Raw genomic sequence first — 72089 nt, forward strand, 5'->3', positions numbered from 1 at the left:
GTGAATTCAGTTAGTTCCTAGTAGCAGGCCCTTGTAATATGAGTACTTTTCAAGATTTATCAAAATTTGGTGAGCAGAATCTCAGTAACATGGTGAATTCGGTTAGTTCCAAAGAGGCGGCAGTAGTAATAATTGGACTGTTCGGGGTATAGAAAAATTTTTACGAGTGGAATCAAAATTTCTTGGCGAATTCAGTCAGTTCCCAATGGGACATGCTAGTATGAGTGTACTTTTCAATATATAGCAACATTTTAAGGAACGGAATCTAAGTATCATGGTGAATTCACTAGGTTCCCAATAGGATTCGCATGTAGTAAGCTTGTTTTTCAAGATAGAGCATCGTTTTAACGAACTGAAACACTGTTTCTTGTTGAATTCAGTTAGTTCCCAGTAGCAGGCTCTTGTAATATGTGTACTTTAAAGATTTATCAAAATTTGGTGTGCCGAATCTCAGTAAGTTTTTGAATTCCGTTAGTTCCCAATAGGCAACAGAAGTAATAAGTGGACTGTTCCGGATGTAGAAAAATTTTCACGAATGGAGTCAAAATTTCAAGACGGTTTCAGAGAGTTCCCAATGGGACATGCTTATATGAGTGTGCATTTAAATATATAGCAACATTTTAAAGAACGGAATCTAAGTATTGCGGTGAATTCAGTTGGTCCCCAATAGGACTCGCATGTAATAAACTTGTTAGTCAAGATAGAGCATCGTTTTAAAGAACTGAAACACTGTTTCTTTGTGAATTCAGTTAGTTCCCAGTAACAGGCTCTTGTAATATGTGTACTTTTAAAGATTTATCAAAATTTGGTGAGCCGAATCTCAGTAACTTGGTGAATTCGATTAGTTCCCAATAGGGCGTAGTAGTAATAAGTGGACTGTTCGGGATATAGAAAAATTTTCACGAATGGAATCAAAATTTCTAGGCGAATTCAGTGAGTTCCCAATACGATGTGCTTGTATGAGTGTGCATTTCAATATATAGCAATATTTTCAGGAACGGAATCTAAGTATCATGGTGAATTCAGTAGTTTCCCAATAGGATTCGCATGTAATAAGCATGTTGTTCAGGATAGAGCAACGTTTTAGCGAACTGAAACACTGTTTCTTTGTGAATTCAGTGAGTTCCCAGTAGCAGGCTCTTGTAATATGTGTACTTTTAAAGATTTATCAAAATTTGGTGAGCCGAATCTCAGTAACTTGGTGAATTCGGTTAGTTCCCAATAGGCCGCAGTAGTAATAAGTGGACTGTTCAGGATATAGAAAAATTTTCACGAATGGAATCAAAATTTCTAGGCGAATTCAGTGTGTTCCCAATGGGACATGCTTATATGAGTGTGCTATTCCATATATAGCAACATTTGAAGGAACGGAATCTAAGTATCATGGTGAATTCAGTAGGTACCCAATAGGATTCGCATGTAATAAGCATGTTGTTCAAGATAGAGCAACGTTTTAACGAACTGAAACACTGTTTCTTTGTGAATTCAGTGAGTTCCCAGTAGCAGGCTCTTGTAATATGTGTACTTTTAAAGATTTATCAAAATTTGGTGAGCCGAATCTCAGTAACTTGGTGAATTCGGTTAGTTCCCAATAGGTTGCAGGGGTAATAAGTGGACTGTTCGGGATATAGAAAAATTTTCCCGAATGGAATCAAAATTTCTAAGCGAATTCAATGAGTTCCCAATATGATGTGCTTGTATGAGTGTGCATTTCAATATATAGCAATATTTTAAGGAACGGAATCTAAGTATCATGGTGAATTCAGTAGGTTCCCAATAGGATTCGCATGTAATAAGCATGTTGTTCAAGATAGAGCAACGTTTTAAAGACTGAATCACTGTTTCTTTGTGAACTCAGTTAGTTCCTCTTAGCAGGCCCTTGTAATATGAGTACTTATAAGATTTATCAAAATTGGTGTGCAGAATCTCTAACATGGTGATTTCGGTTAGTTCCAAATAGGCCGCAGTAGTAATAATTGGACTCTTCGGGGTATAGAAAAATGTTTACGAATGGAATCAAAATTTCTTGGCGAATTCAGTCAGTTCGCAATGGGACATGCTTGTATGAGTGTGCTTTTCAATATGTAGAAACATTTTAAAGAAAGGAATCTAAGTATCATGGTGAATTCACTAGGTTCCCAATAGGATACGCATGTAATAAGTTGTTATTCAAGATATAGCAACGTTTTAACGAACTGAAACCCTGTTTCTTTGTGAATTCAGGTAGTTCCCAGTAGCAGGCTCTTGTAATATGTGTACTTTTAAAGATTTAACAAAATTTGGTGTTCCGAATCTCAGTAACTTTTTGAATTCGGTTAGTTCCCAATAGGCCACAGAATTAATAAGTGGTCTGTTCTGGATATAGAAAAATTTTCACGAATGGAATCAAAATTTCTAGGCGAATTCAGTGTGTTCCCAATGGGACATGCTTATATGAGTGTGCTATTCCATATATAGCAACATTTGAAGGAACGGAATCTAAGTATCATGTTGAATTCAGTAGGTACCCAATAGGATTCGCATGTAATAAGCATGTTGTTCAAGATAGAGCAACGTTTTAACGAACTGAAACACTGTTTCTTTTTGAATTCAGTGAGTTCCCAATAGCAGGCTCTTGTAATATGTGTACTTTTAAAGATTTATCAAAATTTGGTGAGCCGAATCTCAGTAACTTGGTGAATTCGGTTAGTTCCCAATAGGCCGCAGTAGTAATAAGTGGACTGTTCGGGATATAGAAAAATTTTCCCGAATGGAATCAAAATTTCTAAGCGAATTCAATGAGTTCCCAATATGATGTGCTTGTATGAGTGTGCATTTCAATATATAGCAATATTTTAAGGAACGGAATCTAAGTATCATGGTGAATTCAGTAGGTTCCCAATAGGATTCGCATGTAATAAGCATGTTGTTCAAGATAGAGCAACGTTTTAAAGACTGAATCACTGTTTCTTTGTGAATTCAGTTAGTTCCTCTTAGCAGGCCCTTGTAATATGAGTACTTATAAGATTTATCAAAATTGGTGTGCAGAATCTCAAACATGGTGATTTCGGTTAGTTCCAAATAGGCCGCAGTAGTAATAATTGGACTCTTCGGGGTATAGAAAAATGTTTACGAATGGAATCAAAATTTCTTGGCGAATTCAGTCAGTTCGCAATGGGACATGCTTGTATGAGTGTGCTTTTCAATATGTAGAAACATTTTAAAGAACGGAATCTAAGTATCATGGTGAATTCACTAGGTTCCCAATAGGATACGCATGTAATAAGTTGTTATTCAAGATACAGCAACGTTTTAACGAACTGAAACCCTGTTTCTTTGTGAATTCAGGTAGTTCCCAGTAGCAGGCTCTTGTAATATGTGTACTTTTAAAGATTTAACAAAATTTGGTGTTCCGAATCTCAGTAACTTTTTGAATTCGGTTAGTTCCCAATAGGCCACAGAATTAATAAGTGGTCTGTTCTGGATATAGAAAAATTTTCACGAATGGAGTCAAATTTTCTAGACGATTTCAGAGAGTTCCCAATGGGACATGCTTCTATGAATATGCATTTCACTATATAGCAACATTTTAAAGAACGGAATCTAAGTATCATGGTGAATTCAGTAGGAACGAATAGGATTCGCATGTAATAAGCTTGTTATTCAAGATAGAGCATCGTTTTAACGAACTGAAACACTGTTTCTTTGTGAATTCAGTTAGTTCCCAGTAGCAGGCTCTTGTAATATATGTACTTTTAAATATTTGTCAAAATTTGGTGAGCCGAATCTCAGTAACTTGGTGAATTCGATTAGTTCCCAATAGGCCGCAGTAGTAATAAGTGGACGGTTCGGGATATAGAAAAATTTTCATGAATGGAATCAAAATTTCTAGGCGAATTCAGTGAGTTCCCAATGGGACATGCTTGTATGAGTGTGCTTTTCCGAATATAGCAACATTTGAAGGAACGGAATCTAAGTATCATAGTGAATACAGTAGGTTCCCAATAGAATTCGCATGTAATAAGTGTGTTATTCAAGATAGAGCAACGTTTCAACGAACGGAAACACTGTTTCTTTGTCAATTCAGTTAGTTCCTTGTAGCAGGCCCTTGTAATATGAGTACTTTTAAAGATTTATCAAAATTTGGTGAGCAGAATCTCAGTAACATGGTGAATTCTGTTAATTCCAAATAGGCCGCAGTAGTAATAAATGGACTGTTCGGCGTACAGAAAAATGTTTACGAATGGAATCAAAATTTCTTGACGAATTCAGTCAGTTCCCAATGGGACATGCTTGTATGAGTGTGCTTTTCAATATATAGCAACATTTTAAGGAACGGATTCTAAGTATCCCGGTGAATTCAGTAGGTTCCCAATAGGATTCGCATGTAATAAGCTTGTTATTCAAGATAGAGCAACGTTTTAACGAACTGAAACAGGGTTTCTTTGTGAATTCAGTTAGTTCCTAGTAGCAGGCCCTTGTAATATGAGTACTTTTAAAGATTTATCAATATTTGGTGAGCAGAATCTCAGTAACATGGTGAATTCTGTTAGTTCCAAATAGGCCGCAGTAGTAATAAATGGACTGTTCGGGGTATAGAAAAATTATAACGAATGGAATCAAAATATCTAGGAGAATTCAGTGAGTTCCCAATGGGAAACGCTTGTATGAGTTTGCTTTTCAATATAGAGCAACATTTTAAAGAACGAAATCTAAGTATCACGGTCAATTCAGCAGGTCCCCAAAAGGATTCACATGTAATAAGCTTGTTATTCAAGATAGAGCATCGTTTTAACGAACTGAAACACTGTTTCTTTGTGAATTCAGTTAGTTCCCAGTTACAGGCTCTTGTAATATGTGTAATTTTAAAGATTTATCAAAATTTGGTGAGCTGAATCTCAGTAACTTGGTTAATTCGATTAGATCTCAATAGGCCGCAGTAGTAATAAGTGGACTGTTCAGGATAAAAAAATTTTCACGAATGTAATCAAAATTTCTAGGCGAATTCTTTGAGTTCCCAATGGGACATGCTTGTATGAGTGTGCTTTTCAATATTTAGCAAAATTTTAAGGAACGGTATCTAAGTATCATGGTGAATTCAATAGGTACCCAATAGGATTCGCATGTAATAAGCTTGTTATTCAAGATAGAGCAACGTTTTAACGAACTGAAACCCTGTTTCTTGTTGAATTCTGTTAGTTCCCAGTAGCAGGCTCTTGTAATATGTGTACTTTAAAGATTTATCAAAATTTGGTATGCCGAATCTCAGTAACTTTTTGAATTCGGTTAGTTCCCAATAGGCCACACGAGTAATAAGTGGACTGTTCCGGATATAGAAAAATTTTCACGAATGGAGTCAAAATTTCTAGACGATTTCAGAGAGTTCCCAATGGGACATGCTTATATGAGTGTGCATTTAAATATATAGCAATATTTTAAAGAACGGAATCTAAGTATTACGGTGAATTTAGTTGGTCCCAAATAGGATTCGCATGTAATAAGCTTGTTATTCAAGATAGAGCATCGTTTTAACGAACTGAAACACTGTTTCTTTGTGAATTCAGTGAATTCCCAGTAACAGGCTCTTGTAATATGTGTACTTTTAAAGATTCATCAAAATTTGGTGAGCCGAATCTCAGTAACTTGGTGAATTCGGTTATTTCCCAATAGGCCGCAGTAATAATAAGTGGACAGTTCGGGGTATATAAAATTTTTACGAATGGAATCAAAATGTCTTGGCGAATTCAGTCAGTTCCCAATGGGACATGCTTGGATGAGTGTGCTTTTCAATATATAGAAACGTTTTAAGGAACGGAATCTAAGTATCATGGTGAATTCACTAGGTTCCCAATAGGATTCGCATGTAATAAGCTTGTTATTCAAGATGGAGCAACGTTTTAACGAACTGAAACCCTGATTCTTTGTGAATTCAGTTAGTTCCCAGTAGCAGGCTCTTGTAATATGTGTACTTTTAAAGATTTATCAACATTTGGTGTGCCGAATCTCAGTAACTTCTTGAATTCGGGGAGTTCCCAATAGGCCACAGAAGTAATAAGTGGTCTGTTCAAGATATAGAAAAATTTTCACGAATGGAGTCAAAATTTCTAGACGATTTCAGAGAGTTCCAATGGGACATGCTTATATGAGTGTGCATTTAAATATATAGCAACAATTTAAAGAACGGAATCTAAGTATTACCGTGAATTCAGTTGGTCCCCAATAGGATTCGCATGTAATAAGCTTGTTATTCAAGATAGAGCATCGTTTTAATGAACTGAAACACTGTTTCTTTGTGAATTCAGTGAGTTCCCAGTAACAGGCTCTTGTAGTATTTGTACTTTTAAAGATTTATCAAAATGTGGTGAGCCAAATCTCAGTAACTTGGTGTATTCGATTAGTTCTCAATAGACCGTAGTAGTAATGAGTGGACTGTTCGGGATATAGAAAAATTATCACGAGTGGAATCAAAATTTCTAGGAGAATTCAGTGAGTTACCAATGGGACATGCTTGTATGAGTGTGCTTTTCAATATATAGCATCATTTGAAGGAACGGAATCTAAGTATCATGGTGAATTCACTAGCTTCCCAAAAGGATTCGCATGTAATAAGCTTGTTGTTCAAGATAGAGCAACGTTTTAACGAACTGAAACCCTGTTTCTATGTGAATTCAGTTAGTTCCCAGTAGCAGGCTGTTGTAATATGTGTACTTTTAAAGATTTATCAAAATTTGGTGAGCCGAATCTCTGGAACTTGGTGAATTCGGTTAGTTCCCAATAGGCCGCAGTAGTAATAAGTTGACTGTTCGGGATATAGAAAAATTTTCACGAATGGAATCAAAATTTCTAGGCGACTCACTGAGTCCCATGGCACATGATTGTATGAGTGTGCTTTTCAATAAATAGCAACATTTTAAGGAACGGAATCTTAGTATCATGGTGAATTCAGTAAGTCCACAATAAGATTCAAATGTAATAATCTTGTTATTCAAGATAGAGCAACGTTTTAACGAACTGAAACATGGTTTCTTTGAGAATTCATTTAGTTCCCAGTAGCAGGCTCATGTAATATGTGTACTTTTAAAAATTTATCAAAATTTGGTGAGCCGAATCTGAATAACATGGTGAATTCGGTTAGTTCCTAATAGACCGCAGTAGTAATAAGTGGACTGTTCGGTTCGAAAAATATTCAAGAATGGAATCAAAATTTCTAGGCGAAATCAGTGAGTTCCCAATAGGACATGTTTGTATGAGTGTGCTTTTCAATATATAGCAACATTTTAAGGAACGGTATCTAAGTATCATGGTGAATTCAGTAGGTCCCCAATAGTATTCGCATGTAATAAGCTTGTTATTCAAGATAGAGCAACGTTATAACGAATTGAAACACTGCTTCTTTGTGAATTCAGTTAGTTCCCAGTAGCAGGCTCTTGTAGTATGTGTATTTTTAAAGATTTATCAAAATTTGGTGAGCCGAATCTCTGGAACTTGGTGAATTCGGTTACTTCCCAATAGGCCGCAGTAGTAATAATTGGACTCTTCGGGATATAGAAAAATTTTCACGAATTGAATCTAAATTTCTAGGCGAATTCAGTGAGTTCCCAATGGGACATGCTTGTCTGAGTGTGCTTTTCAATATATAGCAACATTTTAAGGAACAGAATCTAAGTATCATGGTGAATTCAGTAGGTTCCCAATAGGATTCGCATGTAATAAGCTTGTTATTCAAGATAGAGCAACGTTTTAACAAAGTGTAACACTGTTTCTTTGTGAATTCAGTTAGTTCCCAGTAGCAGGCTCTTGTAATATGCGTACTTTTAAAGATTTATCAAAATTTGGTGAGCCGAATCTCAGGATATTGGTGAATATGGTTAGTTGCCAATAGGCCGCAGTAGTAATAAGTGGACTGTTCGGGATATAGAAAAATTTTCACGAATGGAATCAAAATTTCTAGGGGAATTCAGTGAGTTCCCATGGGACATGCTTTTATGAGTGTGTTTTTCAATATATAGCAACATTTAAGGAATGGAACCTAAGTATCATGGTGACTTTAATAGGTCCCCAATAGGATTCGCATGTAATAAGATTGTTATTCAAGATAGAGCATCGTTTTAACGAACTGAAACACTGTTTCTATGTGAATTCAGTTAGTTCCCAGTAGCAGGCTGTTGTAATATGTGTACTTTTAAAGATTTATCAAAATTTGGTGAGCCGAATCTCTGGAACTTGGTGAATTCGGTTAGTTCCCAATAGGCCGCAGTAGTAATAAGTTGACTGTTCGGGATATAGAAAAATTTTCACGAATGGAATCAAAATTTCTAGGCGACTCACTGAGTCCCATGGCACATGATTGTATGAGTGTGCTTTTCAATAAATAGCAACATTTTAAGGAACGGAATCTTAGTATCATGGTGAATTCAGTAAGTCCACAATAAGATTCAAATGTAATAATCTTGTTATTCAAGATAGAGCAACGTTTTAACGAACTGAAACATGGTTTCTTTGAGAATTCATTTAGTTCCCAGTAGCAAGCTCATGTAATATGTGTACTTTTAAAAATTTATCAAAATTTGGTGAGCCGAATCTGAATAACATGGTGAATTCGGTTAGTTCCTAATAGACCGCAGTAGTAATAAGTGGACTGTTCGGTTCGAAAAATATTCAAGAATGGAATCAAAATTTCTAGGCGAAATCAGTGAGTTCCCAATAGGACATGTTTGTATGAGTGTGCTTTTCAATATATAGCAACATTTTAAGGAACGGTATCTAAGTATCATGGTGAATTCAGTAGGTCCCCAATAGGATTCGCATGTAATAAGCTTGTTATTCAAGATAGAGCAACGTTATAACGAATTGAAACACTGTTTCTTTGTGAATTCAGTTAGTTCCTAGTAGCAGGCTCTTGTAGTATGTGTACTTTTAAAGATTTATCAAAATTTGGTGAGCCGAATCTCTGGAAATTGGTGAATTCGGTTACTTCCCAATAGGCCGCAGTAGTAATAAGTGGACTCTTCGGGATATAGAAAAATTTTCACGAATGGAATCAAAATTTCTAGGCGAATTCAGTGATTCCCAATGGGACATGCTTGTATGAGTGTGCTTTTAAATATATAGCAACATTTTAAGGAACGGAATCTAAGTATCATGGTGAACTCAGTAGGTTCCCAGTATTATTCGCATGTTATAAGATTGTTATTCAAGATAGAGCAACGTTTTAACGAACTGAAACACTGTTTCTTTGTGAATTCAGTTAGTACCCAGTACCAGTCTCATTTAATATGTGTACTTTTAAAGATTTATCAAAATTTGTTGAGATGAATCACAGTAGCTTGGTGAATTCGATTAGTTCCAATAGGGGGCAGTAGTAATAAGTGGACTGTTCGGGATATAGAAAAATTTTCACGAATGTAATCAAAATTTTTAGGCGAATTCAGTGAGTTCCAAATGGGACATGCTTGTCTGAGTGTGCTTTTCAATATATAGCAACATTTTAAGGAACAGAATCTAAGTATCATGGTGAATCCAGTAGGTTCCCAATAGGATTCACATGTAATAAGCTTGTTATTCAAGATAGAGCAACGTTTTAACAAACTGAAACACTGTTTCTTTGTGAATTCAGTTAGTTCCCAGTACCAGGCTCTTGTAATATGTGTACTTTTATAGATTTATCAAAATTTGTTCAGCCGAATCTCAGGAACTTGGTGAATATGGTTAGTTCCCAATAGGTCGCAGTAGTAATAAGTGGACTGTTCGTGATATAGAAAAATTTTCACGAATGGAATCAAAATTTCTAGGGGAATTCAGTGAGTTCCCATGGGACATGCTTTTATGAGTGTGTTTTTAAATATATAGCAACATTTAAGGAATGGAACCTAAGTATCATGTTGAATTTAATAGGTCCCCAATAGGATTCGCATGTAATAAGCTTGTTATTCCAGATAGAGCATCGTTTTAACGAACTGAAACACTGATTCTATGTGAATTCAGTTAGTTCCCAGTGCAGGCTGTTGTAATATGTGTACTTTTAAAGATTCATCAAAATTTGGTGAGCTGAATCTCTGGAACTTGGTGAATTCGGTTAGTTCCCAATAGGCCGCAGTAGTAATAAGTTGACTGTTCGGGATATAGAAAAATTTTCACGAATGGAATCAAAATTTCTTGGCGAATTCCGTCAGTTCGCAGTGGGACATGCTTGTATGAGTGTGCTTTTCAATATATAGAAACATTTTAAGGAATGGAATCTAAGTATAATGGTGAATTCAGTAGGTTCCCAGTAGGATTCGCATGTAATAAGTTGTTATTCAAGATATAGCAACGTTTTAACGAACTGAAACCCTGTTTCTTTGTGAATTCAGGTAGTTCCCAGTAGCAGGCTCTTGTAATATGTGTACTTTTAAAGATTTAACAAAATTTGGTGTTCCGAATCTCAGTAACTTTTTGAATTCGGTTAGTTCCCAATAGGCCACAGAATTAATAAGTGGTCTGTTCTGGATATAGAAAAATTTTCACGAATGGAGTAAAATTTTCTAGACGATTTCAGAGAGTTCCAAATGGGACATGCTTCTATGAATATGCATCTCAATATATAGCAACATTTTAAAGAACGGAATCTAAGTATCATGGTGAACTCAGTAGGTCCCCAATAGGATTCGCATGTAATAAGCTTGTTATTCAAGATAGAGCATCATTTTAACGAACTGAAACACTGTTTCTTTGTGAATTCAGTTAGTTCCCAGTAGCAGACTCTTGTAATATGTGCACTTTTAAATATTTATCAAAATTTGGTGAGCCGAATCTCAGTAACTTGGTGAATTGATTAGTTCCCAATAGGCCGCAGTAGGAATAAGTGGTCTGTTCGGGATATAGAAAAATTTGCACGTTGGAATCAAAATTTCTAGGCGAATTCACTGAGTTCCCAATGGAACATGCTTGTATGAGTGTGCTTTTCCTTATATAGCAACATTTGAAGGAACGGAATCTAAGTACCATGGTGAATTCAGTAGTTTCCAAATAGGATTCGCATGTAATAAGTTTGTTATTCAAGATAGAGCAACGTTTTAACGAACTGAAACACTGTTTCATTGTGATTTCAGTTAGTTCCTAGTAGCAGGCCCTTGTAATATGAGTACTTTTAAAGATTTATCAAAATTTGGTGAGCAGAATGTCAGTAACATGGTGAATTCTCTTAGTTCCAAATAGGCCGCAGTAGTAATAAATGGACTGTTCTTCATATAAAAAAATTTTCACGAATGGAATCAAAATTTCTTGTCGAATTCAGTCAGTTCCCAATGGGACATGCTTGTATGAGTGTGCTTTTCAATATATAGCAACATTTTAAGGAACGGAATCTAAGTATCATGGTGAATTCAGTAGGTTCCCAATTGGATTCGCATGTAATAAGCTTGTTATTCAAGATAGAGCAAAGTTTTAATGAACTGAAACACTGTTTCTTTGTGAATTCAGTGAGTTCCCAGTAGCAGGCTCTTGTGATATGTGTACTTTTAAAGATTTATCAAAATGTGGTGAGCCGAATCTCAGTAATCTGGTGAATTTGGTTAGTTCCCAAAAGGCCGCAGTAGTAATAAGTGGACTGTTCGGGATATAGAAAAATTTTCACGAATGGAATCAAAATTTCTAGGCGAATTCAGTGAGTTCCCAATGGGACATGATTGTATGAGTGAGCTTTTCAATATATAGCAACATTTAGGAACAGAATCTATGTATCATGGTGAATTCAGTAGGTTCCCAATAGGATTCGCATGTAATAAGCATGTTGTTCAAGATAGAGCAACGTTTTAACGACTGAATCACTGTTTCTTTGTGAATTCAGTTAGTTCCTCTTAGCAGGACCTTGTAATATGAGTACCTGTAAAGATTTATCAAAATTTGGTGTGCAGAATCTCAGTAACATTGTGAATTCGGTTAGTTCCAAATAGGCCGCAGTAGTAATAATTGGACTGTTCGGGGTATAGAAAAATTTTTACGAGTGGAATCAAAATTTCTTGGCGAATTCAGTCAGTTCCCAATGGGACATGCCAGTATGAGTGTACTTTTCAATATGTAGCAACATTTTAAGGAACGGAATCTCAGTATCATGGTGAATTCACTACGTTCCCAATAGGATTCGCATGTAATAAGCTTGTTATTCAAGGTAGAGCAAAGTTTTAACGAACTGAAACCCTGTTCCTTGTTGAATTCTGTTAGTTCCCAGTAGCAGGCTCTTGTAATATGTGTACTTTAAAGATTTATCAAAATTTGGTGTGCCGAATCTCAGTAACTTTTTGAATTCGGTTAGTTCCCAATAGGCCACAGAAGTAATAAGTGGACTGTTCCGGATGTAGAAAATTTTTCACGAATGGAGTCAAAATTTCTAGACGATTTCAGAGAGTTCCCAATGGGACATTCTTATATGAGTGTGCATTTAAATATATAGCAACATTTTAAAGAACGGAATCTAAGTATTGCGGTGAATTCAGTTTGTCCCCAATAGGATTCGCATGTAATAAGCTTCTTATTCAAGATAGAGCATCGTTTTAACGAACTGAAACACTGTTTCTTTGTGAATTCAGTGAGTTCCCAGTAACAGGCTCTTGTAATATGTGTACTTTTAAAGATTTATCAAAATTTGGTGAGCCGAATCTCTGGAACTTGGTGAATTCGGTTAGTTCCCAATAGGCCGCAGTAGTAATAAGTTGACTGTTCGGGATATAGAAAAATTTTCACGAATGGAATCAAAATTTCTAGGCGACTCACTGAGTCCCATGGCACATGATTGTATGAGTGTGCTTTTCAATAAATAGCAACATTTTAAGGAACGGAATCTTAGTATCATGGTGAATTCAGTAAGTCCACAATAAGATTCAAATGTAATAATCTTGTTATTCAAGATAGAGCAACGTTTTAACGAACTGAAACATGGTTTCTTTGAGAATTCATTTAGTTCCCAGTAGCAGGCTCATGTAATATACGTACTTTTAAAAATTTATCAAAATTTGGTGAGCCGAATCTGAATAACATGGTGAATTCGGTTAGTTCCTAATAGACTGCAGTAGTAATAAGTGGACTGTTCGGTTCGAAAATATTCAAGAATGGAATCAAAATTTCTAGGCGAAATCAGTGAGTTCCCAATAGGACATGTTTGTATGAGTGTGCTTTTCAATATATAGCAACATTTTAAGGAACGGTATCTAAGTATCATGGTGAATTCAGTAGGTCCCCAATAGGATTCGCATGTAATAAGCTTGTTATTCAAGATAGAGCAACGTTATAACGAATTGAAACACTGTTTCTTTGTGAATTCAGTTAGTTCCCAGTAGCAGGCTCTTGTAGTATGTGTATTTTTAAAGATTTATCAAAATTTGGTGAGCCGAATCTCTGGAACTTGGTGAATTCGGTTACTTCCCAATAGGCCGCAGTAGTAATAATTGGACTCTTCGGGATATAGAAAAATTTTCACGAATTGAATCTAAATTTCTAGGCGAATTCAGTGAGTTCCCAATGGGACATGCTTGTCTGAGTGTGCTTTTCAATATATAGCAACATTTTAAGGAACAGAATCTAAGTATCATGGTGAATTCAGTAGGTTCCCAATAGGATTCGCATGTAATAAGCTTGTTATTCAAGATAGAGCAACGTTTTAACAAAGTGTAACACTGTTTCTTTGTGAATTCAGTTAGTTCCCAGTAGCAGGCTCTTGTAATATGTGTACTTTTAAAGATTTATCAAAATTTGGTGAGCCGAATCTCAGGATATTGGTGAATATGTTTAGTTGCCAATAGGCCGCAGTAGTAATAAGTGGACTGTTCGGGATATAGAAAAATTTTCACGAATGGAATCAAAATTTCTAGGGGAATTCAGTGAGTTCCCATGGGACATGCTTTTATGAGTGTGTTTTTCAATATATAGCAACATTTAAGGAATGGAACCTAAGTATCTTGGTGACTTTAATAGGTCCCCAATAGGATTCGCATGTAATAAGATTGTTATTCAAGATAGAGCATCGTTTTAACGAACTGAAACACTGTTTCTATGTGAATTCAGTTAGTTCCCAGTAGCAGGCTGTTGTAATATGTGTACTTTTAAAGATTTATCAAAATTTGGTGAGCCGAATCTCTGGAACTTGGTGAATTCGGTTAGTTCCCAATAGGCCGCAGTAGTAATAAGTTGACTGTTCGGGATATAGAAAAATTTTCACGAATGGAATCAAAATTTCTAGGCGACTCACTGAGTCCCATGGCACATGATTGTATGAGTGTGCTTTTCAATAAATAGCAACATTTTAAGGAACGGAATCTTAGTGTCATGGTGAATTCAGTAAGTCCACAATAAGATTCAAATGTAATAATCTTGTTATTCAAGATAGAGCAACGTTTTAACGAACTGAAACATGGTTTCTTTGAGAATTCATTTAGTTCCCAGTAGCAAGCTCATGTAATATGTGTACTTTTAAAAATTTATCAAAATTTGGTGAGCCGAATCTGAATAACATGGTGAATTCGGTTAGTTCCTAATAGACCGCAGTAGTAATAAGTGGACTGTTCGGTTCGAAAAATATTCAAGAATGGAATCAAAATTTCTAGGCGAAATCAGTGAGTTCCCAATAGGACATGTTTGTATGAGTGTGCTTTTCAATATATAGCAACATTTTAAGGAACGGTATCTAAGTATCATGGTGAATTCAGTAGGTCCCCAATAGGATTCGCATGTAATAAGCTTGTTATTCAAGATAGAGCAACGTTATAACGAATTGAAACACTGTTTCTTTGTGAATTCAGTTAGTTCCTAGTAGCAGGCTCTTGTAGTATGTGTACTTTTAAAGATTTATCAAAATTTGGTGAGCCGAATCTCTGGAAATTGGTGAATTCGGTTACTTCCCAATAGGCCGCAGTAGTAATAAGTGGACTCTTCGGGATATAGAAAAATTTTCACGAATGGAATCAAAATTTCTAGGCGAATTCAGTGATTCCCAATGGGACATGCTTGTATGAGTGTGCTTTTAAATATATAGCATCATTTTAAGGAACGGAATCTAAGTATCATGGTGAACTCAGTAGGTTCCCAGTATTATTCGCATGTTATAAGATTGTTATTCAAGATAGAGCAACGTTTTAACGAACTGAAACACTGTTTCTTTGTGAATTCAGTTAGTACCCAGTACCAGTCTCATTTAATATGTGTACTTTTAAAGATTTATCAAAATTTGTTGAGATGAATCACAGTAGCTTAGTGAATTCGATTAGTTCCAATATGGGGGAGTAGTAATAAGTGGACTGTTCGGGATATAGAAAAATTTTCACGAATGTAATCAAAATTTTTAGGCGAATTCAGTGAGTTCCAAATGGGACATGCTTGTCTGAGTGTGCTTTTCAATATATAGCAACATTTTAAGGAACAGAATCTAAGTATCATGGTGAATCCAGTAGGTTCCCAATAGGATTCACATGTAATAAGCTTGTTATTCAAGATAGAGCAACGTTTTAACAAACTGAAACACTGTTTCTTTGTGAATTCAGTTAGTTCCCAGTACCAGGCTCTTGTAATATGTGTACTTTTATAGATTTATCAAAATTTGTTCAGCCGAATCTCAGGAACTTGGTGAATATGGTTAGTTCCCAATAGGTCGCAGTAGTAATAAGTGGACTGTTCGTGATATAGAAAAATTTTCACGAATGGAATCAAAATTTCTAGGGGAATTCAGTGAGTTCCCATGGGACATGCTTTTATGAGTGTGTTTTTAAATATATAGCAACATTTAAGGAATGGAACCTAAGTATCATGTTGAATTTAATAGGTCCCCAATAGGATTCGCATGTAATAAGCTTGTTATTCCAGATAGAGCATCGTTTTAACGAACTGAAACACTGATTCTATGTGAATTCAGTTAGTTCCCAGTGCAGGCTGTTGTAATATGTGTACTTTTAAAGACTTATCAAAATTTGGTGAGCTGAATCTCTGGAACTTGGTGAATTCGGTTAGTTCCCAATAGGCCGCAGTAGTAATAAGTTGACTGTTCGGGATATAGAAAAATTTTCACGAATGGAATCAAAATTTCTTGGCGAATTCCATCAGTTCGCAGTGGGACATGCTTGTATGAGTGTGCTTTTCAATATATAGAAACATTTTAAGGAACGGAATCTAAGTATAATGGTGAATTCAGTAGGTTCCCAGTAGGATTCGCATGTAATAAGTTGTTATTCAAGATATAGCAACGTTTTAACGAACTGAAACCCTGTTTCTTTGTGAATTCAGGTAGTTCCCGGTAGCAGGCTCTTGTAATATGTGTACTTTTAAAGATTTAACAAAATTTGGTGTTCCGAATCTCAGTAACTTTTTGAATTCGGTTAGTTCCCAATAGGCCACAGAATTAATAAGTGGTCTGTTCTGGATTTAGAAAAATTTTCACGAATGGAGTTAAATTTTCTAGACGATTTCAGAGAGTTCCAAATGGGACATGCTTCTATGAATATGCATCTCAATATATAGCAACATTTTAAAGAACGGAATCTAAGTATCATGGTGAACTCAGTAGGTCCCCAATAGGATTCGCATGTAATAAGCTTGTTATTCAAGATAGAGCATCATTTTAACGAACTGAAACACTGTTTCTTTGTGAATTCAGTTAGTTCCCAGTAGCAGACTCTTGTAATATGTGCACTTTTAAATATTTATCAAAATTTGGTGAGCCGAATCTCAGTAACTTGGTGAATTGATTAGTTCCCAATAGGCCGCAGTAGGAATAAGTGGTCTGTTCGGGATATAGAAAAATTTGCACGTTGGAATCAAAATTTCTAGGCGAATTCACTGAGTTCCCAATGGAACATGCTTGTATGAGTGTGCTTTTCCTTATATAGCAACATTTGAAGGAACGGAATCTAAGTACCATGGTGAATTCAGTAGTTTCCAAATAGGATTCGCATGTAATAAGTTTGTTATTCAAGATAGAGCAACGTTTTAACGAACTGAAACACTGTTTCATTGTGATTTCAGTTAGTTCCTAGTAGCAGGCCCTTGTAATATGAGTACTTTTAAAGATTTATCAAAATTTGGTGAGCAGAATGTCAGTAACATGGTGAATTCTCTTAGTTCCAAATAGGCCGCAGTAGTAATAAATGGACTGTTCTTCATATAAAAAAATTTTCACGAATGGAATCAAAATTTCTTGTCGAATTCAGTCAGTTCCCAATGGGACATGCTTGTATGAGTGTGCTTTTCAATATATAGCAACATTTTAAGGAACGGAATCTAAGTATCATGGTGAATTCAGTAGGTTCCCAATTGGATTCGCATGTAATAAGCTTGTTATTCAAGATAGAGCAAAGTTTTAATGAACTGAAACACTGTTTCTTTGTGAATTCAGTGAGTTCCCAGTAGCAGGCTCTTGTGATATGTGTACTTTTAAAGATTTATCAAAATGTGGTGAGCCGAATCTCAGTAATCTGGGAATTTGGTTAGTTCCCAAAAGGCCGCAGTAGTAATAAGTGGACTGTTCGGGATATAGAAAAATTTTCACGAATGGAATCAAAATTTCTAGGCGAATTCAGTGAGTTCCCAATGGGACATGATTGTATGAGTGAGCTTTTCAATATATAGCAACATTTAGGAACAGAATCTATGTATCATGGTGAATTCAGTAGGTTCCCAATAGGATTCGCATGTAATAAGCATGTTGTTCAAGATAGAGCAACGTTTTAACGACTGAATCACTGTTTCTTTGTGAATTCAGTTAGTTCCTCTTAGCAGGACCTTGTAATATGAGTACCTGTAAAGATTTATCAAAATTTGGTGTGCAAAATCTCAGTAACATTGTGAATTCGGTTAGTTCCAAATAGGCCGCAGTAGTAATAATTGGACTGTTCGGGGTATAGAAAAATTTTTACGAGTGGAATCAAAATTTCTTGGCGAATTCAGTCAGTTCCCAATGGGACATGCCAGTATGAGTGTACTTTTCAATATGTAGCAACATTTTAAGGAACGGAATCTCAGTATCATGGTGAATTCACTACGTTCCCAATAGGATTCGCATGTAATAAGCTTGTTATTCAAGGTAGAGCAACGTTTTAACGAACTGAAACCCTGTTTCTTGTTGAATTCTGTTAGTTCCCAGTAGCAGGCTCTTGTAATATGTGTACTTTAAAGATTTATCAAAATTTGGTGTGCCGAATCTCAGTAACTTTTTGAATTCGGTTAGTTCCCAATAGGCCACAGAAGTAATAAGTGGACTGTTCCGGATGTAGAAAATTTTTCACGAATGGAGTCAAAATTTCTAGACGATTTCAGAGAGTTCCCAATGGGACATTCTTATATGAGTGTGCATTTAAATATATAGCAACATTTTAAAGAACGGAATCTAAGTATTGCGGTGAATTCAGTTGGTCCCCAATAGGATTCGCATGTAATAACCTTCTTATTCAAGATAGAGCATCGTTTTAACGAACTGAAACACTGTTTCTTTGTGAATTCAGTGAGTTCCCAGTAACAGGCTCTTGTAATATGTGTACTTTTAAAGATTTATCAAAATTTGGTGAGCCGAATCTCAGTAACTTGGTGAATTCTATTAGTTCCCAATAGGCCGTAGTAGTAATAAGTGGACTGTTCTGGATATAAAAATTATCACGAATGGAATCAAAATTTCTAGGAGAATTCAGTGAGTTCCCAATGGGACATGCTTGTATGAGTGTGCTTTTCAATATATAGCGTCACTTGAAGGAACGGAATCTAAGTATCATGGTGAATTCACTAGGTTCCCAATAGGATTCGCATGTAATCAGCTTGTTCTTCAAGATAGAGCAACGTTTTAACGAACTGAAACACTGTTTCTTTGTGAATTCAGTGAGGTCCCAGTAGCAGGCTCTTGTGATATGAGTAGTTTTAAAGTTTTATCAAAATTTGGTGACCCGAATCTCAGTAAATTGGTGAAATCGGATAGTTCCCAATAGGCCGCAGTAGTAATAAGTGGACTCTTCGGGATATAGAAAAATTTTCACGATGGAATCAAAATTTCTAGGCGAATTCAGTGAGTTCCCAATATTATGTGCTTGTATGAGTGTGCATTTCAATATAAAGCAATATTTTAAGGAACGGAATCTAAGTATCATGGTGAATTCAGTAGGTTCCCAATAGGATTCGCATGTAATAAGCTTGTTATTCAAGATAGAGCAACGTTTTAACGAACTGAAACCCTGTTTCTTTGTGAATTCAGTTAGTTCCCAGTAGTAGGCTCTTGTAATATGTGTACTTTTAAAGATTTATCAAAATTTGGTGTGCCGAATCTCAGTAACTTGGTGAATTCTATTAGTTCCCAATAGGTCACAGAAGTAATAAGTGGTCTGTTCCGTATATAGAAAAATTTTTACGAGTGGAGTCAAAATTTCTAGCCCATTTCAGAGAGTTCCCAATGGGACATGCTTGTATGAGTGTTCATTTAAATATAAAGCAACATTTTAAAGAACGGAATCTAAGTATCACAGTGAATTTAGTTGGTCCCCAATAGGATTCGCAGGTAATAAGCTTGTTATTCAAGATAGAGCATCGTTTTAACGAACTGAAACACTGTTTCTTTGTGAATTCAGTGAATTCCCAGTAACAGGCTCTTGTAATATGTGTACTTTTAAAGATTTATCAAAATTTGGTGAGCCGAATCTCAGTAACTTGGTGAATTCGGTTATTTCCCAATAGGCCGCAGTAATAATAAGTGGACAGTTCGGGGTATAGAAAATTTTTACGAATGGAATCAAAATTTCTTGGCGAATTCAGTCAGTTCCCAATGGGACATGCTTGGATGAGTGTGCTTTTCAATATATAGAAACGTTTTAAGGAACGGAATCTAAGTATCATGGTGAATTCATTAGGTTCCCAATAGGATTCGCATGTAATAAGCTTGTTATTCAAGATGGAGCAACGTTTTAACGAACTGAAACCCTGATTCTTTGTGAATTCATTTAGTTCCCAGTAGCAGGCTCTTGTAATATGTGTACTTTTAAAGATTTATCAACATTTGGTGTGCCGAATCTCAGTAACTTCTTGAATTCGGGGAGTTCCCAATAGGCCACAGAAGTAATAAGTGGTCTGTTCAAGATATAGAAAAATTTTCACGAATGGAGTCAAAATTTCTAGACGATTTCAGAGAGTTCCAATGGGACATGCTTATATGAGTGTGCATTTAAATATATAGCAACAATTTAAAGAACGGAATCTAAGTATTACCGTGAATTCAGTTGGTCCCCAATAGGATTCGCATGTAATAAGCTTGTTATTCAAGATAGAGCATCGTTTTAACGAACTGAAACACTGTTTCTTTGTGAATTCAGTGAGTTCCCAGTAACAGGCTCTTGTAGTATTTGTACTTTTAAAGATTTATCAAAATTTGGTGAGCCGAATCTCAGTAACTTGGTGTATTCGATTAGTTCTCAATAGACCGTAGTAGTAATGAGTGGACTGATCGGGATATAGAAAAATTATCACGAATGGAATCAAAATTTCTAGGAGAATTCAGTGAGTTCCCAATGGGACATGCTTGTATGAGTGTGCTTTTCAATATATAGCATCATTTGAAGGAATGGAATCTAAGTATCATGGTGAATTCACTAGCTTCCCAAAAGGATTCGCATGTAATAAGCTTGTTGTTCAAGATAGAGCAACGTTTTAACGAACTGAAACCCTGTTTCTTTGTGAATTCAGTGAGTTCCCAGTAGCAGCCTCTTGTGATATGTGTACTTTTAAAGATTTATCAAAATTTGGTGACCCGAATCTCAGTAAATTGGTGAAATCGGTTAGTTCCAAATAGGCCGCAGAAATTATAAGTGGACTGTTCGGGGTATAGAAAAATTTTAATGAATGGAATCAAAATATCTAGGCGAATTCAGTGAGTTCCCAATGGGACATGATGTATGAGTGTGCTTTTCCGTATATACCAACATTTTAAGGAACGGAATCTTAGTATCATTGTGAATTCACTAGGTTCCCAATAGGATTCGCATGTAATAAGCATGTTGTTCAAGATAGAGCCACGTTTTAACGAACTGAAGCACTGCTTCTTTGTGAATTCAGTCAGTTGTTAGTAGCAGGCTCCTCTAATATATGTATTTTTAAAGATTTATCAAAATTTGGTGAGCCGAATCTGAGTTTCATGGTGAATTCGGTTAGTTCCAAATAGGCCGCAGTCGTAATAAGTGGACTGTTTGGGGTATAGAAAAATTTTGACGAATGAAATCAAAATTTCTAGGCGAATTAAGTGAGTTCGCAATGGGACATGCTTGTATGAGTGTGCTTTTCCGTATATAGCAACATTTTAAGAAACGGAATCTAAGTATCATGGTGAATTCAGGAGGTTCCCAATAGGATTCGCAAGTAATAAGCTTGTTAATCTAGATAGAGCAACATTTTCACGAACTGAAACCCTGTTTCTTTGTGAATTCAGTTAGTTCCCATTAACAGGCCCTTGTAATATGTGTACTTTTAAAGACTTATCAAAATTTGGTGAGCCGAATCTCTGTTACTTGGTGAATTCGATTAGTTCCCAATAGGCCGCAGTAGTAATAAGTGGACTGTTCGGGATATAGAAAAATTATCACGAATGTAATCAAAATTACTAGGAGAATTCAGTGAGTTCTCAATGGGACATGCTTGTAAGAGTTTGTTTTTCAATATAGAGCAACATTTTAAAGAACGGAATCTAAGTATCACGGTCAATTCAGTAGGTCCCCAAAAGGATTCGCATGTAATAAGCTTGTTATTCAAGATAGAGCATCGTTTTAACGAACTGAAACACTGTTTCTTTGTGAATTCAGTTCGTTCCCAGTAACAGGCTCTTGTAATATGTGTACTTTTAAAGATTTATCTAAATTTGGTCAGCCGAATCTCTGTAACTTGGTGAATTCTCTTAGTTCCAAATAGGCCGCAGTAGTAATAAATGGACTGTTCGGCGTACAGAAAAATTTTTACGAATGGAATCAAAATTTCTTGGCGAATTCAGTCAGTTCCCAATGGGACATGCTTGTATGAGTGTGCTTTTAAATATATAGCAATATTTTAAGGAACGGATTCTAAGTATCATGGTGTATTCAGTAGGTTCCCAATAGGATTCGCATGTAATAAGCTTGTTATTCAAGATAGAGCAACGTTTTAACGAACTGAAACTCTGTTTCTTTGTGAATTCAGTTAGTTCCGAGTAGCAGGCCCTTGTAATATGAGTACTTTTCAAGATTTATCAAAATTTGGTGAGCAGAGTATCAGTAACATGGTGAATTCGGTTAGTTCCAAAGAGGCGGCAGTAGTAAAAATTGGACTGTTCGGGGTATAGAAAAATTTTTACGAGTGGAATCAAAATTTCTTGGCGAATTCAGTCAGTTCCCAATGGGACATGCTAGTATGAGTGTACTTTTCAATATGTAGCAACATTTTAAGGAACGGAATCTCAGTATCATGGTGAATTCACTACGTTCCCAGTAGGATTCGCATGTAATAAGCTTGTTATTCAAGGTAGAACAACGTTTTAACGAACTGAAACCCTGTTTCTTGTTGAATTCTGTTAGTTACCAGTAGCAGGCTCTTGTAATATGTGTACTTTAAAGATTTATCAAAATTTGGTGTGCCGAATCTCAGTAACTTTTTGAATTCGGTTAGTTCCCAATAGGCCACAGAAGTAATGAGTGGACTGTTCCGGATGTAGAAAATTTTTCACGAATGGAGTCATAATTTCTAGACGATTTCAGAGAGTTCCCAATGGGACATTCTTATATGAGTGTGCATTTAAATATATAGCAACATTTTAAAGAACGGAATCTAAGTATTGCTGTGAATTCAGTTGGTCCCCAATAGGATTCGCATGTAATAAGCTTGTTATTCAAGATAGAGCATCGTTTTAACGAAATGAAACACTGTTTCTTTGTGAATTCAGTGAGTTCCCAGTAACAGGCCCTTGTAATATGTGTACTTTTAAAGATTTATCAAAATTTGGTGAGCCGAATCTCAGTAACTTGGTGAATTCTATTAGTTCCCAATAGGCCGTAGTAGTAATAAGTGGACTGTTCTGGATATAAAAATTATCACGAATGTAATCAAAATTACTAGGAGAATTCAGTGAGTTCCCAATGGTACATGCTTGTATGAGTGTGCTTTTCAATATATAGCGTCACTTGAAGGAACGGAATCTAAGTATCATGGTGAATTCACTAGGTTCCCAATAGGATTCGCATGTAATCAGCTTGTTCTTCAAGATAGAGCAACGTTTTAACGAACTGAAACCCTGTTTCTTTGTGAATTCAGTGAGTTCCCAGTAGCAGCCTCTTGTGATATGTGTACTTTTAAAGATTTATCAAAATTCGGTGACCCGAATCTCAGTAAATTGGTGAAATCGGTTAGTTCCAAATAGGCCGCAGAAATTATAAGTGGACTGTTCGGGGTATAGAAAAATTTTAATGAATGGAATCAAAATATCTAGGCGAATTCAGTGAGTTCCCAATGGGACATGCTTGTATGAGTGTGCTTTTCCGTATATACCAACATTTTAAGGAACGGAATCTTAGTATCATTGTGAATTCAGTAGGTTCCCAATAGGATTCGCATGTAATAAGCATGTTGTTCAAGATAGAGCAACGTTTTAAAGAACTGAAAAGCTGTTTCTTTGTGAATTCAGTGAGTTCCCAGTAGCAGGCTCTTGTAATATTTGTACTTTTAAAGATTTATCAAAATTTGGTGAGCAGAATCTCAGTAACATGGTGAATTCGGTTAGTTCCATACAGGCCGCAGTAGTAATAATTGGACTGTTCGGGGTATAGAAAAATTTTTACGAGTGGAATCAAAATTTCTTGGCGAATTCAGTCAGTTTCCAATGGGACATGCTAGTATGAGTCTACTTTTCAATATATAGCAACATTTTAAGGAACGGAATCGAAGTATCATGGTGAATTCACTAGGTTCCCAATAGGATTCGCATGTAATAAGCTTGTTATTCAAGATAGAGCAACGTTTTAACGAACTGAAACCCTGCTTCTTGTTGAATTCTGTTAGTTCCCAGTAGCAGGCTCTTGAAATATGTGTACTTTAAAGATTTATCAAAATTTGGTATGCCGAATCTCAGTAACTTTTTGAATTCGGTTAGTTCCCAATAGGCCACAGGAGTAATAAGTGGACTGTTCCGGATGTAGAAAAATTTTCACGAATGGAGTCAAAATTTCTAGACGATTTCAGAGAGTTCCCAATGGGACATGCTTATATGAGTGTGCATTTAAATATATAGCAACATTTTAAAGAACGGAATCTAAGTATTACGGTGAATTTAGTTGGTCCCCAATAGGATTCGCAGGTAATAAGCTTGTTATTCAAGATAGAGCATCGTTTTAACGAACTGAAACACTGTTTCTTTGTGAATTCAGTGAATTCCCAGTAACAGGCTCTTGTAATATGTGTACTTTTAAAGATTTATCAAAATTTGGTGAGCCGAATCTCAGTAACTTGGTGAATTCGGTTATTTCCCAATAGGCCGCAGTAATAATAAGTGGACAGTTCGGGGTATAGAAAATTTTTACGAATGGAATCAAAATTTCTTGGCGAATTCAGTCAGTTCCCAATGGGACATGCTTGGATGAGTGTGCTTTTCAATATATAGAAACGTTTTAAGGAACGGAATCTAAGTATCATGGTGAATTCATTAGGTTCCCAATAGGATTCGCATGTAATAAGCTTGTTATTCAAGATGGAGCAACGTTTTAACGAACTGAAACCCTGATTCTTTGTGAATTCAGTTAGTTCCCAGTAGCAGGCTCTTGTAATATGTGTACTTTTAAAGATTTATCAACATTTGGTGTGCCGAATCTCAGTAACTTCTTGAATTCGGGGAGTTCCCAATAGGCCACAGAAGTAATAAGTGGTCTGTTCAAGATATAGAAAAATTTTCACGAATGGAGTCAAAATTTCTAGACGATTTCAGAGAGTTCCAATGGGACATGCTTATATGAGTGTGCATTTAAATATATAGCAACAATTTAAAGAACGGAATCTAAGTATTACCGTGAATTCAGTTGGTCCCCAATAGGATTCGCATGTAATAAGCTTGTTATTCAAGATAGAGCATCGTTTTAACGAACTGAAACACTGTTTCTTTGTGAATTCAGTGAGTTCCCAGTAACAGGCTCTTGTAGTATTTGTACTTTTAAAGATTTATCAAAATTTGGTGAGCCGAATCTCAGTAACTTGGTGTATTCGATTAGTTCTCAATAGACCGTAGTAGTAATGAGTGGACTGATCGGGATATAGAAAAATTATCACGAATGGAATCAAAATTTCTAGGAGAATTCAGTGAGTTCCCAATGGGACATGCTTGTATGAGTGTGCTTTTCAATATATAGCATCATTTGAAGGAACGGAATCTAAGTATCATGGTGAATTCACTAGCTTCCCAAAAGGATTCGCATGTAATAAGCTTGTTGTTCAAGATAGAGCAACGTTTTAACGAACTGAAACCCTGTTTCTTTGTGAATTCAGTGAGTTCCCAGTAGCAGCCTCTTGTGATATGTGTACTTTTAAAGATTTATCAAAATTTGGTGACCCGAATCTCAGTAAATTGGTGAAATCGGTTAGTTCCAAATAGGCCGCAGAAATTATAAGTGGACTGTTCGGGGTATAGAAAAATTTTAATGAATGGAATCAAAATATCTAGGCGAATTCAGTGAGTTCCCAATGGGACATGATGTATGAGTGTGCTTTTCCGTATATACCAACATTTTAAGGAACGGAATCTTAGTATCATTGTGAATTCACTAGGTTCCCAATAGGATTCGCATGTAATAAGCATGTTGTTCAAGATAGAGCCACGTTTTAACGAACTGAAGCACTGCTTCTTTGTGAATTCAGTCAGTTGTTAGTAGCAGGCTCCTCTAATATATGTATTTTTAAAGATTTATCAAAATTTGGTGAGCCGAATCTGAGTTTCATGGTGAATTCGGTTAGTTCCAAATAGGCCGCAGTCGTAATAAGTGGACTGTTTGGGGTATAGAAAAATTTTGACGAATGAAATCAAAATTTCTAGGCGAATTAAGTGAGTTCGCAATGGGACATGCTTGTATGAGTGTGCTTTTCCGTATATAGCAACATTTTAAGAAACGGAATCTAAGTATCATGGTGAATTCAGGAGGTTCCCAATAGGATTCGCAAGTAATAAGCTTGTTAATCTACATAGAGCAACATTTTCACGAACTGAAACCCTGTTTCTTTGTGAATTCAGTTAGTTCCCATTAACAGGCCCTTGTAATATGTGTACTTTTAAAGACTTATCAAAATTTGGTGAGCCGAATCTCTGTTACTTGGTGAATTCGATTAGTTCCCAATAGGCCGCAGTAGTAATAAGTGGACTGTTCGGGATATAGAAAAATTATCACGAATGTAATCAAAATTACTAGGAGAATTCAGTGAGTTCTCAATGGGACATGCTTGTAAGAGTTTGTTTTTCAATATAGAGCAACATTTTAAAGAACGGAATCTAAGTATCACGGTCAATTCAGTAGGTCCCCAAAAGGATTCGCATGTAATAAGCTTGTTATTCAAGATAGAGCATCGTTTTAACGAACTGAAACACTGTTTCTTTGTGAATTCAGTTCGTTCCCAGTAACAGGCTCTTGTAATATGTGTACTTTTAAAGATTTATCTAAATTTGGTCAGCCGAATCTCTGTAACTTGGTGAATTCTCTTAGTTCCAAATAGGCCGCAGTAGTAATAAATGGACTGTTCGGCGTACAGAAAAATTTTTACGAATGGAATCAAAATTTCTTGGCGAATTCAGTCAGTTCCCAATGGGACATGCTTGTATGAGTGTGCTTTTAAATATATAGCAATATTTTAAGGAACGGATTCTAAGTATCATGGTGTATTCAGTAGGTTCCCAATAGGATTCGCATGTAATAAGCTTGTTATTCAAGATAGAGCAACGTTTTAACGAACTGAAACTCTGTTTCTTTGTGAATTCAGTTAGTTCCGAGTAGCAGGCCCTTGTAATATGAGTACTTTTCAAGATTTATCAAAATTTGGTGAGCAGAATATCAGTAACATGGTGAATTCGGTTAGTTCCAAAGAGGCGGCAGTAGTAAAAATTGGACTGTTCGGGGTATAGAAAAATTTTTACGAGTGGAATCAAAATTTCTTGGCGAATTCAGTCAGTTCCCAATGGGACATGCTAGTATGAGTGTACTTTTCAATATGTAGCAACATTTTAAGGAACGGAATCTCAGTATCATGGTGAATTCACTACGTTCCCAGTAGGATTCGCATGTAATAAGCTTGTTATTCAAGGTAGAACAACGTTTTAACGAACTGAAACCCTGTTTCTTGTTGAATTCTGTTAGTTACCAGTAGCAGGCTCTTGTAATATGTGTACTTTAAAGATTTATCAAAATTTGGTGTGCCGAATCTCAGTAACTTTTTGAATTCGGTTAGTTCCCAATAGGCCACAGAAGTAATGAGTGGACTGTTCCGGATGTAGAAAATTTTTCACGAATGGAGTCAAAATTTCTAGACGATTTCAGAGAGTTCCCAATGGGACATTCTTATATGAGTGTGCATTTAAATATATAGCAACATTTTAAAGAACGGAATCTAAGTATTGCTGTGAATTCAGTTGGTCCCCAATAGGATTCGCATGTAATAAGCTTGTTATTCAAGATAGAGCATCGTTTTAACGAAATGAAACACTGTTTCTTTGTGAATTCAGTGAGTTCCCAGTAACAGGCTCTTGTAATATGTGTACTTTTAAAGATTTATCAAAATTTGGTGAGCCGAATCTCAGTAACTTGGTGAATTCTATTAGTTCCCAATAGGCCGTAGTAGTAATAAGTGGACTCTTCTGGATATAGAAAAATTATCACGAATGGAATCAAAATTTCTAGTAGAATTCAGTGAGTTCCCAATGGGACATGCTTGTATGAGTGTGCTTTTCAATATATAGCGTCACTTGAAGGAACGGAATCTAAGTATCATGGTGAATTCACTAGGTTCCCAATAGGATTCGCATGTAATCAGCTTGTTCTTCAAGATAGAGCAACGTTTTAACGAACTGAAACACTGTTTCTTTGTGAATTCAGTGAGTTCCCAGTAGCAGGCTCTTGTGATATGATTAGTTTTAAAGATTTATCAAAATTTGGTGACCCGAATCTCAGTAAATTGGTGAAATCGGATAGTTCCCAATAGGCCGCAGTAGTAATAAGTGGACTCTTCGGGATATAGAAAAATTTTCACGATGGAATCAAAATTTCTAGGCGAATTCAGTGAGTTCCCAATATTATGTGCTTGTATGAGTGTGCATTTCAATATAAAGCAATATTTTAAGGAACGGAATCTAAGTATCATGGTGAATTCAGTAGGTTCCCAATAGGATTCGCATGTAATAAGATTGTTATTCAAGATAGAGCAACGTTTTAACGAACTGAAACCCTGTTTCTTTGTGAATTCAGTTAGTTCCCAGTAGCAGGCTCTTGTAATATGTGTACTTTAAAGATTTATCAAAATTTGGTGTGCCGAATCTCAGTAACTTTTTGAATTCGGTTAGTTCCCAATAGGCCACAGAAGTAATGAGTGGACTGTTCCGGATGTAGAAAATTTTTCACGAATGGAGTCAAAATTTCTAGACGATTTCAGAGAGTTCCCAATGGGACATTCTTATATGAGTGTGCATTTAAATATATAGCAACATTTTAAAGAACGGAATCTAAGTATTGCTGTGAATTCAGTTGGTCCCCAATAGGATTCGCATGTAATAAGCTTGTTATTCAAGATAGAGCATCGTTTTAACGAAATGAAACACTGTTTCTTTGTGAATTCAGTGAGTTCCCAGTAACAGGCTCTTGTAATATGTGTACTTTTAAAGATTTATCAAAATTTGGTGAGCCGAATCTCAGTAACTTGGTGAATTCTATTAGTTCCCAATAGGCCGTAGTAGTAATAAGTGGACTCTTCTGGATATAGAAAAATTATCACGAATGGAATCAAAATTTCTAGTAGAATTCAGTGAGTTCCCAATGGGACATGCTTGTATGAGTGTGCTTTTCAATATAAAGCAATATTTTAAGGAACGGAATCTAAGTATCATGGTGAATTCAGTAGGTTCCCAATAGGATTCGCATGTAATAAGATTGTTATTCAAGATAGAGCAACGTTTTAACGAACTGAAACCCTGTTTCTTTGTGAATTCAGTTAGTTCCCAGTAGCAGGCTCTTGTAATATGTGTACTTTTAAAGATTTATCAAAATTTGGTGTGCCGAATCTCAGTAACTTGGTGAATTCTATTAGTTCCCAATAGGTCACAGAAGTAATAAGTGGTCTGTTCCGGATATAGAAAAATTTTCACGAATGGAGTCAAAATTTCTAGCCGATTTCAGAGAGTTCCCAATGGGACATGCTTGTATGAGTGTGCATTTCAATATAAAGCAACATTTTAAAGAATGGAATCTAAGTATCACAGTGAATTCAGTAGGTCCCCAATAGGATTCGCATGTAATAAGCATGTGGTTCAAGATAGAGCAACGTTTTAACGGACTGAAACACTGTTTCTTTGTGAATTCAGTTAGTTGTTAGTAGCAGGCTCTTGTAATATATGTATTTTTAAAGATTTATCAAAATTTGGTGAGCCGAATCTGAGTAACTTGGGGAATTCGGTTAGTTCCAAATAGGCCGTAGTCGTAATAAGTGGACTGTTCGGGGATAGAAAAATTGTAACGAATGGAATCAAAATTTCTAGGCGAATTCAGTGAGTTCCCAATGGGACATGCTTGTATGAGTGTGCTTTTCCGTATATAGCAACATTTTAAGGAACGGAATCTTAGTATCATGGTGAATTCAGTAGGTTCCCAATAGGATTCGCATGTAATAAGCATGTTGTTCAAGATAGAGCAACGTTTTAAAGAACTGAGACACTGTCTCTTTGTGAATTCAGTGAGTTCCCAGTAGCAGGCTCTTGTAATATTTGTACTTTTAAAGATTTATCAAAATTTGGTGAGCAGAATCTCAGTAACATGGTGAATTCGGTTAGTTCCATACAGGCCGCAGTAGTAATAATTGTACTGTTCGGTGTATAGAAAAATTTTAACGAGTGGAATCAAAATTTCTTGGCTTATTCAGTCATTTCCCAATGGGACATGATAGTATGAGTGTACTTTTCAATATAGAGCAACATTTTTAGGAACGGTCTCTAAGTATCATGGTGAATTCACTAGGTTCCCAATAGGATTCGCATGTAATAAGCTTGTTATTCAAGTTAGAGCAACGTTTTAACGAACTGAAACCCTGTTTCTTGTTGAATTCTGTTAGTTCCCAGTAGCAGGCTCTTGTAATATGTGTACTTTAAAGATTTATCAAAATTTGGTGTGCCGAAACCAGTAACTTATTGAAATCGTTTAGTTCCCAATAGGCCACAGAAGTAATAAGTGGACTGTTCGGGATGTAGAAAAATTTTCACGAATGGAGTCAAAATTTCTAGACGATTTCAGAGAGTTCCCAATGGGACATGCTTATATGAGTGTGCATTTAAATATATAGCAACAATTTAAAGAACGGAATCTAAGTATTACCGTGAATTCAGTTGGTCCCCAATAGGATTCGCATGTAATAAGCTTGTTATTCAAGATAGAGCATCGTTTTCACGAACTGAAACACTGTTTCTTTGTGAATTCAGTGAGTTCCCAGTAACAGGCTCTTGTAGTATGTGTACTTTTAAAGATTTATCAAAATTTGGTGAGCCGAATCTCAGTAACTTGGTGTATTCGATTAGTTCTCAATAGACCGTAGTAGTAATGAGTGGACTGTTCGGGATATAGAAAAATTATCACGAATGGAATCAAAATTTCTAGGAGAATTCAGTGAGTTCCCAATGGGACATGCTTGTATGAGTGTGCATTTCAATATATAGCATCATTTGAAGGAACGGAATTTAAGTATCATGGTGAATTCACTAGCTTCCCAATAGGATTCGCATGTAATAAGCTTGTTTTTCAAGATAGAGCAAATTTTAACGAACTGAAACCCTGTTTCTTTGTGAATTCAGTGAGTTCCCAGTAGCAGCCTCTTGTGATATGTGTACTTTTAAAGATTTATCAAAATTTGGTGACCCGAATCTCAGTAAATTGGTGAAATCGGTTAGTTCCAAATAGGCCGCAGAAATTATAAGTGGACTGTTCGGGGTATAGAAAAATTTTAATGAATGGAATCAAAATATCTAGGCGAATTCAGTGAGTTCCCAATGGGACATGCTTGTATGAGTGTGCTTTTCCGTATATACCAACATTTTAAGGAACGGAATCTTAGTATCATTGTGAATTCAGTAGGTTCCCAATAGGATTCGCATGTAATAAGCATGTTGTTCAAGATAGAGCAACGTTTTAAAGAACTGAAAAGCTGTTTCTTTGTGAATTCAGTGAGTTCCCAGTAGCAGGCTCTTGTAATATTTGTACTTTTAAAGATTTATCAAAATTTGGTGAGCAGAATCTCAGTAACATGGTGAATTCGGTTAGTTCCATACAGGCCGCAGTAGTAATAATTGGACTGTTCGGGGTATAGAAAAATTTTAACGAGTGGAATCAAAATTTCTTGGCGAATTCAGTCAGTTTCCAATGGGACATGCTAGTATGAGTCTACTTTTCAATATATAGCAACATTTTAAGGAACGGACTCGAAGTATCATGGTGAATTCACTAGGTTCCCAATAGGATTCGCATGTAATAAGCTTGTTATTCAATATAGAGCAACGTTTTAACGAACTGAAACCCTGTTTCTTGTTGAATTCTGTTAGTTCCCAGGAGCAGGCTCTTGAAATATGTGTACTTTAAAGATTTATCAAAATTTGGTGTGCCGAATCTCAGTAACTTTTTGAATTCGGTTAGTTCCCAATAGGCCACAGAAGTAATAAGTGGACTGTTCTGGATGTAGAAAAATTTTCACGAATGGAGTCAAAATTTCTTGACCATTTCAGAGAGTTCCAAATGGGACATGCTTATATGAGTGTGCATTTAAGTATATAGCAACGTTTTAAAGAATGGAATCTAAGTATTACGGTGAATTAAGTTGGTCCCCAATAGGATTCGCAGGTAATAAGCTTGTTATTCAAGATAGAGCATCGTTTTAACGAACTGAAACACTGTTTCTTTGTGAATTCAGTGAATTCCCAGTAACAGGCTCTTGTAATATGTGTACTTTTAAAGATTTATCAAAATTTGGTGAGCCGAATCTCAGTAACTTGGTGAATTCGGTTATTTCCCAATAGGCCGCAGTAGTAATAAGTAGACTTTTCGGGATATAGAAAAATATTTACGAATGGAATCAAAATTTCTAGGCGAATTCAGTGAGTTCCCAATATGATGTGCTTGTATGAGTGTGCATTTCAATATATAGCAATATTTTAAGGAACGGAATCTAAGGATCATGGTGAATTCAGTAGGTTCCCAATAGGATTCGCATGTAATAAGCATGTTGTTCAAGATAGAGCAACGTTTTAACGAACTGAAACACTCTTTCTTTGTGAATTCAGTTAGTTCCTAGTAGCAGGCCCTTGTAATATGAGCACTTTTAAAGATTTATCAAAATTTGGTGTGCAGAATATCAGTAACATGGTGAATTCAGTTAGTTCCAAATAGGCCGCAGTAATAATAAGTGGACAGTTCGGGGTATAGAAAATTTTTACGAATGGAATCAAAATTTCTTGGCGAATTCAGTCAGTTCCCAATGGGACATGCTTGTGTGAGTGTGCTTTTCAATATATAGAAACGTTTTAAGGAACGGAATCTAAGTATCATGGTGAATTCACTAGGTTCCCAATAGGATTCGCATGTAATAAGCTTGTTATTCAAGATGGAGCAACGTTTTAACGAACTGAAACCCTGATTCTTTGTGAATTCAGTTAGTTCCCAGTAGCAGGCTCTTGTAATATGTGTACTTTTAAAGATTTATCAACATTTGGTGTGCCGAATCTCAGTAACTTCTTGAATTCGGGGAGTTCCCAATAGGCCACAGAAGTAATAAGTGGTCTGTTCAAGATATAGAAAAATTTTCACGAATGGAGTCAAAATTTCTAGACGATTTCAGAGAGTTCCAATGGGACATGCTTATATGAGTGTGCATTTAAATATATAGCAACAATTTAAAGAACGGAATCTAAGTATTACCGTGAATTCAGTTGGTCCCCAATAGGATTCGCATGTAATAAGCTTGTTATTCAAGATAGAGCATCGTTTTCACGAACTGAAACACTGTTTCTTTTTGAATTCAGTGAGTTCCCAGTAACAGGCTCTTGTAGTATGTGTACTTTTAAAGATTTATCAAAATTTGGTGAGCCGAATCTCAGTAAATTGGTGTATTCGATTAGTTCTCAATAGACCGTAGTAGTAATGAGTGGACTGTTCGGGATATAGAAAAATTATCACGAATGGAATCAAAATTTCTAGGAGAATTCAGTGAGTTCCCAATGGGACATGCTTGTATGAGTGTGCTTTTCAATATATAGCATCATTTGAAGGAACGGAATCTAAGTATCATGGTGAATTCACTAGCTTCCCAATAGGATTCGCATGTAATAAGCTTGTTATTCAAGATAGAGCAACGAATTAACGAACTGAAACCCTGTTTCTTTGTGAATTCAGTGAGTTCCCAGTAGCAGCCTCTTGTGATATGTGTACTTTTAAAGATTTATCAAAATTTGGTGAGCCGAATCTCAGTAAATTGGTGAAATCGGTTAGTTCCAAATAGGCCGCAGAAATTATAAGTGGACTGTTCGGGGTATAGAAAAATTTTAATGAATGGAATCAAAATATCTATGCGAATTCAGGGAGTTCCCAATGGGACATGCTTGTATGAGTGTGCTTTTCCGTATATAGCAACAATTTTAGAAACGGAATCTAAGTATCATGGTGAATTCAGTAGGTTCCCAATAGGATTCGCATGTAATAAGCTTGTTAATCTATATAGAGCATCGTTTTAACGAACTGAAACCCTGTTTTATTTTGTGAATTCAATTAATTCCCAGTAGCAGGCTCTTGTGATATGTGTCCTTTAAAGATTTATCAAAATTTCTTGAGCCGAATCTCAGTAACTTGGTGAATTCGGTTAGTTCCCAATAGGCCGCAGTAGTAATAAGTGGACCGGTCGGGATATAGAAAATTTTCACGAATGGAATCAAATTTTCTAGGCGAATTCCATGAGTTCCCAATATGATGTGCTTGTCTGAGTGTGCATTTCAATATATAGCAACATTTTAAGGAACGGAATCTAAGTATCATGGTTAATTCAGTAGGTTCCCAAAGGATTCGCATGTAATAAGCTCGTTTTTCAATAGAGAGCAAAGTTTTAATGAACTGAAACACTGTTTCTTTGTGAATTCAGTTAGTTGCCAGTAGCAGGCTCTTGTAATATGTGTACTTTTAAAGATTTATCAAAATTTGGTTAGGCGAATCTCAGTAACTTGTTGAATTCGGTTGGATCCCAATAGGCCACAGAAGTAATAAGTGGACTGTTCTGGATATAGAAAAATTTTCACGAATGGAGTCAAAGTTTCTAGATTATTTCAGAGAGTTCCCAATGGGACATGCTTGTATGAGTGTGCATTTCAATATATAGCAACATTTAAAGAACGGAATCTAAGTATCACTGTGAATTCAGTAGGTCCCCAATAGGATTCGCATGTAATAAGCTTGTTATTCAAGATAGAGCATCGTTTTAACGAACTGAAACACTGTTTCTTTGTGAATTCAGTTAGTTCCCAGTAGCAGGCTCTTGTAATATGTGTACTTTTAAAGATTTATCAAAATTTGGTGAGCCGAATCTCAGTAACTTGGTGAATTCAATTAGTTCCCAATAGGCCGCAGTAGTAATAAGAGAACTGTTCGGGATATAGAAAAATTTTCACGAATGGAATCAAACTATCTGGCGAATTCAGTGAGTTCCCAATGGGACATGCTTGTATGAGTGTGCTTTTCAATATATAGAAACATTTTAAGGAACTGAATGTAAGTATCATGGTGAATTCAGTAGGTTCCCAATAGGATTCGCATGTAATAAGCTTGTTATTCAAGATAGAGAAAAATTTTAACGAACTGAAACACTGTTTCTTTATGATTTCAGTTAGTTCCTAGTAGCAGGCCCTTGTAATATGAGTACTTTTAAAGATTTTTCAAAATTTGGTGAGCAGAATTTCAATAACATGGTGAATTCGGAGGGGTTGGAGATTTGGCTCAGTGGTATAGCGCTTGCCTAAGAAGCGCAGGGCCCTGGGTTCGGAAACCAGCTCCGAAAAAAAAAAAACATGGTGAATTCGGTTAATTCCAAGTAGGCCGCAGTAGTAATAATTGGACTGTTCGGGGTATAGAAAAATTTTTACGAATGGAATCAAAATTTCGTGGCGAATTCAGTCAGTTCCCAATGGGACATGCTTGTATGAGTGTGCTTTTCAATATATAGCAACATTTTAAGGAACGGAATCTAAGTATCATGGTGAATTCAGTAGGTTCCCAACAGGATTCGCATGTAATAAGCTTGTTGTTCAAGATAGAGCAAACTTTTAACGAACTAAACACTGCTTCTTTGTAAATTCAGTGAGTTCCCAGCAGCAGGCTCTTGCGATATGTGTAGTTTTCAAGATTTATCAAAATTTGGTGAACCGAGCCTCAGTAAATTGGTGAATTCGGTTAGTTCCCAAAAGGCCGCAGTAGTAATAAGTGGAGTGTTCGGGATATCGAAAAATTTTCACGAATGGAATCAAAATTTCTAGGCGAATTCAGTGAGCTCCCAATGGTACATGATTGTATGAGTGAGCATTTCAATATATAGCAACATTTAGGAACAGAATCTAAGTATCATGGTGAATTCAGTAGGTTCCCAATAGGATTCGCATATAATAAGCTTGTTGTTCAAGATAGAGCAAAGTTTTAACGAACTAAACCCTGTTTCTTTGTGAAGTCAGTGAGTTCCCAGTAGCAGGCTCTTGTGATATGTGTACTTTTAAAGATTTATCAAAATTTGGTGAGCCGAATCTCAGTAAATTTGTGAGTTCGGCTAGTTCCCAAAAGGCCGCAGTAGTAATAAGTGGAGTGTTCGGGATATCGAAAAATTTTCACGAATGGAATCAAAATTTCTAGGCGAATTCAGTGAGTTCCCAATGGGACATGCTTGTATGAGTGTGCTTTTCAATATATAGAAACATTTTAAGGAACGGAATGTAAGTATCATGGTGAATTCAGTAGGTTCCCAATAGGATTCGCATTTAATAAGCATGTTGTTCAAGATAGAGCAACGTTTTAACGAACTGAAACACTGTTTCTTTGTGAATTCAGTTAGTTGTTAGTAGCAGGCTCTTGTAATATGTCTATTTTTAAAGATATATCAAAATTTGTTGAGCCGAATCTGAGTAACAAGGTGAATTCGGTTAGTTCCAAAGACGCCGCAGTAGTAATAAGTGGACTGTTCGGGGTATAGAAAAATTTTAACGAATGGAATCAAAATTTCTAGGCGAATTCAGTGAGTTCCCAATGGGACATGCTTGTATGAGTGTGCTTTTCCGTATATAGCAACATTTTATGAAACGGAATCTAAGTATCATGGTGAATTCAGTAGGTTCCCAATAGGATTCGCATGTAATAAGCTTGTTAATCTAGATAGAGCAACGTTTTAACGAACTGAAACCCTGTTTCTTTGTGAATACAATTAGTTCCCAGTAGTAGGCTCTTGTGATATGTGTCCTTTTAAAGATTTATCAAAATTTCCTGAGCCAAATCTCAGTAACTTGGTGAATTCGGTTATTTCCCAATAGGCCGCAGTAGTAATAAGTGGACTGTTCGGGATATACAAAAATTTTCACGAATGGAATCAAAATTTCTAGGCGAATTCAATGAGTTCCCAATATGATGTGCTTGTATGAGTGTGCTTTTCCGTATATAGCAACATTTGAAGGAACGGAATCTAAGTATCATGGTGAATTCAGTAGGTTCCCAATAGGATTCGCATGTAATAAGCAAGTTGTTCAAGATAGAGCTACGTTTTAACGAACTGAAACACCGTTTCTTTGTGAATTCAGTGAGTTCCCAGTAGCAGGTTCTTGTAATATGTGTATTTTTAAAGATTTATCAAAATTTGTTGAGCCGAATCTGAGTAACATGGGGAATTCGGTTAGTTCCAAATAGGCCGCAGTCGTAATAAGTGGACTGTTCGGGGTATAGAAAAATTTTAACGAATGGAATCAAAATTTCTAGGCGAATTCAGTGAGTTCCCAATGGGACATGCTTGTATGAGTGTGCTTTTCCGTATATAGCAACAATTTTAGAAACGGAATCTAAGTATCATGGTGAATTCAGTAGGTTCCCAATAGGATTCGCATGTAATAAGCTTGTTAATCTATATGGAGCAACGTTTTAACGAACTGAAACCCTGTTTCTTTGTGAATTCAATTAATTCCCAGTAGCAGGCTCTTGTGATATGTGTCCTTTTAAGGATTTATCAAAATTTCCTGAGCCGAATCTCAGTAACTTGGTGAATTCGGTTAGATCCCAATAGGCCGCAGTAGTAATAAGTGGACCGGTCGGGATATAGAAAATTTTCACGAATGGAATCAAATTTTCTAGGCGAATTCCATGAGTTCCCAATATGATGTGCTTGTCTGAGTGTGCATTTCAATATATAGCAACATTTTAAGGAACGGAATCTAAGTATCATGGTTAATTCAGTAGGTTCCCAATAGGATTCGCATGTAATAAGCTCGTTTTTCAATAGAGAGCAAAGTTTTAATGAACTGAAACACTGTTTCTTTGTGAATTCAGTTAGTTGCCAGTAGCAGGCTCTTGTAATATGTGTACTTTTAAAGATTTATCAAAATTTGGTGAGCCGAATCTCAGTAACTTGTTGAATTCGGTTGGATCCCAATAGGCCACAGAAGTAATAAGTGGACTGTTCTGGATATAGAAAAATTTTCACGAATGGAGTCAAAATTTCTAGATGATTTCAGAGAGTTCCCAATGGGACATGCTTGTATGAGTGTGCATTTCAATATATAGCAACATTTAAAGAACGGAATCTAAGTATCACTGTGAATTCAGTAGGTCCCCAATAGGATTCGCATGTAATAAGCTTGTTATTCAAGATAGAGCATCGTTTTAACGAACTGAAACACTGTTTCTTTGTGAATTCAGTTAGTTCCCAGTAGCAGGCTCTTGTAATATGTGTACTTTTAAAGATTTATCAAAATTTGGTGAGCCGAATCTCAGTAACATGGTGAATTCGGAGGGGTTGGGGATTTGGCTCAGTGGTAGAGCGCTTGCCTACGACGCGCAGAGCCCTGGGTTCGGTCACCAGCTCCGAAAAAAAAAAACATGGTGAATTCGGTTAGTTCCAAGTAGGCCGCAGTAGTAATAATTGGACTGTTCGGGGTATAGAAAAATTTTTACGAATGGAATCAAAATTTCGTGGCGAATTCAGTCAGTTCCCAATGGGACATGCTTGTATGAGTGTGCTTTTCAATATATAGCAACATTTAGGAACAGAATCTAAGTATCATGGTGAATTCAGTAGGTTCCCAATAGGATTCGCATGTAATAAGCTTGTTGTTCAAGATAGAGCAAAGTTTTAACGAACTAAACCCTGTTTCTTTGTGAATTCAGTGAGTTCCCAGTAGCAGGCTCTTGTGATATGTGTACTTTTAAAGATTTATCAAAATTTGGTGAGCCGAATCTCAGTAAATTTGTGAATTCGGCTAGTTCCCAAAAGGCCGCAGTAGTAATAAGTGGAGTGTTCGGGATATCGAAAAATTTTCACGAATGGAATCAAAATTTCTAGGCGAATTCAGTGAGTTCCCAATGGGACATGCTTGTATGAGTGTGCTTTTCAATATATAGAAACATTTTAAGGAACGGAATGTAAGTATCATGGTGAATTCAGTAGGTTCCCAATAGGATTCGCATTTAATAAGCATGTTGTTCAAGATAGAGCAACGTTTTAACGAACTGAAACACTGTTTCTTTGTGAATTCAGTTAGTTGTTAGTAGCAGGCTCTTGTAATATGTCTATTTTTAAAGATATATCAAAATTTGTTGAGCCGAATCTGAGTAACAAGGTGAATTCGGTTAGTTCCAAATACGCCGCAGTAGTAATAAGTGGACTGTTCGGGGTATAGAAAAATTTTAACGAATGGAATCAAAATTTCTAGGCGAATTCAGTGAGTTCCCAATGGGACATGCTTGTATGAGTGTGCTTTTCCGTATATAGCAACTTTTTAAGAAACGGAATCTAAGTATCATGGTGAATTCAGTAGGTTCCCAATAGGATTCGCATGTAATAAGCTTGTTAATCTAGATAGAGCAACGTTTTAACGAACTGAAACCCTGTTTCTTTGTGAATACAATTAGTTCCCAGTAGTAGGCTCTTGTGATATGTGTCCTTTTAAAGATTTATCAAAATTTCCTGAGCCGAATATCAGTAACTTGGTGAAATCGGTTATTTCCCAATAGGCCGCAGTAGTAATAAGAGGACTGTTCGGGATATAGAAAAATTTTCACGAATGGAATCAAAATTTCTAGGCGAATTCAATGAGTTCCCAATATGATGTGCTTGTATGAGTGTGCTTTTCCGTTTATAGCAACATTTGAAGGAACGGAATCTAAGTATCATGGTGAATTTAGTAGGTTCCCAATAGGATTCGCATGTAATAAGCAAGTTGTTCAAGATAGAGCAAAGTTTTAACGAACTGAAACCCTGTTTCTTTGTGAATACAATTAGTTCCCAGTAGCAGGTTCTTGTAATATGTGTACTTTTAAAGATTTATCAAAATTTGGTGAGCCGAATCTCAGTAACATGGTGAATTCGGTTAGTTTCAAATAGGCCGCAGTAGTAATAAGTGGACTGTTCGGGATATAGAAAAATTTTTACGAATGGAATCAAAATTTCTTAGCGAATTCAGTGATTCCCAATGGGACATGCTTGTATGAGTGTGCTTTTCAATATATAGCAACATCTGAAGGAACAGAATCTAAGTATCATGGTGAATTCAGTAGGTTCCCAATAGGATTCGCATGTAATAAGCATGTTGTTCAAGATAGAGCAACGTTTTAACGAACTGAAACACTGTTTCTTTGTGAATTCAGTTAGTTGTTAGTAGCAGGCTCTTGTAATATGTGTATTTTTAAAGATTTATCAAAATTTGTTGAGCCGAATCTGAGTAACATGGGGAATTCGGTTAGTTCCAAATAGGCCGCAGTCGTAATAAGTGGACTGTTCGGGGTATAGAAAAATTTTAACGAATGGAATCAAAATTTCTAGGCGAATTCAGTGAGTTCCCAATGGGACATGCTTGTATGAGTGTGCTTTTCCGTATATAGCAACAATTTTAGAAACGGAATCTAAGTATCATGGTGAATTCAGTAGGTTCCCAATAGGATTCGCATGTAATAAGCTTGTTAATCTATATGGAGCAACGTTTTAACGAACTGAAACCCTGTTTCTTTGTGAATTCAATTAATTCCCAGTAGCAGGCTCTTGTGATATGTGTCCTTTTAAGGATTTATCAAAATTTCCTGAGCCGAATCTCAGTAACTTGGTGAATTCGGTTAGATCCCAATAGGCCGCAGTAGTAATAAGTGGACCGGTCGGGATATAGAAAATTTTCACGAATGGAATCAAATTTTCTAGGCGAATTCCATGAGTTCCCAATATGATGTGCTTGTCTGAGTGTGCATTTCAATATATAGCAACATTTTAAGGAACGGAATCTAAGTATCATGGTTAATTCAGTAGGTTCCCAATAGGATTCGCATGTAATAAGCTCGTTTTTCAATAGAGAGCAAAGTTTTAATGAACTGAAACACTGTTTCTTTGTGAATTCAGTTAGTTGCCAGTAGCAGGCTCTTGTAATATGTGTACTTTTAAAGATTTATCAAAATTTGGTGAGCCGAATCTCAGTAACTTGTTGAATTCGGTTGGATCCCAATAGGCCACAGAAGTAATAAGTGGACTGTTCTGGATATAGAAAAATTTTCACGAATGGAGTCAAAATTTCTAGATGATTTCAGAGAGTTCCCAATGGGACATGCTTGTATGAGTGTGCATTTCAATATATAGCAACATTTAAAGAACGGAATCTAAGTATCACTGTGAATTCAGTAGGTCCCCAATAGGATTCGCATGTAATAAGCTTGTTATTCAAGATAGAGCAAAGTTTTAACGAACTGAAACACTGTTTCTTTGTGAATTCAGTTAGTTCCCAGTAGCAGGCTCTTGTAATATGTGTACTTTTAAAGATTCATCAAAATTTGGTGAGCCGAATCTCAGTAACATGGTGAATTCGGAGGGGTTGGGGATTTGGCTCAGTGGTAGAGCGCTTGCCTACGAAGCGCAGAGCCCTGGGTTCGGTCACCAGCTCCGAAAAAAAAAACATGGTGAATTCGGTTAGTTCCAAGTAGGCCGCAGTAGTAATAATTGGACTGTTCGGGGTATAGAAAAATTTTTACGAATGGAATCAAAATTTTGGCGAATTCAGTCAGTTCCCAATGGGACATGCTTGTATGAGTGTGCTTTTCAATATATAGCAACATTTTAAGGAACGGAATCTAAGTATCATGGTGAATTCAGTAGGTTCCCAACAGGATTCGCATGTAATAAGCTTGTTGTTCAAGATAGAGCAAACTTTTAACGAACTAAACACTGCTTCTTTGTAAATTCAGTGAGTTCCCAGTAGCAGGCTCTTGTGATATGTGTAATTTTCAAGATTTATCAAAATTTGGTGAACCGAGCCTAAGTAAATTGGTGAATTCGGTTAGTTCCCAAAAGGCCGCAGTAGTAATAAGTGGAGTGTTCGGGATATCGAAAAATTTTCACAATGGAATCAAAATTTCTAGGCGAATTCAGTGAGCTCCCAATGGGACATGATTGTATGAGTGAGCATTTCAATATATAGCAACATTTAGGAACAGAATCTAAGTATCATGGTGAATTCAGTAGGTTCCCAATAGGATTAGCATGTAATAAGCTTGTTGTTCAAGATAGAGCAAAGTTTTAACGAACTAAACCCTGTTTCTTTGTGAATTCAGTGAGTTCCCAGTAGCAGGCTCTTGTGATATGTGTACTTTTAAAGATTTATCAAAATTTGGTGAGCCGAATCTCAGTAAATTTGTGAATTCGGCTAGTTCCCAAAAGGCCGCAGTAGTAATAAGTGGAGTGTTCGGGATATCGAAAAATTTTCACGAATGGAATCAAAATTTCTAGGCGAATTCAGTGAGTTCCCAATGGGACATGCTTGTATGAGTGTGCTTTTCAATATATAGAAACATTTTAAGGAACGGAATGTAAGTATCATGGTGAATTCAGTAGGTTCCCAATAGGATTCGCATTTAATAAGCATGTTGTTCAAGATAGAGCAACGTTTTAACGAACTGAAACACTGTTTCTTTGTGAATTCAGTTAGTTGTTAGTAGCAGGCTCTTGTAATATGTGTATTTTTAAAGATATATCAAAATTTGTTGAGCCGAATCTGAGTAACAAGGTGAATTACGTTAGTTCCAAATACGCCGCAGTAGTAATAAGTGGACTCTTCGGGGTATAGAAAAATTTTAACGAATGGAATCAAAATTTCTAGGCGAATTCAGTGAGTTCCCAATGGGACATGCTTGTATGAGTGTGATTTTCCGTATATAGCAACATTTTAAGAAACGGAATCTAAGTATCATGGTGAATTCAGTAGGTTCCCAATAGGATTCGCATGTAATAAGCTTGTTAATCTAGATAGAGCAAAGTTTTAACGAACTGAAACCCTGTTTCTTTGTGAATACAATTAGTTCCCAGTAGTAGGCTCTTGTGATATGTGTCCTTTTAAAGATTTATCAAAATTTCCTGAGCCGAATCTCAGTAACTTGGTGAAATCGGTTATTTCCCAATAGGCCGCAGTAGTAATAAGTGGACTGTTCGGGATATAGAAAAATTTTCACGAATGGAATCAAAATTTCTAGGCGAATTCAATGAGTTCCCAATATGATGTGCTTGTATGATTGTGCTTTTCCGTATATAGCAACATTTGAAGGAACGGAATCTAAGTATCATGGTGAATTCAGTAGGTTCCCAATAGGATTCGCATGTAATAAGCAAGTTGTTCAAGATAGAGCTACGTTTTAACGAACTGAAACACCGTTTCTTTGTGAATTCAGTGAGTTCCCAGTAGCAGGTTCTTGTAATATGTGTACTTTTAAAGATTTATCAAAATTTGGTGAGCCGAATCTCAGTAACATGGTGAATTCGGTTAGTTTCAAATAGGCCGCAGTAGTAATAAGTGGACTGTTCGGGATATAGAAAAATTTTTACGAATGGAATCAAAATTTCTTGGCGAATTCAGTCAGTTCCCAATGGGACATGCTTGGATGAGTGTGCTTTTCAATATATAGCAATGTTTTAAGGAACGGATTCTAAGTATCTTGGTGAATTCACTAGGTTCCCAAAAGGATTCGCATGTAATAAGCATGTTATTCAAGATAGAGCAAATTTTCAACGAACTGAAACACTGTTTCTTTGTGAATTCAGTTAGTTCCATGTAGCAGGCTCTTGTAATATGTGTACTTTTAAAGATTTATCAAAATTTGGTGTGCCGAATCTCAGTAACTTGTTGAATTCGGGGAGTTCCCAATAGGCCACAGAAGTAATAAGTGGTCTGTTCCGGATATAGAAAAATTTTCACGAATGGAGTCAACATTTCTAGCCGATTTCAGAGAGTTCCCAATGGGACATGCTTGTATGAGTGTGCATTTCAATATAAAGCAACATTTTAAAGAACGGAATCTAAGTGTCACGGTGAAATCTGTAGGTCCCCAATAGGATTCGCATGTAATAAGCTTGTTATTCAAGATAGAGCAAAGTATTAACGAACTGAAACACTGTTTCTTTGTGAATTCAGTTAGTTCCCAGTAGCAGGCTCTTGTAATATGTGTACTTTTAAAGATTTATCAAAATTTGGTGAGGCGAATCTCAGTAACTTGGTGAATTCGATTAGTTCCTAACAGGCCGCAGTAGTAATAAGTGGACTGTTCGGGATATAGAAAAATTATCACGAATGGAATCAAAATTCCTAGGAGAATTCAGTGAGTTCCCAATGGGACATGCTTGTATGAGTGTGCTTTTCAATATATAGCAACATCTGAAGGAACAGAATCTAAGTATCCTGGTGAATTCAGTAGGTTCCCAATAGGATTCGCATGTAATAAGCTTGTTAATCTATATAGAGCATCGTTTTAACGAACTGAAACCCTGTTTCTTTGTGAATTCAATTAATTCCCAGTAGCAGGCTCTTGTGATATGTGTCCTTTTAAAGATTTATCAAAATTTCCTGAGCCGAATCTCAGTAACTTGGTGAATTCGGTTAGTTCCCAATAGGCCGCAGTAGTAATAAGTGGACCGGTCGGGATATAGAAAATTTTCACGAATGGAATCAAATTTTCTAGGCGAATTTCATGAGTTCCCAATATGATGTGCTTGTCTGAGTGTGCATTTCAATATATAGCAACATTTTAAGGAACGGAATCTAAGTATCATGGTTAATTCAGTAGGTTCCCAATAGGATTCGCATGTAATAAGCTCGTTTTTCAATAGGGAGCAAAGTTTTAATGAACTGAAACACTGTTTCTTTGTGAATTCAGTTAGTTGCCAGTAGCAGGCTCTAGTAATATGTGTACTTTTAAAGATTTATCAAAATTTGGTTAGCCGAATCTCAGTAACTTGTTGAATTCGGTTGGCTCCCAATAGGCCACAGAAGTAATAAGTGGACTGTTCTGGATATAGAAAAATTTTCACGAATGGAGTCAAAATTTCTAGATGATTTCAGAGAGTTCCCAATGGGACATGCTTGTATGAGTGTGCATTTCAATATATAGCAACATTTAAAGAACGGAATCTAAGTATCACTGTGAATTCAGTAGGTCCCCAATAGGATTCGCATGTAATAAGCTTGTTATTCAAGATAGAGCATCGTTTTAACGAACTGAAACACTGTTTCTTTGTGAATTCAGTTAGTTCACAGTAGCAGGCTCTTGTAATATGTGTACTTTTAAAGATTTATCAAAATTTGGTGAGCCGAATCTCAGTAACTTGGTGAATTCAATTAGTTCCCAATAGGCCGCAGTAGTAATAAGTGGAGTGTTCGGGATATAGAAAAATTTTCACGAATGGAATCAAACTATCTGGCGAATTCAGTGAGTTCCCAATGGGACATGCTTGTATGAGTGTGCTTTTCAATATATAGAAACATTTTAAGGAACGGAATGTAAGTATCATGGTGAATTCAGTAGGTTCCCAATAGGATTCGCATGTAATAAGCTTGTTATTCAAGATAGATAAAAATTTTAACAAACTGAAACACTGTTTCTTTATGAATTCAGTTAGTTCCTAGTAGCACGCCCTTGTAATATGAGTACTTTTAAAGATTTTTCAAAATTTGGTGAGCAGAATCTCAGTAACATGGTGAATTCGGAGGTGTTGGGGATTTAGCTCAGTGGTAGAGCGCTTGCCTACGAAGCGCAGGGCCCTGGGTTCGGTCACCAGCTCCGAAAAAAAAAAAAACATGGTGAATTCGGTTAGTTCCAAGTAGGCCGCAGTAGTAATAATTGGACTGTTCGGGGTATAGAAAAATTTTTACGAATGGAATCAAAATTTCGTGGCGAATTCAGTCAGTTCCCAATGGGACATGCTTGTATGAGTGTGCTTTTCAATATATAGCAACATTTTAAGGAACGGAATCTAAGTATCATGGTGAATTCAGTAGGTTCCCAACAGGATTCGCATGTAATAAGCTTGTTGTTCAAGATAGAGCAAACTTTTAACGAACTAAACACTGCTTCTTTGTAAATTCAGTGAGTTCCCAGTAGCAGGCTCTTGTGATATGTGTAGTTTTAAAGATTTATCAAAATTTGGTGAACCGAGCCTCAGTAAATTGGTGAATTCGGTTAGTTCCCAAAAGGCCGCAGTAGTAATAAGTGGAGTGTTCGGGATATCGAAAAATTTTCACGAATGGAATCAAAATTTCTAGGCGAATTCAGTGAGCTCCCAATGGGACATGATTGTATGAGTGAGCTTTACAATATATAGCAACATTTAGGAACAGAATCTAAGTATCATGGTGAATTCATTAGGTTCCCAATAGGATTCGCATGTAATAAGCTTGTTGTTCAAGATAGAGCAAAGTTTTAACGAACTAAACCCTGTTTCTTTGTGAATTCAGTGAGTTCCCAGTAGCAGGCTCTTGTGATATGTGTACTTTTAAAGATTTATCAAAATTTGGTGAGCCGAATCTCAGTAAATTTGTGAATTCGGCTAGTTCCCTAAAGGCCGCAGTAGTAATAAGTGGAGTGTTCGGGATATCGAAAAATTTTCACGAATGGAATCAAAATTTCTAGGCGAATTCGGTGAGTTCCCAATGGGACATGCTTGTATGAGTGTGCTTTTCAATATATAGAAACATTTTAAGGAACGGAATGTAAGTATCATGGTGAATTCAGTAGGTTCCCAATAGGATTCGCATTTAATAAGCATGTTGTTCAAGATAGAGCAACGTTTTAACGAACTGAAACACTGTTTCTTTGTGAATTCAGTTAGTTGTTAGTAGCAGGCTCTTGTAATATGTGTATTTTTAAAGATATATCAAAATTTGTTGAGCCGAATCTGAGTAACAAGGTGAATTACGTTAGTTCCAAATACGCCGCACTCGTAATAAGTGGACTGTTCGGGGTATAGAAAAATTTTAACGAATGGAATCAAAATTTCTAGGCGAATTCAGTGAGTTCCCAATGGGACATGATTGTATAAGTGAGCTTTTCAATATATAGCAACATTTTAGGAACGGAATCTAAGTATCATGGTGAATTCAGTAGGTTACCAATAGGATTCGCATGTAATAAGCTTGTTATTCAAGATAGAGCAACGTTTTAACGAACAGAAACACTGTTTCTTCGTGAATTCAGTTAGTTGCTAGTAGCAGGCTCTTGTAATATGTGTACTTTTAAAGATTTATCAAAATTAGGTGAGCCGAATCTGAGTAATATGGTGAATTCGGTTAGTTCCAAATAGGCCGCAGTAGTAATAAGTGGACTGTTCGGGGTATAAAAAAATTTTAACTAATGGAATCAAAATTTCTAGGCGAATTCAGTGAGTTCCCAATGTGACATGCTTGTATGAGTGTGCTTTTCCGTATATACCAACATTTGAAGGAACGGAATCTAAGTATCATTGTGAATTCAGTATGTTCCCAATAGGATTCGAATTTAATTAGCATGTTGTTCAAGATAGAGCAACGTTTTAAAGAACTGAAACACTGTTTCTTTGTGAATTCGGTGAATTCCCAGTAGCAGGCTCTTGTAATATGTGTACTTTTAAAGATTATTCGGTTAGTTCCCAATAGGCCGCAATAGTAATAAGTGGACTGTTCAGGATATAGAAAAATTTTCACGAATGGAATCAAAATTTCTAGGCGAATACAGTCAGTTCCCAATGGGTCATGCTTGTATGAGTGTGCTTCTCAATATTTAGCAAAATATTAAGGAACGGTATCTAAGTATCATGGTGAATTGAGTAGGTCCCCAATAGGATTCGCATGTAATAAGCCTGTTGGTCAAGATAGAGCAACGTTTTAACGAACTGAAAAACCGTTTCTTTGTGAATTCAGTTAGTTCCTAGTAGCAGGCCCTTGTAATATGAGCACTTTTAAAGATTTATCAAAATTTGGTGTGCAGAATCTCAGTAACATGGTGAATTCAGTTAGTTCCAAATAGGCCGCAGTAATAATAAGTGGACTGTTCGGGGTATAGAAAAATTTTTACGAATGGAATCAAAATTTCTTGGCGAATTCAGTCAGTTCCCAATGGGACATGCTTATATGAGTGTGCTTTTCAATATATAGCAACGTTTTTTGTTTTTTTTTTTTTTTTAGAATTGACTACATTTATTATATATTGGATAATGGTTACCATATCTTAGGTAAATAATAATTACACTAAAGGTAAGTTAGATGAAAAAAGGAAAGAAACCAATCAAAAATTTCTACCAAGAATCCTTAGGTCTACCAGTTCAGTGGGCATTCTGGGAAGAGCTTCAAGTTAACAGTTTTCTTTAGAACAGACAGAGTAGCTTGTAATCATTATCAAGGATATTGCATAAGATGTAGAGATAAAATACACTAGAGAAGGATGTGGAGGAAGTTGGTTTCAGCAGGCATCTTGGTCATCATAGTCTTCCAACTGGAGATATTACTGTCAAAACCCTATCCTTGAATCTTGAACTTCCATTTAAAAGTTCATTCATTGTGAGTTGAGCCCAGAAAGACTGTAGTATGTATTTAAGAAACAAACCTACTAGGAATTTATTTCAGTGACACAGAATTATAATATAATCAGTGGCACAAATATATTAAAGACAAAACGATGAAGCCATGCCAGATATGACAACCTAAAGAAACAGGGTCTCAAGTGTGAGACCAATATGTCTCTTTATGCAGCCCAGTTTCTCTTTTGTGGTCTAAGCCTCTTGTCCCATTGAAGACCAGAGCCTGAGGATGTTCTATAAGTAAAAGGGATTCTGTCATCTCTTAATCCAGAAGTGAACTCAACATGCTCTATAGAACAAAGCCTGCTTTGGGACCTTGAAAATGGTCAAACCACATCACAGAGAATAAGATGATATCTTCTATTCTCATGAATGTTTGCCTGCCTAGAGAACCAAGTTCAAAGCAAATATCTTTTGAGGTCTTACTGAACATGACTGAATTTTGAAGTTCATTACAATGTTTTTGCATGTGTTTGCATTTTGTAAAACCAGCTAGGAACAGAAAGAGAAGAGCCAAAAATCCCCTGCCAGTTTTGGAGTCTAAAAGACATTTCAAGAGAAAAGAATACTGTTTATATCATGTGTCACTTAATTTTATATTCTTTCAATATTAATTGATATGAACATTTTGAATGTTGGATACTTTTTGATAATCAAATTCAGACAAAACTATTTAGCAATGGCTAAAATTCAAACCAGCATTGCACTGCTACTCATCTTAAGGTCACTGCCAGTCAGTTAAACAACCCAATAAGGCCAAGTCACAAAAAGCCAATCTCAATATTTGTAAGGATCCTTGGTCCCCTAAGAAAGTATTCTTTTTACCCTTGTCAGATATTCTTTGACATACACAGATAGACCAAACTTATCAAGGAATCATCCAAAGTCTTGCCTGAGAACATTGGTAAACTTTGTAAAACTACATTTTATAACTATTTATTAGATGTGTGTGTGTATGGTATACGTATATGAGTTGCATGCCTATATGTGAGACAGCACACCCATGTATAAACATGTGGAAAAGAGAGTATCTTCCATTGAGGAGGTGGCCATCTTACAAGACTTGATTGAGATGGGGACTCTGAGTACACAGGAAGCTCAACATTTGGGTAGGCTGCATGGACAGAAAACTCCCAGCATCCTTCTTTGTGCCTGTACTATGGAGGTTACCAACATCAGCAGCAACACACAGCTAATTACATAAGTGCCCAAGATCTACCTCCTGCTTGCAGAGTGGCCTAAATATCTCCATGCCCAATAATAGCAATTTCAAAGGATATCTATAATGAGAGTATTATCGACTCTATATCATTGATGGTAAGGAACGGAATCTAAGTATCATGGTGAATTCAGTAGGTTCCCAATAGGATTCGCATGTAATAAGCTTGTTATTCAAGATAGAGAAACGTTTCAACGAACGGAAACACTGTTTCTTTGTGAATTCAGTTAGTTCCCAGTAACAGGCTCTTGTAATATGATTACTTTTAAAGATTTATCAAAATTTGGTGAGCCGAATCTCAGTAACTTGGTGAATTCGGTTAGTTCCCAATAGGCCGCAGTAGTAAAAAATGGACTGTTCGGGATATAGAAAAATTTTCTCGAATGGAATCAAAATTTCTAAGCGAATTCAGTGAGTTCCCAATATGATGTGCTTGTATGAGTGTGCATTTCAATATATAGCAATATTTTAAGGAACGGAATCTAAGTATCATGGTGAATTCAGTAGGTTCCCAATAGGATTCGCATGTAATAAGCATGTTGTTCAAGATAGAGCAACGTTTTAAAGACTGAATCACTGTTTCTTTGTGAATTCAGTTAGCTCCACTTAGCAGGCCCTTGTAATATGAGTACTTTTAAAGAAATTTCAAAATTTGGTGTGCAGAATCTCTGTAACATGGTGAATTCAGTTAGTTCCAAATAGGCCGCAGTAGTAATAATTGGACTCTTCGGGGTATAGAAAAATGTTTACGAATGGAATCATAATTTCTTGGCGAATTCAGTCAGTTCGCAATGGGACATGCTTGTATGAGTGTGCTTTTCAATATATAGAAACATTTTAAGGAACGGAATCTAAGTATCATGGTGAATTCAGTAGGTTCCCAATAGGATTCGCATGTAATAAGTTGTTATTCAAGATATAGCAACGTTTTAACGAACTGAAACCCTGTTTCTTATTGAATTCAGGTATTTCCCTGTAGCAGGCTCTTGTAATATATGTACTTTTAAAGATTTATCAAAATTTGGTGTGCCGAATCTCAGTAACTTTTTGAATTCGGTTAGTTCCCAATAGGCCACAGAATTAATAAGTGGTCTGTTCCGGATATAGAAAAATTTTGACGAATGGAGTCAAATTGTCTACGATTTCAGATAGTTCCCAATGGGACATGCTTCTATGAATATGCATTTCAATATATAGCAACATTTTAAAGAACGGAATCTAAGTATCATGGTGAATTCAGTAGGTCCCCAATAGGATTCGCATGTAATAAGCTTGTTATTCAAGATAGAGCATCGTTTTAACGAACTGAAAGACTGTTTCCTTGTGAATTCAGTTAGTTCCCAGTAGCAGGCTTTTGTAATATGTGTACTTTTAAATATTTATCAAAATTTGGTGGGCCGAATCTCAGTAACTTGGTGAATTCGATTAGTTCCCAATAGGCCGCAGTAGTAATAAGTGGACTGTTCGGGATATAGAAAAATTTTCACGAATGGAATCAAAATTTCTAGGCGAATTCAGTGAGTTCCCAACGGGACATGCTTGTATGAGTGTGCTTTTCCGAATATAGCAACATTTGAAGGAACGGAATCTAAGTATCATAGTGAATACAGTAGGTTCCCAATAGGATTCGCATGTAATAAGCTTGTTATTCAAGATAGAGCAACGTTTCAACGAACGGAAACACTGTTTCTTTGTGAATTCAGTTAGTTCCTTGTAGCAGGCCCTGGTAATATGAGTACTTTTAAAGATTTATCAAAATTTGGTGAGCAGAATCTCAGTAACATGGTGAATTCTGTTAGTTCCAAATAGGCCGCAGTAGTAATAAATGGACTGTTCGTCGTACAGAAAAATTTTTAAGAATGGAATCAAAATTACTTGACGAATTCAGTCAGTTCCCAATGGGACATGCTTGTATGAGTGTGCTTTTCAATATATAGCAACATTTTAAGGAACGGATTCTAAGTATCCCGGTGAATTCAGTAGGTTCGCAATAGGATTCGCATGTAATAAGCTTGTTATTCAAGATAGAGCAACGTTTTAACGAACTGAAACAGTGTTTCTTTGTGAATTCAGTTAGTTCCTAGTAGCAGGCCCTTGTAATATGAGTACTTTTAAAGATTTATCAAAATTTGGTAGGAAATTCTTAGTAACATCGTGAATTCTGTTAGTTCCAAATAGGCCGCAGTAGTAATAAATGGACTGTTCGGGGTATAGAAAAATTATAACGAATGGAATCAAAATATCTAGGAGAATTCAGTGAGTTCCCAATGGGACATGCTTGTATGAGTTTGCTTTTCAATATAGAGCAACATTTTAAAGAACAGAATCTAAGTATCACGGTCAAATCAGCAGGTCCCCAAAAGGATTCACATGTAATAAGCTTGTTATTCAAGATAGAGCATCGTTTTAACGAACTAAACACTGTTTCTTTGTGAAATCAGTTAGTTCCCAGTAACAGGCTCTTGTAATATGTGTACTTTTAAAGATTTATGAAAATTTGGTGAGCTGAATCTCAGTAACTTGGTGAATTCGGTTAGTACCCAATAGGCTGCAGTAGTAAAAAATGGAGTGTTCGGGATATAGAAAAATTTTAACGAATGGAATCAAAATTTCTAGGCGAATTCAGTGAGTTCCCAATGTGACATGCTTGTATGAGTGTGCTTTTCCGTATATACCAACATTTTAAGGAACGGAATCTAAGTATCATGGTGAATTCAGTAGGTTCCCAATAGGATTCGCATGTAATAAGCATGTTGTTCAAGATAGAGCAACGTTTTAACGAACTGAAACACTGTTTCTTTGTGAATTCGGTGAATTCCCAGTAGCAGGCTCTTGTAGTATGTGTACTTTTAAAGATTTATCAAAATTTGATGAGCCGAATCTCAGGAACTTGGTGAATTCGATTAGATCCCAATAGGCCGCACTAGTAATAAGAGGACTGTTCAGGATATAGAAAAATTTTCACGAATGGAATCAAAATTTCTAGGCGAATACAGTGAGTTCCCAATGGGAAATGCTTGTATGAGTGTGCTTTTCAATATTTAGCAAAATATTAAGGAACGGTATCTAAGTATCATGGTGAATTAAGTAGGTCCCCAATAGGATTCGCATGTAATAAGCTTGTTATTCAAGATAGAGCAAAGTTTTAACGAACTGAAACACTGTTTCTTTATGAATTCAGTTAGTTCCCAGTAGCAGGCTCTTGTAGTATGTGTACTTTTAAAGATTTATCAAAATTTGGTGAGCCGAATCTCTGGAACTTGGTGAATTCGGTTAGTTCCCAATAGGCCGCAGTAGTAATAAGTGGACTGTTCGAGATATAGAAAAATTTTCACGAATGGAATCAAAATTTCTAGGCGAATTCAGTGAGTTCCCAATGGGACATGCTTGTCTGAGTGTGCTTTTCAATATATAGCAACATTTTAAGGAACAGAATCTAAGTATCATGGTGAATTCAGTAGGTTCCCAATAGGATTCGCATGTAATAAGCTTGTTATTCAATATAGAGCAAGGTTTTAACAAACTGAAACACTGTTTCTTTGTGAATTCAGTTAGTTCCCAGTAGCAGGCTCTTGTAATATGTGTACTTTTAAAGATTTATCAAAATTTGGTGAGCCGAATCTCAGGATCTTGGTGAATATGGTTAGTTCCCAATAGTCCGCAGTAGTAATAAGTGGACTGTTTGGGATATAGAAAAATTTTCACGAATGGAATCAAAATTTCTAGGCGAATCAGTGAGTTCCCAATGGGACATACTTGTATGAGTGTGCTTTTCAATATATAGCAACATTTTAAGGAACAGAATCTAAGTATCATGGTGAACTCAGTAGGTTCCCAATAGGATTCGCATGTAATAAGCTTGTTATTCAACATAGAGCAACGTTTTAACGAACTGAAACACTGTTTCTTTGCGAATTCAGTTAGTTCCCAGTACCAGTCTCATGTAATATGTGTACTTTTAAAGATTTATCAAAATTTGGTGAGCCGAATCACAGTAGCTTGGTGAATTCGATTGGTTCCAATAGGGGGCATTAGTAATAAGTGGACAGTTCGGATATAGAAAACTTTTCACGAATGGAATCAAAATTTCTAGGCGAATTCATTGAGTTCCCAATGGGACATGCTTGTATGAGTGTGCTTTTCAATATATAGCAACATTTTAAGGAACAGAATCTAAGTGTCATGGTGAATTCAGTAGGTTCCCAAAAGGATTTGCATGTAATAAGCTTGTTATTCAAGATAGAGCATCGTTTTAACGATCTGAAACACTGTTTCTTTGTGAATTCAGTTAGTTGCCAATAGCCGGCTCTTGTAATATGTGTACTTTTTTTTTTTTTATTAACTTGAGTATTTCTTATATACATTTCGAGTGTTATTCCCTTTCCCGATTTCCGGGCAAACATCCCCCTCCCCCCTCCCCTTCCTTATGGGTGTTCCCCTCCCAACCCTCCCCCAATTGCCGCCCTCCCCCCATAGACTAGTTCACTGGGGGTTCAGTCTTAGCAGGACCCAGGTCTTCCCCTTCCACTGGTGCTCTTACTAGGATATTCATTGCTACCTATGGGGTCAGAGTCCAGGGTCAGTCCATGTATAGTCTTTAGGTAGTGGCTTAGTCCCTGGAAGCTCTGGTTGCTTGGCATTGTTGTACTTTTGGGGTCTCGAGCCCCTTCAAGCTCTTCCAGTTCTTTCTCTGATTCCTTCAATAGGGGACCTATTCTCAGTTCAGTGGTTTGCTGCTGGCATTCGCCTCTATATTTGCTGTATTCTGGCTGTGTCTCTCAGGAGCGATCTACATCCAGCTCCTGTCGGTCTGCACTTCTTTGCTTCATCCATCTTGTCTAATTGGGTGGCTGTATATGTATGGGCCACATGTGGGGCAGGCTCTGAATGGGTGTTCCTTCAGTCTCTGTTTTAATCTTTGCCTCTCCCTTCCCTGCCAAGGGTATTCTTTTTCCTCATTTAAAGAAGGAGTGAAGCATTCACATTTTGATCATCCGTCTTGAGTTTCGTTTGTTCTAGGGATCTAGGGTAATTCAAGCATTTGGGCTAATAGCCACTTATCAATGAGTGCATACCATGTATGTCTTTCTGTGATTGGGTTAGCTCACTCAGGATGATATTTTCCAGTTCCAACCATTTGCCTACGAATTTCATAAACTCGTTGTTTTTGATAGCTGAGTAATATTCCATTGTGTAGATGTACCACATTTTCTGTATCCATTCCTCTGTTGAAGGGCATCTGGGTTCTTTCCAGCTTCTGGCTATTATAAATAAGGCTGCGATGAACATAGTGGAGCACGTGTCTCTTTTATATGTTGAGGCATCTTTTGGGTATATGCCCAAGAGAGGTATAGCTGGATCCTCAGGCAGTTCAATGTCCAATTTTCTGAGGAACCTCCAGACTGATTTCCAGAATGGTTTTACCAGTCTGCAATCCCACCAACAATGGAGGAGTGTTCCTCTTTCTCCACATCCTCGCCAGCATCTGCTGTCACCTGAGTTTTTGATCTTAGCCAATCGCACTGGTGTGAGGTGAAATCTCAGGGTTGTTTTGATTTGCATTTCCCTTATGACTAAAGATGTTGAACATTTCTTTAGGTGTTTCTCAGCCATTCGGCATTCCTCAGCTGTGAATTCTTTGTTTAGCTCTGAACCCCATTTTTTAATAGGGTTATTTGTTTCCCTGCGGTCTAACTTCTTGAGTTCTTTGTATATTTTGGATATAAGGCCTCTATCTGTTGTAGGATTGGTAAAGATCTTTTCCCAATCTGTTGGTTGCCGTTTTGTCCTAACCACAGTGTTCTTTGCCTTACAGAAGCTTTGCAGTTTTATGAGATCCCATTTGTCGATTCTTGATCTTAGAGCATAAGCCATTGGTGTTTTGTTCAGGAGATTTTTTCCAGTGCCCATGTGTTCCAGATGCTTCCCTAGTTTTTCTTCTATTAGTTTGAGTGTGTCTGGTTTGATGTGGAGGTCCTTGATCCACTTGGACTTAAGCTTTGTACAGGGTGATAAGCATGGATCGATCTGCATTCTTCTACATGTTGCCCTCCAGTTGAACCAGCACCATTTGCTGAAAATGCTATCTTTTTTCCATTGGATGGTTTTGGCTCCTTTGTCAAAAATCAAGTGACCATAGGTGTGTGGGTTCATTTCTGGGTCTTCAATTCTATTCCATTGGTCTATCTGTCTGTCTCTGTACCAATACCATGCAGTTTTTATCACTATTGCTCTGTAATACTGCTTGAGTTCAGGGATAGTGATTCCCCCTGAAGTCCTTTTATTGTTGAGGATAGCTTTAGCTATCCTGGGTTTTTTGTTATTCCAGATGAATTTGCAAATTGTTCTGTCTAACTCTTTGAAGAATTGGATTGGTATTTTGATGGGGATTGCATTGAATCTGTAGATTGCTTTTGGTAAAATGGCCATTTTTACTATATTAATCCTGCCAATCCATGAGCATGGGAGATCTTTCCATCTTCTGAGGTCTTCTTCAATTTCTTTCCTCAGTGTCTTGAAGTTCTTATTGTACAGATCTTTTACTTGCTTGGTTAAAGTCACACCGAGGTACTTTATATTATTTGGGTCTATTATGAAGGGTGTCGTTTCCCTAATTTCTTTCTCGGCTTGTTTCTCTTTTGTATAGAGGAAGGCAACTGATTTATTTGAGTTAATTTTATACCCAGCCACTTTGCTGAAGTTGTTTATCAGCTTTAGTAGTTCTCTGGTGGAACTTTTGGGATCACTTAAATATACTATCATGTCATCTGCAAATAGTGATATTTTGACCTCTTCTTTTCCGATCTGTATCCCTTTGATCTCCTTTTGTTGTCTGAATGCTCTGGCTAGAACTTCAAGAACTATATTGAATAAGTAGGGAGAGAGTGGGCAGCCTTGTCTAGTCCCTGATTTTAGTGGGATTGCTTCAAGTTTCTCTCCATTTAGTTTAATGTTAGCAACTTGTTTGCTGTATATGGCTTTTACTATGTTTAGGTATGGGCCTTGAATTCCTATTCTTTCCAGGACTTTTATCATGAAGGAGTGTTGAATTTTGTCAAATGCTTTCTCAGCATCTAATGAAATGATCATGTGGTTCTGTTCTTTCAGTTTGTTCATATAATGGATCACGTTGATGGTTTTCCGTATATTAAACCATCCCTGCATGCCTGGGATGAAGCCTACTTGATCATGGTGGATGATTGTTTTGATGTGCTCTTGAATTCGGTTTGCCAGAATTTTATTGAGTATTTTTGCATCGATATTCATAAGGGAAATTGGTCTGAAGTTCTCTTTCTTTGTTGTGTCTTTGTGTGGTTTAGGTATAAGAGTAATTGTGGCTTCGTAGAAGGAATTCGGTAGGGCTCCATCTGTTTCAATTTTGTGGAATAGTTTGGATAATATTGGTATGAGGTCTTCTATGAAGGTTTGATAGAATTCTGCACTAAACCCGTCTGGACCTGGGCTCTTTTTGGTTGGGAGACCTTTAATGACTGCTTCTATTTCCTTAGGAGTTATGGGGTTGTTTATCTGGTTTATCTGTTCCTGATTTAACTTCGATACCTGGTATCTGTCTAGGAAATTGTCCATTTCCTTAAGATTTTCAAATTTTGTTGAATATAGGTTTTTATAGTAAGATCTCATGATTTTTTGAATTTCCTCCGAATCTGTAGTTATGTCTCCCTTTTCATTTCTGATTTTGTTAATTTGGACACACTCTCTGTGTCCTCTCGTTAGTCTGGCTAAGGGTTTATCTATCTTGTTGATTTTCTCAAAGAACCAACTCTTGGTTCTGTTGATTCTTTCTATACCTTTTTGTTTCTACTTGGTTGATTTCAGCTCTGAGTTTGATTATTTCCTGCCTTCTACTCCTCCTGGGTGTATTTGCTTCTTTTTGTTCTAGAGCTTTTAGGTGTGCTGTCAAGCTGCTGACATATGCTCTTTCCTGTTTCTTTCTGCAGGCACTCAGCGCTATGAGTTTTCCTCTTAGCACAGCTTTCATTGTGTCCCATAAGTTTGAGTATGTTGTATCTTCATTTTCATTAAATTCTAAAAAGTTTTTAATTTCTTTCTTTATTTCTTCCTTGACCAGGTTATCATTGAGTAGAGCATTGTTCAATTTCCACGTATATGTGGGCATTCTTCCCTTATTGTTATTGAAGACCAGTTTTAGGCCGTGGTGGTCCGATAGCACGCATGGGATTATTTCTATCTTTCTGTACCTGTTGAGGCCCGTTTTTTGACCAATTATATGGTCAATTTTGGAGAAAGTACCATGAGGAGGTGAGAAGAAGGTATATCCTTTTGCTTTAGGATAGAATGTTCTATAAATATCCGTTAAGTCCATTTTGCTCATGACTTCTCTTAGTCTGTCTACATCACTGTTTAATTTCTGTTTCCATGATCTGTCCATTGATGAGAGTGGGGTGTTGAAATCTCCCACTATTATTGTGTGAGGTGCAATGTGTGTTTTGAGCTTTAGTAAGGTTTCTTTTACGTATGTAGGTGCCCTTGTATTTGGGGCATAGATATTTAGGATTGAGAGTTCATCTTGGTTGATTTTTCCTTTGATGAATATGAAGTGTCCTTCCTTATCTTTTTTGATGACTTTTAGTTGGAAATTGATTTTATTTGATATTAGAATGGCTACTCCAGCTTGCTTCTTCTGACCATTTGCTTGGAAAGTTGTTTTCCAGCCTTTCACTCTGAGGTAGTGTCTGTCTTTGTCTCTGAGGTGTGTTTCCTGTAGGCAGCAGAATGCAGGGTCCTCGTTGCGTATCCAGTTTGTTAATCTATGTCTTTTTATTGGGGAGTTGAGGCCATTGATATTGAGAGATATTAAGGAATAGTGATTATTGCTTCCCGTTATATTCATATTTGGATGTGAGGTTATGTTTGTGTGCTTTCATTCTCTTTGTTTTGTTGCCAAGACGATTAGTTTCTTGCTTCTTCTAGGGTATATCTTGCCTCCTTATGTTGGGCTTTACCATTTATTATCCTTTGTAGTGCTGGATTTGTAGAAAGATATTGTGTAAATTTGGTTTTGTCATGGAATATCTTGGTTTCTCCATCAATGTTAATTGAGAGTTTTGCTGGATACAGTAACCTGGGCTGGCATTTGTGTTCTCTTAGGGTCTGTATAACATCAGTCCAGGATCTTCTGGCCTTCATAGTTTCTGGCGAGAAGTCTGGTGTGATTCTGATAGGTCTCCCTTTATATGTTACTTGACCTTTTTCCCTTACTGCTTTTAATATTCTTTCTTTATTTTGTGCGTTTGGTGTTTTGACAATTATGTGACGGGAGGTGTTTCTTTTCTGGTCCAATCTATTTGGAGTTCTGTAGGCTTCTTGTATGTCTATGGGTATCTCTTTTTTTAGGTTAGGGAAGTTTTCTTCTATGATTTTGTTGAAGATATTTACTGGTCCTTTGAGATGGGAGTCTTCACTCTCTTCTATACCTATTATCCTTAGGTTTGATCTTTTCATTGAGTCCTGGACTTCCTGTATGTTTTGGACCAGTAGCTTTTTCCGCTTTACATTAACTTTGACAGTTGAGTCAATGATTTCTATGGAATCTTCTGCTCCTGAGATTCTCTCTTCCATCTCTTGTATTCTGTTGGTGAATTTTGTATCTACAGCTCATTGTCTCTTCTTTTGGTTTTCTATATCCAGGGTTGTTTCCATGTGTTCTTTCTTGATTGCTTCTATTTCCATTTTTAATTCCTTCAACTGTTTGATTGTGTTTTCCTGGAAATCTTTCAGGGATTTTTGCGATTCCTCTCTGTAGGCTTTTACTTGTTTATTAATGTTTTCCTGTGCTTCCCTAAGTGTGTTCATGTCTTTCTTGAAGTACTCCAGCATCATGATCAAATATGATTTTGAAACTAGATCTTGCTTTTCTGGTGTGTTTGGATATTCCATGTTTGTTTTGGTGGGAGAATTGGGCTCCGATGATGGCATGTAGTCTTGGTTTCTGTTGCTTGGGTTCCTGCGCTTGCCTCTCGCCATCAGATTATCTCTAGTGTTACTTTGTTCTGCTATTTCTGACAGTGGCTAGACTGTCCTATAAGCCTGTGTGTCAGGACTGCTGTAGACCTGTTTTCCTCTCGTTCAGTCAGTTATGGGGACAGAGTGTTCTGCTTTCAGGCGTGTAGTTTTTCCTCTCTACAGGTCTTCAGCTGTTCCTGTGGGCCTGTGTCTTGAGTTCACCAGGCAGCTTTCTTGCAGCAGAAAATTTGGTCTTACCTGTGGTCCCGAGGCTCAGGTTCGCTCGTGGGGTGCTGCCCAGGGGCTCTCTGCAGCGGAGCAACCAGGAAGACCTGTGCCGCCCCTTCCGGGAGCTTCAGTGCACCAGGGTTCCAGATGGTCTTTGGCTTTTTCCTCTGGCGTCCGAGATGTGTGTGCACGGAGCAGTCTCTTCTGGTTTCCCAGGCTTGTCTGCCTCTCTGAAGGTTTAGCTCTCCCTCCCACGGGATTTGGGTGCAGAGAACTGTTTATCCAGTCTGTTTCCTTCAGGGTCCGGCGGTGTCTCTGGCAGGGGTCCTGCCGCTCCTGGGCCCTCCCCCACGGGAGCCAAGAGGCCTTATACAGTTTCCTCTTGGGCCAGGGATGTGGGCAGGGGTGAGCAGTGTTGGTGGTCTCTTCTGCTCTGCAGCCTCAGGAGTGCCCACCTGACCAGGCGGTTGGGTGTCTCTCTCGCCGGGTCTCGGAGCAGAGAGCTGCTGCAATATGTGTACTTTTAAATATTTATCAAAATTTGGTGAGCAGAATCTCAGGAACTTTGTGAATTCGGTTAGTTCCCAATAGGCCGCAGTACTAATAAGTGGACTGTTCGGGATATAGAAAAATTTTCACGAATGGAATCAAAATTTCTAGGGGAATTCAGTGAGTTCCCATGGGACATGCTTCTATGAGTGTGTTTTTCAATATATAGCAACATTTTAAGGAACGGATTCTAAGTATCCCGGTGAATTCAGTAGGTTCCCAATAGGATTCGCATGTAATAAGCTTGTTATTCAAGATAGAGCAACGTTTTAATGAACTGAAATAGTGTTTCTTTGTGAATTCAGTTAGTTCCTAGTAGCAGGCCCTTGCAATATGAGTACTTTTAAAGATTTATCAAAATTTGGTGAGCAGAATCTCAGTAACATGGTGAATTCTGTTAGTTCCAAATACGCCGCAGTAGTAATAAATGGACTGTTCGGGGTATAGAAAAATTATTACGAATGGAATCAAAATATCTAGGAGAATTCAGTGAGTTCCCAATGGGACATGCTTTTATGAGTTTGCTTTTCAATATAGAGCAACAATTTAAAGAACAGATTCTAAGTATCCCGGTAAATTCAGTTGGTTCCCAATAGGATTCGCATGTAATAAGCTACTTATTCAAGATAGACCAACGTTTTAAAGAACTGAAACACTGTTTCTTTGTGAATTCAGTTAGTTCCCAGTAGCAGGCTCTTGTAATATGTGTACTTTTAAAGATTTATCAAAATTTGATGAGCCGAATCTCAGTAACTTGGTGAATTCGATTAGATCCCAATAGGCCGCACTAGTAATAAGTGGACTGTTCAGGATATAGAAAAATTTTCACGAATGGAATCAAAATTTCTAGGCGAATTCAGTGAGTTCCCAATAAAACATGTTTGTTTGAGTGTGCTTTTCAATATATAACAACATTTTAAGGTACGGTGTCTAAGTATCATGGTGAATTCAGTAGGTCCCCAATAGGATTCGCATGTAATAAGCTTGTTATTCAAGATAGAGCAACGTTATAACGAATTGAAACACTGTTTCTTTGTGAATTCAGTTAGTACCCAGTACCAGTCTCATTTAATATGTGTACTTTTAAAAATTTATCAAAATTTGTTGAGCCGAATCACAGTAGCTTGGTGAATTCGATTAGTTCAAATAGGGGGCAGTAGTAATAAGTGGACTGTTCGGGATATAGAAAAATTTTCACGAATGGAATCAAAATTTTTAGGCGAATTCAGTGAGTTCCCAATGGGACATGCTTGTCTGAGTGTGCTTTTCAATATATAGCAACCTTTTAAGGAACAGAATCTAAGTTTCATGGTGAATCCAGTTGGTTCCCAATAGGATTCGCATGTAATAAGCTTGTTATTCAAGATAGAGCAACGTTTTGACAAACTGAAACACTGTTTCTTTGTGAATTCAGTTAGTCCCAGTAGCAGGCTCTTGTAATATGTGTACTTTTATAGATTTATCAAAATTTGGTCAGCCGAATCTCAGGAACTTGGTGAATACGGTTAGTTCCCAATAGGCCGCAGTAGTAGTAAGTGGACTGTTCATGATATAGAAAAATTTTCACGAATGGAATCAAAATTTCTAGGGGAATTCAGTGAGTTCCCATGGGACATGCTTTTATGAGTGTGTTTTTCAATATATAGCAACATTTAAGGAATGGAACCTAAGTATCATGTTGAATTTAATATGTCCCCAATAGGATTCGCATGTAATAAGCTTGTTATTCAAGATAGAGCATCGTTTTAACGAACTGAAACCCTGTTTCTATGTGAATTCAGTTAGTTCCCAGTAGCAGGCTGTTGTAATATGTGTACTTTTAAAGATTCATCAAAATTTGGTGAGCTGAATCTCAGTAAATTGGTGAATTCGGTTAGTTCCCAATAGGCCGCAGTAGTTATAAGTGGAATGTTCGGGATATAGAAAAATTTTCACGAATCGAATCAAAATTTCTAGACGAATTCAGTGAGTTCCCAATGGGATATGATTGTATGAGTGAGCTTTTCAATATATAGCAACATTTTAGGAACAGAATCTAGGTATTATGGTGAATTCAGTAGGTTCCCAATAGGATTCGCATGTAATAAGCTTGTTGTTCAAGATAGAGCAAGGTTTTAACGAACTGTTTCTTTGTGAATTCAGTGAGTTCCCAGTAGCAGGCTCTTGTGATATGTGTACTTTTTAAGATTTATCAAAATTTGGTGAGCCGAATCTCAGTAAATTGGTGAATTCGGTTAGTTCACAATAGGCCGCAGCAGTAATAAATGGAATGTTCGGGATATAGAATAATTTTCACGAATGGAATCAAAATTTCTACGCGACTCAGTGAGTTTCCATGGCACACGCTTGTATGAGTGTGCTTTTTAATAAATAGCAACATTTTAAGGAACGGAATCTTAGTATCATGGTGAATTCAGTAAGTCCCCAATAAGATTCAAATATAATAATCTTGTTATTCAAGGTAGAGCAACGTTTTAACGAACTGAAACACGGTTTCTCTGAGATTTCATTTAGTTCCCAGTAGCAAGCTCATGTAATATGTGTACTTTTAAAAATTTATCATAATTTGGTGAGCCGAATCTGAAAAACATGGTGAATTCGGTTAGTTCCCAATAGGCCGCAGTAGTAATAAGTGGTCTGTTCGGATCGAAAAATATTCAAGAATGGAATCAAAATTACTAGGCGAATCAGTGAGTTCCCAATGGAACATACTTGTATGAGTGTGCTTTTCAATATATAGCAACATTTTAAGGAACAGAATCTAAGTATCATGGTGAACTCAGTAGGTTCCCAATAGGATTCGCATGCAATAAGCTTGTTATTCAACATAGAGCAACGTTTTAATGAACTGAAACACTGTTTCTTTGTGAATTCAGTTAGTTCCCAGTACCAGGCTCATGTAAGATGTGTACTTTTAAAGATTTATCAAAATTTGTTGAACCGAATCTCAGTAGCTTGGTGAATTCGATTGGTTCCAATAGGGGGCAGTAGTAATAAGTGGACAGTTCGGTTATAGAAAACTTTTGACGAATGGAATCAAAAATTCTAGGCGAATTCAGTGAGTTCCCAATGGGACATGCTTGTATGAGTGTGCCTTTCAATATATAGCAACATTTTAAGGAACAGAATCTAAGTATCATGGTGAATTCAGTAGGTTCCCAATAGGATTCGCATGAAATAAGCTTGTTATTCAAGATAGAGCAACGTTTTAACGAACTGAAACACTGTTTCTTTGTGAATTCAGTTAGTTCCCAATAGCCGGCTCTTGTAATATGTGTACTTTTAAATATTTAACAAAATTTGGTGAGCAGAATCTCAGGAACTTGGTGAATTCGGTTAGTTCCCAATAGGCCGCAGTAGTAATAAGAGAACTGTTCGGATATAGAAAAATTTGCACGAATGGAATGAAAATATCTGGCGAATTCAGTGAGTTCCCAATGGGACATGCTTGTATGAGTGTGCTTTTCAATATATAGAAACATTTTAAGGAACGGAATGTAAGTATCATGGTGAATTCAATAGGTACCCAATAGGATTCGCATGTAATAAGCTTGTTATTCAAGATAGAGCATCGTTTTAACGAACTGAAACACTGTTTCTATGTGAATTCAGTTAGTTCCCAGTAGCGGGCTCTTGTAATATGTGTACTTTTAAATATTTATCAAAATTTGGTGAGCCGAATCTCAGTAACTTGGTGAATTGGGTTAGCTCCCAATTAGCCGCAGTAGTAATAAGTGGACTGGTCAGGATATAGAAAAATTTTCACGAGTGGAATCAAAATTTCTAGGCGAATTCAGTGAGTTCCCAATGGGACATGCTTGTATGAGTGTGCTTTTCAATATATAGCAACATTTTAAGGAACGGAATCTAAGTATCTTGGTGAATTCAGTAGGTTCCCAATTGGATTCGCATGTAATAAGCTTGTTATTCAAGATAGAGCAAAGTTTTAATGAACTGAAACACTGTTTCTTTGTGAATTCAGTGAGTTCCCAGTAGCAGGCTCTTGTGATATGTGTACTTTTAAAGATTTATCAAAATGTGGTGAGCCGAATCTCAGTAAATTGGTGAATTTGGTTAGTTCCCAAAAGGCCGCAGTAGTAATAAGAGGACTGTTCGGGATACAGAAAAATTTTCGCGAATGGAATCACAATTTCTAGGCGAATTCAGTGAGTTCCCAATGGGACATGATTGTATGAGTGAGCTTTTCAATATATAGCAACATTTAGGACCAGAATCTAAGTATCATGGTGAATTCAGTAGGTTCCCAATAGGATTCGCATGTAATAAGCATATTGTTCAAGATAGAGCAACGTTTTAACGACTGAATCACTGTTTCTTTGTGAATTCAGTTAGTTCCTCTTAGCAGGACCTTGTAATATAAGTACCTTTAAAGATTTATCAAAATTTGGTGTGCAGAATCTCAGTAACATTGTGAATTCGGTTAGTTCCAAATAGGCCGCAGTAGTAATAATTGGACTTTTCGGGGTATAGAAAAATTTTTACTAATGGAATCAAAATTTCTTGGCGAATTCCGTCAGTTCGCAATGGGACATGCTTGTATGAGTGTGCTTTTCAATATATAGAAACATTTTAAGGAACGGAATCTAAGTATCATGGTGAATTCAGTAGGTTTTCAATAGGATTCGCATGTAATAAGATGTTATTCAAGATAGAGCAACGTTTTAACGAACTGAAACCCTGTTTCTTTGTGAATTCAGTTAGTTCCCAGTAGCAGACTCTTGTAATATGTGTACTTTTAAATATTTATCAAAATTTGGTGAGTCGAATCTCAGTAACTTTGTGAATTCGATTAGTTCCCAATAGGCCACAGTAGTAATAAGTGGACTGTTCGGGATATAGAAAAATTTGCACATTGGAATCAAAATTTCTAGGCGAATTCACTGAGTTCCCAATGGGACATGCTTGTATGAGTGTGCTTTTCCGTATATAGCAACATTTGAAGGAACGGAATCTAAGTATCATGGTGAATTCAGTAGTTTCCCAATAGGATTCGCATGTAATAAGTTTGTTATTCAAGATAGAGCAACGTTTTAACGAAGTGAAACACCGTTTCATTGTGAATTCAGTTAGTTCCTAGTAGCAGGCCCTTGTAATATGAGTACTTTTAAAGATTTATCAAAATTTGGTGAGCAGAATGTCAGTAACATGGTGAATTCTCTTAGTTCCAAATAGGCCGCAGTAGTAATAAATGGACTGTTCGGGATATACAAAAATTTTCACGAATGGAATCAAAATTTCTTGGCGAATTCAGTGTTCCCAATGGGACATGCTTGTATGAGTGTGCTTTTCAATATATAGCAACATTTTAAGGAACGGATTCTAAGTATCATGGTGAATTCAGTAGGTTCCCAATAGGATTCGCATGTAATAAGCTTGTTATTCAAGATGGAGCAAAGTTTTAATGAACTGAAACACTGTTTTTTTGTGAATTCTGTTAGTTCCCAGTAGCAGGTTCTTGTAATATGTGTACTTTAAAGATTTATCAAAATTTGGTGTGCCGAATCTCAGTAAATTTTTGAATTCGGTTAGTTCCCAATAGGCCACAGAAGTAATTAGTGGACTGTTCCGGATGTAGAAAAATTTTCACGAATGGAGTCAAAATTTCTAGACGATTTCAGAGAGTTCCCAATGGGACATGCTTATATGAGTGTGCATTTAAATATATAGCAACATTTAAGGAACGGAATCTAAGTATTACGGTGAATTCAGTTGGTCCCCAATAGGATTCGCATGTAATAAGCTTGTTATTCAAGATAGAGCATCGTTTTAACGAACTGAAACACTGTTTCTTTGTGAATTCAGGGAGTTCCCAGTTACAGGCTCTTGTAATATGTGTACTTTTAAAGATTTATCAAAATTTGGTGAGCCGAATCTCAGTAGCTTGGTGAATTCAGTTTGTTCCCAATAGTCCGCAGTATTAATAAGTGGACTGTTCGGGATATAGAAAAATTTTCACGAATGGAATCAAAATTTCTGTGCGAATTCAGTGAGTTCCCAATGGGACATGCTTGTATGAGTGTGCATTTCAATATAAAGCAACATTTTAAAGAATGGAATCTAAGTTTCACGGTGAATTCGGTAGGTCCCCAATAGGATTCGCATGTAATAAGCTTGTTATTCAAGAGAGAGCAAAGTTTTAACGAACTGAAACACTGCTTCTTTGTGAATTCAGTTAGTTCCCAGTAGCAGGCTCTTGTAATATGTGTACTTTTAAAGATTTATCAAAATTTGATGAGCCGAATCTCTGTAACTTGGTGAATTCGATTAGATCCCAACAGGCCGCAGTAGTAATAAGTGGAGTGTTCGGGATATAGAAAAATTAACATGAATGGAATCAAAATTTCTAGGAGAATTCAGTGAGTTCCCAATGGGACATGCTTGTATGAGTGTGTTTTTCAATATATAGCAACATCTGAAGGAACGGAATCTAAGTATCATGGTGAATTCAGTAGGTTCCCAATAGGATTTGCATGTAATAAGCTTGTTATTCAAGATAGAGCAACGTTTTAAGGAACTGAAACACTGTTTCTTTGTGAATTCAGTTAGTTCCCAGTAGCCTGCTCTTGTACTATGTGTACTTTTAAAGATTTATCAAAATTTTGTTAGCCGAATCTGAGTAACATGGTGAATTCGGTTAGGTCCCAGTAGGCCGCAGTAGTAATAAGTGGACTGTTCGGGATATAGAAAAATTTTCACGAATGGAATCAAAATTTCTAGGCGAATTCAGTGAGTTCCCAATGGGACATGCTTGTATGAGTTTGCTTTTCAAAATAGAGCAACATTTTAAGGAACGGAATGTAAGTATAATTGTGAATTCTGTAGGTTTGCATTAGGATTCGCATGTAATAAGCATGTTGTTCAAGATAGAGCAACGTTTTAACGAACTGAAACACTGTTTCCTTGAGAATTCAGTTAGTTGTTAGTAGCAGCCGCTTGTAATATGTGTATTTTTAAAGATTTATCAAAATTTGTTGAGCCAAATCTGAGTTACATGGGGAATTCGGTTAGTTCCAAATAGGCCGCAGTCGTAATAAGTGGACTGTTCGGGGTATAGAAAAATTTTAACGAATGAAATCAAAATTTCTAGGCGAATTCAGTGAGTTCCCAATGGGACATGCTTGTATGAGTGTGCTTTTCCGTATATAGCAACATTTTAAGGAACGGAATCTTTAGTATCTGGTGAATTGAGTAGGTTCCCAATAGGATTCGCATGTAATAAGCATGTTGTTCAAGATAGAGCAACGTTCTAAAGAACTGAGACACTGTTTCTTTGTGAATTCAGTGAGTTCCCAGTAGCAGGCTCCTGTAATATTTGTACTTTTAAAGATTAATCAAAATTTGTTGAGCAGAATCTCAGTAACATGGTGAATTCGGTTAGTTCCATATAGGCCGCAGTAGTAACAATAGGACTGTTTAGGGTATAGAAAAATTTTTACGAGTGGAATCAAAATTTCTTGGAGAATTCAGTCAGTTCCCAATGGGACATGCTAGTATGAGTGTACTTTTCAATATGTAGCAACATTTTAAGGAACGGAATCTAAGTATCATGGTGAATTCACTACGTTCCCAATAGGATTCGCATGTAATAAGCATGTTATTCAAGATAGAGCAACGTTTTAACGAACTGAAACCCTGTTTCTTGTTGAATTCTGTTAGTTCCCAGTAGCAGGCTCTTGTAATATGTGTACTTTAAAGATTTATCAAAATTTGGTGTGCCGAATCTCAGTAAATTTTTGAATTCTGTTAGTTCCCAATAGGCCACAGAAGTAATAAGTGGACTGTTCCGGATATAGAAAAATTTTCACGAATGGAGTCAAAATTTCTAGACGATTTCAGAGAGTTCCCAATGGGACATGCTTATATGAGTGTGCATTCAAATATATAGCAACATTTAAAGAACGGAATCTAAGTATTACCGTGAATTCAGTTGGTCCCCAATACGATTCGCATGTAATAAGCTTGTTATTCAAGATAGAGCAAAGTTTTAACGAACTGAAACACTGTTTCTTTGTGAATTCACTTAGTTCCCAGTAACAGGCTCTTGTAATATGTGTACTTTTAAAGATTTATCAAAATTTTTTGAGCCGAATCTCAGTAAATTGGTGTATTCGATTAGTTCTCAATAGACCGTAGTAGTAATGAGTGGACTGATCGGGATATAGAAAAATTATCACGAATGGAATCAAAATTTCTAGGAGAATTCAGTGAGTTCCCAATGGGACATGCTTGTATGAGTGTGCTTTTCCGTATATAGCAACATTTTAAGGAACGGAATCTTAGTATCATGTTGAATTCAGTAGGTTCCCAATAGGATTCGCATGTAATAAGCATGTTGTTCAAGATAGAGCAACGTTTTAACGAACTGAAACACCGTTTCTTTGTGAATTCAGTGAGTTCCCAGGAGCAGGCTCTTGTAATATGTGTACTTTTAAAGATTAATCAAAATTTGGTGAGCAGAATCTCAGTAACATGGTGAATTCGGTTAGTTCCATATAGGCCGCAGTAGTAACAATAGGACTGTTCAGGGTATAGAAAAATTTTTACGAGTGGAATCAAAATTTCTTGGAGAATTCAGTCAGTTCCCAATAGGACATGCTAGTATGAGTGTACTTTTCAATATGTAGCAACATTTTAAGGAACGGAATCGAAGTATCATGGTGAATTCACTACGTTCCCAATAGGATTCGCATGTAATAAGCATGTTATTCAAGATAGAGCAACGTTTTAACGAACTGAAACCCTGTTTCTTGTTGAATTCTGTTAGTTCCCAGTAGCAGGTTCTTGTAATATGTGTACTTTAAAGATTTATCAAAATTTGGTGTGCCGAATCTCAGTAAATTTTTGAATTCGGTTAGTTCCCAATAGGCCACAGAAGTAATAAGTGGACTGTTCCGGATGTAGAAAAATTTTCACGAATGGAGTCAAAATTTCTAGACGATTTCCGAGAGTTCCCAATGGGACATGCTTATATGAGTGTGCATTTAAATATATAGCAACATTTAAGGAACGGAATCTAAGTATTACGGTGAATTCAGTTGGTCCCCAATAGGATTCGCATGTAATAAGCTTGTTATTCAAGATAGAGCATCGTTTTAACGAACTGAAACACTGTTTCTTTGTGAATTCAGTGAGTTCCCAGTAACAGGCTCTTGTAATATGTGTACTTTTAAAGATTTATCAAAATTTGGTGAGCCGAATCTCAGTAACTTGCTGAATTCGATTAGTTCCCAATAGGCCGTAGTAGTAATAAGTGGTCTGTTCGGGTTATAGAAAAATTATCACGAATGGAATCAAAATTACTAGGAGAATTCAGTGAGTTCCCAATGGGACATGCTTGTATGAGTGTGCATTTCAATATAAAGCAACATTTTAAAAAATGGAATCTAAGTTTCACGGTGAATTCGGTAGGTCCGCAATAGGATTCGCATGTAATAAGCTTGTTATTCAAGAGAGAGCAAAGTTTTAACGAACTGAAACACTGTTTCTTTGTGAATTCAGTTAGTTCCCAGTAGCAGGCTCTTGTAATATGTGTACTTTTAAAGATTTATCAAAATTTGATGAGCCGAATCTCTGTAACTTGGTGAATTCGATTAGTTCCCAACAGGCCGCAGTAGTAATAAGTGGAGTGTTCGGGATATAGAAAAATTATCACGAATGGAATCAAAATTTCTAGGAGAATTCAGTGAGTTCCCAATGGGACATGCTTGTATGAGTGTGTTTTTCAATATATAGCAACATCTGAAGGAACGGAATCTAAGTATCATGGTGAATTCAGTAGGTTCCCAATAGGATTCGCATGTAATAAGCTTGTTATTCAAGATAGAGCAACGTTTTAAGGAACTGAAACACTGTTTCTTTGTGAATTCAGTTAGTTCCCAGTAGCCTGCTCTTGTACTATGTGTACTTTTAAAGATTTATCAAAATTTTGTGAGCCGAATCTGAGTAACATGGTGAATTCTGTTAGGTCCCAGTAGGCCGCAGTAGTAATAAGTGGACTGTTCGGGATATAGAAAAATTTTCACGAATGGAATCAAAATTTCTAGGCGAATTCAGTGAGTTCCCAATGGGACATGCTTGTATGAGTTTGCTTTTCAAAATAGAGCAACATTTTAAGGAACGGAATGTAAGTATAATTGTGAATTCTGTAGGTTTGCATTAGGATTCGCATGTAATAAGCATGTTGTTCAAGATAGAGCAACGTTTTAACGAACTGAAACACTGTTTCCTTGAGAATTCAGTTAGTTGTTAGTAGCAGCCGCTTGTAATATGTGTATTTTTAAAGATTTATCAAAATTTGTTGAGCCAAATCTGAGTTACATGGGGAATTCGGTTAGTTCCAAATAGGCCGCAGTCGTAATAAGTGGACTGTTCGGGGTATAGAAAAATTTTAACGAATGAAATCAAAATTTCTAGGCGAATTCAGTGAGTTCCCAATGGGACATGCTTGTATGAGTGTGCTTTTCCGTATATAGCAACATTTTAAGGAACGGAATCTTTAGTATCTGGTGAATTGAGTAGGTTCCCAATAGGATTCGCATGTAATAAGCATGTTGTTCAAGATAGAGCAACGTTCTAAAGAACTGAGACACTGTTTCTTTGTGAATTCAGTGAGTTCCCAGTAGCAGGCTCCTGTAATATTTGTACTTTTAAAGATTAATCAAAATTTGTTGAGCAGAATCTCAGTAACATGGTGAATTCGGTTAGTTCCATATAGGCCGCAGTAGTAACAATAGGACTGTTTAGGGTATAGAAAAATTTTTACGAGTGGAATCAAAATTTCTTGGAGAATTCAGTCAGTTCCCAATGGGACATGCTAGTATGAGTGTACTTTTCAATATGTAGCAACATTTTAAGGAACGGAATCTAAGTATCATGGTGAATTCACTACGTTCCCAATAGGATTCGCATGTAATAAGCATGTTATTCAAGATAGAGCAACGTTTTAACGAACTGAAACCCTGTTTCTTGTTGAATTCTGTTAGTTCCCAGTAGCAGGCTCTTGTAATATGTGTACTTTAAAGATTTATCAAAATTTGGTGTGCCGAATCTCAGTAAATTTTTGAATTCTGTTAGTTCCCAATAGGCCACAGAAGTAATAAGTGGACTGTTCCGGATATAGAAAAATTTTCACGAATGGAGTCAAAATTTCTAGACGATTTCAGAGAGTTCCCAATGGGACATGCTTATATGAGTGTGCATTTAAATATATAGCAACATTTAAAGAACGGAATCTAAGTATTACCGTGAATTCAGTTGGTCCCCAATACGATTCGCATGTAATAAGCTTGTTATTCAAGATAGAGCAAAGTTTTAACGAACTGAAACACTGTTTCTTTGTGAATTCACTTAGTTCCCAGTAACAGGCTCTTGTAATATGTGTACTTTTAAAGATTTATCAAAATTTTTTGAGCCGAATCTCAGTAAATTGGTGTATTCGATTAGTTCTCAATAGACCGTAGTAGTAATGAGTGGACTGATCGGGATATAGAAAAATTATCACGAATGGAATCAAAATTTCTAGGAGAATTCAGTGAGTTCCCAATGGGACATGCTTGTATGAGTGTGCTTTTCCGTATATAGCAACATTTTAAGGAACGGAATCTTAGTATCATGTTGAATTCAGTAGGTTCCCAATAGGATTCGCATGTAATAAGCATGTTGTTCAAGATAGAGCAACGTTTTAACGAACTGAAACACCGTTTCTTTGTGAATTCAGTGAGTTCCCAGGAGCAGGCTCTTGTAATATGTGTACTTTTAAAGATTAATCAAAATTTGGTGAGCAGAATCTCAGTAACATGGTGAATTCGGTTAGTTCCATATA

Source organism: Rattus norvegicus, chromosome 8 (assembly GCF_021556685.1).
Source record: "Rattus norvegicus strain SHRSP/BbbUtx chromosome 8, alternate assembly SHRSP_T2T, whole genome shotgun sequence".
NCBI classification, from domain to species: domain Eukaryota; kingdom Metazoa; phylum Chordata; class Mammalia; order Rodentia; family Muridae; genus Rattus; species Rattus norvegicus.